Source organism: Lytechinus pictus, chromosome 7 (assembly GCF_037042905.1).
Source record: "Lytechinus pictus isolate F3 Inbred chromosome 7, Lp3.0, whole genome shotgun sequence".
Taxonomy (NCBI): domain Eukaryota; kingdom Metazoa; phylum Echinodermata; class Echinoidea; order Temnopleuroida; family Toxopneustidae; genus Lytechinus; species Lytechinus pictus.
In genome coordinates, this window is record NC_087251.1 from 26,544,747 (window position 1) to 26,614,594 (window position 69,848).

General features: G+C 35.7%; 2 protein-coding genes across 2 annotated transcripts in view; one reads left to right on the top strand and one right to left on the bottom strand.

The window, feature by feature from the left end:
* Nucleotides 1-3,045: 3,045 nt before the first annotated feature.
* LOC129265340 (calcineurin subunit B type 2) lies at nt 3,046-33,548 on the top strand. The gene is made up of 6 exons (XM_064102360.1): nt 3,046-3,200; nt 9,109-9,148; nt 19,146-19,322; nt 23,718-23,777; nt 26,361-26,545; nt 27,427-33,548. The coding sequence occupies exons 1-6, from the start codon at nt 3,198-3,200 to the stop codon at nt 27,472-27,474; spliced, it is 513 nt and encodes a 170-aa protein (XP_063958430.1). The 5' UTR covers nt 3,046-3,197; the 3' UTR covers nt 27,475-33,548.
* A 20,619-nt stretch (nt 33,549-54,167) lies between these two features.
* The window catches only part of LOC129264651 (calmodulin-lysine N-methyltransferase-like), a 20,170-nt gene continuing 4,489 nt past the window's right edge, over nt 54,168-69,848 (bottom strand). The window contains exons 3-10 of the mRNA XM_054902563.2: nt 69,615-69,675; nt 67,395-67,449; nt 66,355-66,418; nt 65,856-65,916; nt 65,298-65,372; nt 63,398-63,461; nt 62,136-62,264; nt 54,168-59,842 (exon numbers count right to left, since the gene is read on the bottom strand). Coding sequence (XP_054758538.2) covers nt 59,612-59,842; nt 62,136-62,264; nt 63,398-63,461; nt 65,298-65,372; nt 65,856-65,916; nt 66,355-66,418; nt 67,395-67,449; nt 69,615-69,675 — 740 coding nt within the window. The 3' untranslated portion in view covers nt 54,168-59,611. The remainder of the gene's footprint in view (nt 59,843-62,135; nt 62,265-63,397; nt 63,462-65,297; nt 65,373-65,855; nt 65,917-66,354; nt 66,419-67,394; nt 67,450-69,614; nt 69,676-69,848) is intronic.

Here is a 69,848-nt window from a genome sequence, read left to right on the forward strand (position 1 = left end):
TATATCACTTATTTTCATCTCGCATCAATTGTTTAGTAACATATCAACAAGTCAATATGCACAAATTATTTTGCTCGAGATTCGAGTTTCTATTGCATTCTGTTCATGCTTACAAAAAGTGTTAAATAATGAAAACAAATCAGCTAGCGCTACGCGCTGGCATTATTTGACAGGCAAATTTAGTGAGATATAAAAAATTGTATTCTCTTCATGTATTACAGAAAACAGTAATTCAAGTGTTACCGTTTCAAGTCAGTATATCACTTATTTTCATCTCGCATCAATTGTTTAGTAACATATCAACAAGTCAATATGCACACATTATTTTGCTCGAGATTCGAGTTTCTATTGCATTCTGTTCATGCTTACAAAAAGTGTTAAATAATGAAAAAAAAATCAGCTAGCGCTACGCGCTGGCATTATTTGACAGGCAAATTTAGTGAGATATAAAAAATTGTATTCTCTTCATGTATTACAGAAAACAGTAATTCAAGTGTTACCGTTTCAAGTCAGTATATCACTTATTTTCATCTCGCATCAATTGTTTAGTAACAATTGTTTAGTGACCTGTCCATCCTGTTAATCGTTTCGAAAAGTGCTTAGAATCCGAGGTTTTGGGTCAAAATATAATATCACTTTTTTAACTCGCGCTTCGCGCTCGCATCAGTTGCTTAGATAGATACCCATGCTTCATGGTCACATGCAAGTGTATTAGAATTTTAAGGTTTGGGTCGGACTGACATAAAAAACGTTCAGCTCGTGCTTTGCTCTTGCATAAAATGTTTAGTTAGATAGCCATTCTGTTCATGATTATCAAAAGTGCTCAGAATGTCCAAATTTTAGGTCAGATTATCAAAAATTTCCACCTCGCGGTTCGCGTTCGCATCAATCGTTTAGATAGATACCCATCCTGTTCATGGTCATAAAATTGGTTTGATAGAATGTCCAGTTTTGTGTTGGAATATCAAAAATTTTCAGCTTGCGCCACACTACCCATCCTGCTTGATGACCCAAAGTGCTTAGAATGTCACAATTTTAGGTCAGGTTATCAAAAATTTTCAGCTCGGTCTTCGCGCTCGCACAAAAGGTTAATTTTTTTAGATACTATCCTGTTCATCATTCATGTTCATGGTATGGGGGTGCCAGTTTTCGAAAAGTACACAATGGCACCACAGTCAGGTGGGCCCACGGTGCAAATGCGCCTGCCTTGTTAGATATCTCATCAAGTTTGTAAGAAAAACTAAGATGTACTTAAAAGTACAGACTTTCGTGCAGACTACCCCATAAACAAAAATATTTAAAAAAACAGCTTTTAGCAGCCGACTGGGAAAATACGGGCGAAAATATATTTTCCGTCCCCCTATTTTTTTATGCTTCCGCCGCCAATACTATGAAACCATTATATTTGACATTAAAATACTATTATACATAGAAAACTATTAAAAAAAAATTATGTTTTGACAAATTTGACATTATATGACCAGCTTGAATGAATACACAATGCTAAACCAATGGTCATTCCACAATACATGTTCAGGGAGGAACAAAACTTTGTTTCATGTGGCTGGGAGAAAAGTGCCCGAGCAAAGAAAAAACTTCGAAGATGAAAGGGGTACTGAACGCGTTTTTAATGGAGCATTTTTATTGGGTTAACATAAAAGGAGCATACCGGTATATAATGTTTCAAAACGTTGCTGAGCAGGGGCACTTTGTCCGCATTCCCGCGCGGAGCACCTGGCGCCCCCGGATACTGACGACGATGATAGTCAATGATGATGATGAAGATAACACTCTCGGGGATATTTTGTTCAATGTATTGCCGTTGGTGGGCGTAAGGGCCTTCCGACTGTTGATTGATAAAATGCATTCGTTTTCGTGTGCAATTTCCTTTGCCCAGCGGTTGGTGGATTCATGTGTTGACCAGCCCAATGCTTTTTCTTTCTTCTTTCTGAGAGTGTATGATGTGTGGAGGGAAACAAATATCCATTTATATGTATCCAATGAAGACAGAAACGTAATCTGGTCATTTGCCTGTGTCGGGGTATATTATGTGCAATCATTTGAATTTATGTAATGCCCTGGAAGTCACATGTTGTTTTTCTTTCTCTCTCACACCCCCTCTCTCTCCCACCAGCCCTCACCCTCTCACTCTGTCTCCTCTCTCTTTTACTCTCCCCCTTTTTCATTCCTTCTCTTCTATTTTTTTTTATTTCACCTTTGTATGTACCATCTCTCCCTTCTTTTATTTCTACCTCTCTTTTTTTAACTGCTTTAGTTCCCGTTTTTCTTCTACATACTGTACTTCTTTATAATAATTTCATGCTTGTTTTAATACTTTGATTCGGGGTAATTATAGTAATGTATTGTATACGCTATTATGTTAATGTAATCTATGTTATTTATGTATGCCCTGCTTGTTCTGTTACTCAGATATGTCCTGGGCGTTCCTTTCTTCTATGTTTGTATATATTTTATTCCTTTGTTTGAACGATTTGAATGTTAATAAAGTGATGAATTACTACAGTAGGTAGTGAAGATAAGCGGGACGGCGGCATGGTATTTTTATGGGGAAGGGGGCAACCTATTTTTCTCAACTGAATTACAGGGATATAAACTAGTAACAGGCAGAAAATACTTACACTAGTACATTTTTTTCTTCTGCTCTTCTTTCTCCTCTCCTCTCTTAACTTTCTCTCTTTTTTTGATGCCCTTATATAAGCAGCCTTCGATCCCTGAATGATGATGATGATGATGACGATATGGTGACGACGTACGATGATGAGTGATGTTGTTGATGATAGTGATGACGATAATGATGATCGAGGATGATGTTGTTGATGATGATGGTGGTGATGGTGCTAATGTTGTAGTTGTTGTTAATGCCGGGTGTTTAATGATTATGATGACAAAGATGATGGATCATATCAATGATTTGAATGCCAGGATTTGAAGGTTGCAGGGCCTCTTTGTAAATCAGTTCTATAACTGAAAGGGCTACCCTGCGTAAATAAAACTAAAATAAATAAATAAATAAAGGTCGAGGTCATAGAGATATAGATTATTTTGAGCCAAACTTGCGATATCCGTAACCTGCGCCAGGGTATTTCCGTTTCTTAATGGTACCGGTACCCGGATGTAACTGGCCATTGCATTAGAGCAAATTTAGATCGCAGTTTGCTGTAGATACGGTAACAAAAATGGTGAGTGTTTGTTGCACATTCTGTATTTTTTGTGAAATATATTTAAATTTTATGTGTAATTCTTGTTTCAGAGTGGATTTTGAAAATTTTATTTAAAACATCGTCGTATTCATTAAGTAATTGCATAAGTAATTGACTGGCCCTCCCATAATTTTGCTGCAGGACAACTCCCAGTGCAGTCCCATACGTTCACGATCGTGTGAAGCCCGTCTCGGGCTACACTACGATTGGTTGCAACTGGATATTTGAAAGAAATAGTGATAGGATGTTTTATACAATATCTAAAAAGTATATTCATTCTTATTAATGGATATCCTGAATTTCTGAATGAGTAATCATATAGAGAATGCTTAGTCAGTGTACAAGTCGCAGACCAAAATTTTCTTTCTCTGTCTTGTCTTGAGTTGACTTGTCTTGCGTCGCATTTTTTGTAAAAATAAAATTTTCTCTGGCTCTGCTCTCGTCAGTCTCACTATGACAGAAGCTAGGCTTAACTTAAGTGTAAGTTAGCATATCAACTACTTGATGGGACTTGGAGCTGTAGGTAGTCATGACAAATATGCACCTGAAATATAAAAATTAACAAAAAAAAATCACTTCTTTTTCCATTCATAATTAATTAGAAATCACAAGCTGTGCTTTCTGAGTTGTTTTGTTCAAGTTCATAAAATGTATTGATGCTTTTTTTTGTTGGAAATAAATGTACTTCATTCAATAGCCAGAGTCTAGTGAAATAGAGCAACTGCTCCGGTGTGCTGCCATGGGCCAGTCTGCAGCAGGTTCAGAAAACTCAGCATTGTACATCATGTACCACTGAACTCGGCAACACACTCTGTACATACTCACCACACATTCACTAGCTCACTATTACACAACATAATCATCCGATGACTTGGACAGTGAAATTTTCTCATCTAAATGACCATATCTCAAGTAAAAAACGTCACACTCGCCATTTCTTAACATCGCAGTTAAGAAATAAGGGGTCTAAAAACTGGATCTTTCATGGTCTGCCCAATGTTCGCGGATTTTAGAAACATGTCCTCATGTAAAAATGGCACTTTTATCAGCTGATGCAATTTTTCCCTGGAAGTCATATTATGGTTAAAAAAATAATAAAAAACATGACAAGTTACGACAGTAATGCCGCAAACCTGCAGTCCCTAGGTGTGGCCGTTGAAAGTGCGCGCGCAATTTTTACATGCTTTTGTAATGGAACTTAGCAGCATTCGCACACCATTTAGAGGCAAATCTCAGCTGCCTCACAGAGCTCGCGGGATCGCATAGGAAATGTACGTCGGGCTGAACACTGGCGCACTGCGATTGTCATCCGTCAAACTTTCTTGATGACAAAGGGAAGTATGATCAGTCCTTTTCAAATGATATGTATGGATTTTTTAGTTTGTGCAAAATAGTTACAGGGTGGAAAACACTTAAAGGGCCGCATACTGGCGCAGTTACTCTATATGTTCCTAATTAATTTCAAAGAAGTATGATGTGAATTAAGGGAATATCTGGTCAATTTAAGGTATTTCTAGTCACTTTTCCCCAAACAGTTTAAACGTTTACCAAAATTTGTAAACATTTTGAGTGTTAATGGTCATTTTAACGTCGGTTAACCGTTATGACTCGGGTTTAGTAATAATGGTTACTCAAGTAGCTTTGCCAACAGAAATAGATGGGCTTAGAGATGAATCTCAGTGATGTCACGGTCACACTGATCATGCTGATTGATAGGGTCTGACAAGAAGGATCATCTTTGTTAACTAGGATTGTTTCATGTAACTTCTGAAGGTTTCCATGGCTAAGAAGAAGGATGTAGTGGGTTTCACAATAGGCCTACCTTCTGTGGGCAATTTTTGGTCCTAAAAAGGACCACCTAAATTCAAAATTTTGACAGGTGTGTTCTTGATTCTTCTGAGGACGACAAGAACAAACTTGTTGAAAAGTAGAGTTTGGGCGGTCCTTTTCAGGACAAACAATTACCCACGAAAGATACAAGGATTGTTTCATTTGTAATGATTTCTCCACACAAGAAATCCATGAAAGTTCATTCACCTGCCAAGTGCTAAGACTATTGGAATGGTATCAGGTTCCATGATATTAACAAGTCCTTTGGGATGTTTGGAAGACTGCAAGTCATAAAATATACACCGGAGTAGAGGGTAGTCTAATTGATGACATAGAATGTACTTGTAGCACTCAATTCCTGTAATTGCAATCCAAGCCCTGCAGAGCCAGGGTGAATTGAGAAAAAAATTGTCCTCATAAACAGGGATAATCTCAATTTTTAATCATTTGATTTATTTATTTTCTACTTAAGTGTGCTTTTGTTTTTATGCTTTGTAACATATATTTTAGAAAAAAGTATGATTTCTTATTGGACAACTTTTATGTACATTGTAGATGTAGTCTTTTCAAGACTAGAGATTTAGGATAATCAAAAATACAATTTTCTTTTGGACATGGGCTATAGCAAGGCTCCACATTAACTTTTTTTGGTGGTGGCCCGTTCGGGCCACCAAAACCATCAAATAATTATTTTTGGTGGCCCGATATTAAAGTTTGGTGGCCCGAAAAATATAAAGAAAAACATTAAAAATGAATAAAACAAACTTCTGAAATATTAATTCTGCAGCCACTACCACTAAGTTCCTTTCACTTTATATGTAGTAGGTTTCACGGTACACCATGTATCTTTCTTGGGCATATGTTGGTCCTGAAAAGGACCACCCAATCTCGACGTTTCGACAAGTGTGTTCTTGTCGTCCTCCTGAGGAGGAAGAAGCCATTACATATATTTTCAACAGCTGTGGCAACAGTCTATTCTGACTGGAATATAATTAAAAGCCAAGCATATAATTTTCACTTACCTTTTGGGAATGGCACATTTCTATTTTTATATCCTTTAGTTTGTATTATTTTATTTTCAGTAGAAACATATTTTTTAATCAGGCATATTCAATGGGAAGGGGTATAAATGGTTTAACCACCGTCAAAAAAAAATGAAAGAAAAAAAAAGAAAACGGAAAAAACTATATTGGAAAAAAAGTGTGAGAAAAGTCCTTCCCTATATTTGCCAAAATGTTGGAAAAAAAATCACATTTCATATCAATGAAATGCCTTCCCAAAGTATTTACTTTCTCAACAGTGGTTTAAGAAGTCATTTATAAACAAGAAAGAAAGAAACTGTTTGTTTAAGGCTAGAAAATACACAGCTTCGAAAGAAACCAAGTATCAACATACATACAAATGCACACGTGGGACTGTGATGTACTTGCCTATGTGTTTTTATGTGTATTAATTCATGTGGAAATCGGTCTTTTTGAGTCAAAAGAGAGGTCATAATTCCTCTTCTTAATACTTGCAAATAATCAGGGTACACCAGATTTTCGTAATATGGACTGTAGAATTTCATTTCATTGGTGTAAAAGGTGACTTTGACTTAGATTTTCAAAGTTCTGTGGAAGATTTCTCAGCAGCAACATTTTTTATCGCAGCTCCCTGAGTCTGAATAGGCTGAGCTAGATCTAGAGCACAGCTGTACTGTATGCAGTGCAGTGGCTTCATGCAAAGCTCACGCCAGCCGGCCGGCGCGGCTGGCTGGATAATAGCTACTGTATGCTATAGCTGTAGGCCTAATATGCAAACTGTGTGTGTGTGTGTATTTGTGTGTAGATCAACAAAAAAGGCGCATGACGAACTGGCTTGCAATTTGAGCTGTAGAAAGTTGATAAATGCGTGCAAAATTGGGAGAAAAATTGCGCTACTTTGAAAATTATTGGTTGCCCGATTCGGGCCACCAAAACTTAACATTTTATCAATAATGGTTGCCCGAGGTGAATTTTTGGTGGCCCCGGGCCACCGGGCCACCGCTAATGTCGAGCCTTGCCTATAGTCATATAATGAACTTTCTTTTGTGTTAATATATTTGTAATTAGATCCAATTTGTTGTGTGTCCTGTTAGTGCTTTAAAGGCCAAGTCGACCCTAGAAAAATGTAGATTTGAATCAATAGAGAAAAATCAAACAAGCATAATGCTGAAAAATTCATCGGAATCGGATGTAAAAAAAAGAAAGTTATGACATTTTTAAAGTTTTGCTTATTTTTTACAAACAGTTATATGCACAAATCAGTGCCATGCAAATGAGAGAGTAGATGATGTCCATTACTCGCTATTTTGTTTTTTATTGTTTGAATTATGTAATATTTCAATTTTTTCCAATTTGACATTAAGGATCATTAAATGTTATAACAATGGTAATGCCAAGTGTTCAGGAAGAAATAAAACTTTGTTTCACAGGACAATGAGGAGAAATTAGAATATTTCATATAATGAAATACATAAGAAATAGTGAGTGATGTCATCCGTCCCCTCATTTGCATACCGACCAGGATGTGCATATAACTGTTTCGTGAAATTAAGGGAAACTTAAAAACATCATAATTTTCTTATTTTACATTTTGATAACATTTTCAGTGTTATGCTTGTTGGAGTTTCTCTTTTTGTCTCGCCCACCAGAGGTGAAGGCGAGACTTAGGGATACAAATGTCGTCCGACTTCCGTCCGTCACAAACCTAATGACACATAACTCCACAACCGTAAGTCGCTTTTCAACCAAACTTGAATGGTAGATGGACTTGGGGGACCTGCATGTTATGCTGCAGTCGGAGGTCACATGATAAGGTCAAAGGTCATTTTTAGGTCAACGTTAAAGTTTACATGCAAGACTCTCTTATGACACCTAACTCCGCAACCGTTAGTCACTTTTCAACCAAACTTGGACGGTAGATGGACTTGGGGGACCTGCATGTGATGCTGCAGTCTGAGGTCACATGGTTGGGTCAAAGGTCATTTTCAGGTCAACATTAAAATTTACATGCAAGGCTCTTATGACAAGTGTTATTCCATCCCAGTCATTTCACAATAAAGTTTCGATACAATTCTGTTGCGTGCCCTCGCATATCACAATATTTCTGGTTATTTTCATAAGTGGGCGAGACACAAAATTGCTTTTGACTTGTTATTCAAATCACCTTTTTGTTAGGGTGGACTTGTCCTTTAAATAAGGTGTATGTGCAACTGCAATTATTTTCTTAATAGTCCTTTTTAAATAGGTCCTTTATTAAAGTAAACATCACAAGTTTCATCAAATCAGCTGATCACGTTGCTTGAGGTAGAAAGTGATTGAACAGTTATGCATTATTTACATGATGTATTTTGTTTTTATTGATTCTAACCTTGAAATTTCCATATGTGATCCCCTAGTTCAAAACCCACATTACACTCTACATGTAAGTTGCAATTGTGTGCTTCAACAAAAATATGAAAGAGTATTCAATTCACAATTTTTTTTCAAAGCTTGTGAAGGTTGGTTGAATGTAAAATAATTAGTGTGTTTGATATATACATTTTCATTTTGTCTGTCAATGAATTCAACTTTTATTATGAAGAATGAGATTTACTCAGATGTAATCAAACTGTATTAAAAAACTTGTTCAAAGTATATTTAATACTATTATTTGTTTAATTGTGATTTTTGAGCTGGTCAGTCACATTTGAAATACACTTTGAAACTTTGAAAATAAAAAATAAGGTTATTTCATTGCCTGGCTGGCAGAAGGTTGTATGAACTTTTCTTGCACAGAGGGCATATCTTGTGGCTTGAGGGAACATGAAACTTCAAATTCAAATGCAAGTTTTCTTTGTCCTTTGATGCTCTTCCTGATTTTTTAAACATTAAATCAAGTTGTTACCTAGTTAATAGTGCTGTTTTAAAGTATCAAAAATAGTAATAAAAAAATGGTATTTCATTGTGATTTTCAAGCTGGTTTGTCGCATATGAAATGCCCACAAAAAAGTTACCTCCGAAATACAACAAAGTATTCATTTTATTTTCTTTTTCAGGGTAACGATGTCACACTACCTATGGAGATGTGCTCCAACTGTAAGTAATTCAAAGTCTATTTTTCATTTTAAGGAAATTAATTGAATTTATTGAAAATTCAGAAATTTAAAGTTCATGCATTGCTTCATTGGACCCCTAATGACACAACACCTCTGGTGATTTTGATATTTAGTAAAGCACATGGCTTCCTGCAAGTAATCTATTGGTTTTAGATAATATTTCATAGTTACAACAACAATATTAACTGGAATTAGCACCTTTCCAGAGGATACAAAGCGCAACTATTATTTTCATTACTATAGCTTTAGTTCAAACTCCTGTTTCCAGTACTTTAATTGGGCCAGGTAGTACAATGTAGGTACACATTCACCTAAACCTAGGTTGAGTGCAGCACAATGTAGCCTATGATGCATTCTTACAGCTAGAGACCTTTTTATGGTGGTTGCTACTTCACCAATCACAATCTTATTCCTCCAAAAATACGTAATCGCATGATTTGCATCACACTTATCTCTCAAGCTTCATGTAGCAAAACATCTGGCACCTGACCTGACTTGGCACCAGGGGCAGATCCAGGATTATACAAAGGGGGGGGGGGGGGGGCTCATTTTCCCGATGACAAATTTGACAAGCATTACAAAAAAAAAAAGGTCTTCACTTTCAAAGGAGGGGGGGCACATTTATTTTTTAACTTCATTTTTACATTACAAATTTTAATTATGCCACTCAAAAGGTGGGGGAGGCACAACAGACTGGTTGTGCCCCCCCCCCCCGATCCGCCAGTGCTTGGCACCTAATCTTACACAAAATTATACACAAACCAAAGCAAGTTTTCGGGCTCAAATCCTATCAAAGAATACATCAGTGTTCTAATGATTTTGACTCTATATTGGACGAATTGAAAATATAGATGCTCAAATTTAATTGAAACATATATTCCTGTAAAGTCATATTGAATTATTTTTATGCTATCAGAAATACACATTCATACATGATAGAATAGTAATTAATTGAGCCTGGCCTCCAATGATGACATTCTAGATCTGCCCCTACTTCAATTATTATCAGTATTGCTAACTCTGTCTTTAATTAAAAATGTGATTGTTGTTCTGAAGCAATGATTCGCTTTTGAAATATCTGTATTAATCTGAATCTGAATAAAATAAATGCTGGTATATGAATATGGTGGTAGATGAGAATTCATTGCCAAATTCCTGACACTTTGATTTATTATGTGTCTTTCAAAACGGCATGAATTTAGAGGTCTTTCTGGATGTGTTGAGCGAATAAAGGGGAAGTTCACCGTGGCGTTGAAGAGAATCCTTTGAGTGAATTTGTTGCATTACATGTACATGTATGTGTCAGCAGCTTCCCCATGTGATGTGTTATTTCTTTATTTATATAATGCATTTTTTTATCTTCACAAACTATTTGAAAATTGAAATTAGTTAAATATACATTTCATTACATAGGTAGTTGCTTATAAATGTGTCATTACAGAATATAAACTTCAAATATACATGCATAACTATGTTATTCTTTGATAGATTTTCGTCAAAACTTAATCTCAGGAAAAAAAAGGATTAATGTGTTTTGTTTTTAAATCATTGAAAGCCCTTGAATTGATAGGCAAGTTTTCAAATCATCTTCAAGAAAAGTGAATAGATGAACTACAGTTTTGCTTTTTGGAATATATATTTTTGAACATGTATTAATTTTATTCTATGCTTGTTCAGTAATATGGAGGTTTAGCAAACTCTCAGATCAACTGCCACATGAGATGTAGATATAGATCTCTCTTAATATTCATGTTGAGTGTAGTGAATTTTCAGAATATATGTAAAGATTACTATGTATATATAAAAACACAAATTTGAAAAAAAAAATAAATCAATTGGAAATTGCTAGTGATATCTTTACAGTGATTGTTATGAAAAAAGAGAGAATATTTTGCTTTGAGGAAATACATGGAAAGACCATTCTTCAAAGAATGTACATGAACATGTACTTGTATTGTTGCTTCTGTATGTAGGAGCATAGATTATCATAATCAGTGTCCCATAATGTTGTCTTTATCTGGGGATTTCATGTATGACAGGCATATGAGCGGAGGTGATCCAATTAACGTTGAAACAAGTGTAATAACTGGCTGAGTGGCTTGTTTGCCTCCCTTATTGCACTATAAACATTGACTTACCAGCTTGCTACCTGTGTGCAGTCCTGATCATCAGAAATCTAGTCTACATCAGGCATGTTTTTCAAAAGCAATCCTTTTTTTCGGATTTGGCGAGCTATCTTGGTTTCATCTCAAGACTACGTACATCACATTTATGTACAATCTTTGATCAACTTATTAAAAATTTATTTATTGTTGGGAAAAATGATGTACATGTAATTTGGAAAATTCTTAAACAAGTTTGCAGTTACGGATGAAGATATATATATATATATATATATATACTAATTGTCTTGGGACAAATCTGGAGGGTACATACATAGTGCATCATTTAAGTGGATAAATGGAAATACCCCAAAAATACTTATCTTCATCAATAAATTTCATCAAACTTTTATTTATGGAAGAAAAGGGAAAGAACCAACATTCTAAAAGTTCAGACATGTGATATAATGTACATGTATGCTTCTTTACATGTATGTATGTAAAGTTGCTGTATGAATCTTTGTGTGAAGTGCTCTTTTGATTCCTAAGTTGCTTTACTATACTCTCTGTTTACGCTGTATTATTGTTCATGTGAATGACACTGATGCAGGGCCCAGTTTTGCATCAGCAACAGCATCCCATCTTTGGCAGGACATAAACGATTAGCATAGCTCTTTTAGCACCATTATTCACACTTGGTGGCGGTGTTCACTGAAGCTTGTCTAATTATAACTCAAGATCTGGAAGCCCCTTACCACCTGAATATTTGATAAGTTCAGTATACTCCAAAGAAAGCCATCACTCATGTCGCAACATATTCCTTCACACCCACCTAATAAAAAAAAACTTGACAGTACGAAAGAAAAAGTTTTTGTACTTTTCTTGAAAGGAAATAAATGCAAATCATTTGGTATTTTCAAAATAATGAGAACTTTCACAGGGGTTATCACAGGGACAATGAAAGCAAATTACAAGATCTAATAACGTTAGGCCAGATGAACATAGGCCCTACATGTATATTGGCAAGATGGTGAAACATGCGTTTAATAGACTGTGCAGAAATCGATTTTGTTGAGTGTATTTTACCATTGAGCAGCTTTCAATTTTGAGAAATACTATTATTCTTTGCTCTAGAGTGAAAAAGTTTCCAACAGACCCAGTCCAAGCTAGATAACCAAAGCTTTCTGGACTGTATCCAGTATGTCTTCATCACTGTCTCGTCACCACTCCTCTCTTTCCTCCTTCTTCATTGGGTGCTTTTACACATCTCTGATAAAAAAAAGATACCAGGGGAGCATTTCATGAAACAAATAACCGATGATTTTCACTTATGATTGTTATAAGCTACTGCAAAGTCTTGCATCTGATTGGCTGAGAGCAAATTATTGATTGAAAATCACTGCCTAAACTTTTCATAAAACACTCCCCAGTGATATTTGACTAAAAGTTTAATAGCCTACATGTGATATGCATGTCATGGCTGGGCTGACAAAACCTCAAAATCTTGAAATTCAAAAATTTGGTTACAACTCTAAAATCCAGCTTTTTCTGAGCTGTCATCAAAATATTCAAATTTTGAGATACAAGGTTTTATCAGATCAGCCATGATGAAAATTTATAAATTTTGAGGACAGCTTAGAAACTTAGGCTGTATTTAAAAAATATAGCAATGGGACAGTCTCATAGTGCCTGAAAACAGTCTTCTGATACCTGTGAAGAACTCTTTAGAGGCAAATGAACGTTGCTACCCATGTTACAACTCTAAAATCTAGCTTATTCTAAGCTGTCATCAAAATATTTATATTTGAGATTTTTATCAGTCTAGCCATGATGTGACTCTCAATATGTAAAACATGTACCAATGATGAATGATGACTACTCTGAAAATGGCATTTTAAAGTAATAACTACTAGTACTAGTATCCAAGCAAAGAATCTAAGTATGCATTAATCTCTCCTGATAAATGTAACTCCTTGGCTTCCTGGCTTAAAAAAAACCCTTTGTATTTCCAGATTGGTTTTAATCAACCTGTATTTTGCCAGTGTGAAAGCAAAGTGCTTTAATATGAAATCTCTGAATTATGAGAACTTTTATCTCGGGTTGAATCAAATTAATTGATATTTGCAATGTGAAAGTAAATTGGAAAAATATATGTAGGGGATCTCATCAAAGACAAGGGCTTACAAATGAAACATATTTCCTTGATGGAATTTGAAAAACTGCCAGAACTATACATGTATGTCCAGTTCTAGCAGGTGTAATTTCACAACATAAATGAATTTCTTAATATAAGTATATGTAGTTCTCTGATGGGCGATGTGTGAGAGCACCTAATATTTTCTAATTTTTTTCTTTTCCTGTCTCTTTTCCTGCCCCCTTTCCCCCTCTTGCTATGGTGATCAAAGTGCTGCAAACTAGTACTAATTTTTAGTCTTTTATTACTGAAAATAAAAAGAATACTGATGGTTTATGGCAAAATACTGATTTATAAAGTGTCATTTAAATGTGTTGAGCTACATGTATGGTATTTCTTTGAAAATACTGATTTCCTCACCAAAATAATGATTTTCAGCTTCAAAAATACTGAAATGTACTAGTTCAGGTTTGCAGCTCTGATGATGTCGGACTCTGAAGTCTGAACACATATTCTTGCAGTGTGCTTATAGCCTTATACATGTATGTGACTGTCAAAGTTGATATTACAGGCATTCCCTTAAGATAGGCTTTATACAGATGGTAGACCAATAATCAACAGTTCACTGACATTAAAGCTAGCCTAGTTAAGGATAAGAATTGAAAAAAGAAAGAAATTACTTGTATCTAGAGCAGCGGTTTGAACACTTAAGGTCTTCTTTGGTGTCCAGTATAGATTAGATTGTTTTTTTTTTGTAACAATCATTTATAAATATTAATTGAAGGGCTTTGCTCTGCCCCTGACTGTTGATTATAATAATTTATCAGTGTTCAGGGAGATACCTCTTACATTCACATTTCTGTGAACTATATATAAAATCACTTATTCACTTAATTTCTCAGTAATATCACATGTATTTCTATAACATGATAGATATATACAAGTTTCCTCAACTGACATAAAATAAAGAAAAAACAACAAAGAAAGAAAAAAGAAAAAAAAATGCCATGAAGTACTAGTACTTTCAAATTTTATACAAAGCTCTCCCTGATGCTGATTTATTAAGAACAGCAAGAAAAAAATTAATAAGAAAAATATAACCACAGAATGCTTTGATATAATGCATCTGGAATGGCCACCAAGACTATGTGTGACCTTGTATGCATGCAGTACGTAGTTACTTGTGATGATTTTGAAATGCTTCAGAAAGACGTTTGATCTAGTCTGCTTATGAATTCCAAGTTCAGTCATCATAATTTGTCAATTAAACAAGATAATTGGTTGTGGGAGAAGGATAATAACTTTTGTATTCTTATAAAAGAAGGGCATTGCATGCATGGATGAAGCATCAAGGCTAAAGCATAATTGTTTTCATTCTGCAGTTAGCAGCAGAAAGGTACCTTGATATAATTATGTACAATGTTCACAATGATTGCTAAATTTGCCCCTATGCACCTGATAATACTTGGAGACATTGCATGTTATGAATAGGAAATCTAGTTCTGGTTTCTGGTTGGGATTTTGTGAATTCTGAAAGAAATTTTCTCAAAAGTCAATACCGTTTCACATAGTATGCCTTTTGTGCTTACAATCAAAATCCAAACAAAATCACATTTTGATGAAAAAAAAACTAATTTGAAACAGTGAAGTGATATATTTATGTACTTCAATATGAAATTCTTTGGTTAAATGATATTGTGCTGAATTGGAAATCTTGTATGGTCATGTTCATATTTTTAATCACTTTTTAAGAAAAAAAAATCTGCTTTTTATTCATGATACACCCTTTACATATTTCCTGAATATGTCAGTCTACCATCTGAGAGTATTTGTGCTGATACATGTATGTGTAACACATCTGTCAGCTGCAGGGGGGGGGGGGGGGGGCTACATATGCAGTTCCTGTGAAGAAATATGCATGTGAAGGAAATTTCTGAAAAATGCTCACACATATTTTGTGATACACCCTACCCTTATGATTTCTTCAAAATGTCAGTCTGTCTCTCACAAACTGTCCAACGCAAAACCTGCATATTAACAAGTGGAGAGAAATGTTGATCATATACTCCATTCGTATTCAGATATAAGAATAAATTCTTGATTTTATTATACACCCTATACTTATGATTTCTTAAAGGTCAAGTCCACCCCAGAAAATTTTTGATTAGAATAAACAGAGAAAAATTAAACTAGCATAATGCTGAAAATTTCATCAAAATCGGATGGAAAATGAGAAAGTTATGGCATTATAAAGTTTCGCTTATTTTTCACAAAACAGTGATATGCACAACTCAGTGATATGCAAATGAGAGAGTTGATGATGTCACTCACTCACTATTTCTTTTGTTTTTTATTGTTTGAATTATACAATATTTCATTTTTTTACGGATATGGCAATTATGACCATCTTGTTTGAACCACAAAATGTTAAAACAATCAAATCCCAAATGTTAAGGGAGGAATGAAACTTTGCTCACATGACATTGAGGAGAAAATTCAAATATTTCATATTTCATATAATCGAATACAAAAGAAATAGTGAGTGGGTGATGTCATTGGTCCCCTCATTTGCATACTGACCAGGATGTGCATATAACTTTTTGGTGAAAGTTAGCAAAACTTGAAGATGTCATAACTTTCGTATTTCAGATCCGATTTTGATGAAATTTTCAGTGTTATTCTTGTTTGATTTTTCTTTTTCTATTCAAATCATCTTTTTGTTGGAGTGGACTTGTCCTTTAAAAATGTCAGTCTGACTCTCACAAACTCAGCTGTCGGCTCAATGCATCTTTCAGATGTAGAGGGGGGAAATGTTGTGCATATAATGCTTGCCCCCGTTTGCTTGGGATTCACTCTCCACAGAGGTTGCGGTGATTTTCTTTGGAACGCTTAATAGAAGAAGCACCCAGCTTGTATTCCAACCACCTGTTAATGTACACTTTTAGCTAACTCTGCCAGTTATTTTAGCTACCGTAAAATATTTGTCTTTACCTACACCTAGGTCTACAGATATTTTATAGATTAGCATAGATTAGAATGACAAATTCTTGACATATTGACCAAAGGGATTAGACTATGAAGGGGCAATGTGTCTTCATGAATCAAAATGAAAAAGAAAAATGTTAGATTATTGCAGTTTTCTTTATGTGGGAAACCTACATTTGAATTTTGAAGGAAAAAAATGCAATCAGACCTTTTAAAAATGTATACAAGGAAGAATAGCTTTATGTACATGTATTTTCTATGGGACTATAAGGAAAATATGCCTAAAATACTTAGATTTGTCCTTATATTTAACAATTTTTCTAATAATTTTCTATTTAATTTAGTTTTATGAATTAATTCAATGTATTATGGTGGTTAATGAAGGAAACCATAATGTAAATACATTTGTATGCAAAATTTATGTAACTTTAAAGAGAAATGCCAGTAGTTGCAGTAAACACTGATTTCATGAGAAAGTCTGTAAAACCAGGCTTAATTGTCAGTATATCATCGAGGATCTAGATCTGGTACAGTTACATAAACTGAACTTTGTGAAATCTTGAAATTCTACGCTGAAAAATGTTCACACTGAAGATCACGAACACAGATAAGCGCACATGGGACAGTGTGTTATTATTGCTTTGAATGTCGGCCCGACGCTTGACCTGAATCCTGTGCTTATTTGCTAATTTCTCAGCAATTACACAATTTCTTCCAGAATCCTTTGGCACATATTTTTTATTTATACAAACAGACACTTTGGTGGTCATTTCATTGGATTCTGTACGAACTCATTTTGATATCGTTACCACAACTGGCATTTACCTTTAACAATATATCAAAATGCCTTAAGTATTTTTTGTTCATAGCTCTCTATTCAGAAATTATAGCTCAATAATTTGGTGTAATGTAAAATGAAATACATAATCATTATCAAATTCACAAAATATTTTTAAACATATGTTTCTACAAATATGCATGTTGAGACTAAGAATGATTATTAGAGCCCCTCCCCCATCAATTAAATGTGTAAGAAATGGTGGTATTAATGGAAAAATGATTAAACGCTGAAAGATTGGAAAGAAATGGAAGGGGTGCTAAGCAAGAGAGCTTAGAGAAGGAGGGAGGGGGGAAGGGGAGGACAATGACACAAATAAGGGGATGAAGAAACAAACCTATACCTGTCACCCTACATGTATGTCTATAACGAATCAAGAGAGAGAAAAAAAAAGAGAAACATGACTTTTCCAGGCTGTCTGGCTGTAGATGCTGTCATGTAGCATTGTAGATATCTTGTGTGCATGGACTGATTGTGTGTCATTTAACCGCTTGACTTTGACTGTGATGATGAATCAATACTCGCCTCATGAGGTAATTGTCATTTCAGGCTTCCAATCTCCCCTCCCCCCCCCCCCAGTCTATTGAACTAGTTTGCAGGCAGAAACCTCTCATTTATCAAAACCTGCTACGGTAATTTGAATAGTACAGTGAAAAAGATCATTGACATGTTAATACTGAAGCTTTTCCGAATCAGAAAGCTCAATGGACATCTCAATGGACATCTCAAGTAGACATGTTTGCTGTAGGCGTCTCTAAAGACCCAGGAAGAGAATGAAAGAATGAATTAGGGTCTGTGTTGGTAGACTACATCAGTCATTCTTCAAGTCAGTGTGTGTATCGAAAGCCCACTTGAGAAAAATCATGAATTTTTGTCCTGCCTGCATTCACACAGTGTAAATGTAAATTATAAATCTATTGTTTAAAGGGAATGATCAATTTGTTGTCCCTGGGGATTAATTGACTTGCTATAATGAGACCTTCTGAAGCTAATAACCTTCATGTGCAGTGGATATGTGTGCATTGATAATTTATTCAGTCTACAAGTGGATTTGTAATTTTATACGGGTGATCCAAATTATAGGGTGGCACAGTTTTCTGCTTTGACGATCCCCATCACAGAGCATTAAAATTATTTAACATCAAGTCCATTGTAATGTAAAGTTGAGGTGAAAAAAAAAAGAGACAAAAATCAAAGAGGCATAACAGTGAACATTTCCTATGAATTAGATTTAAAATAAAAAAGGTTTTGATATCACTTATTTTCACAAAACAGTCAGATGTATACTTGGGTACTAGTAGCATGAAAATGAAAGAGCGATGATGTTAAACGCTATATTCTTCATGTTATGACTTGGAATTATGATTTTGAACTACAATAATGTAAAATTTGGTTTCGTCCCTCATGGATCAAGTAAGGTGATCAAAGTACAAGAGCGTTTTAAAAGACATTTGCATTTATCTCTCATGCAGAAATGTGTATCTTTTTCATGCATGTTTACGATTGTACAAATTCGTGCAATTCTAAAATGTTTTCCAAACCCAATTATCAAAATACCTACATTTTAAATTATAAAATACTGATGAAATCATGTAATAACATCAGAAAAGGGAAAGTGGGGACACTGCATCATCAGCCCACTTAATGAATATTCATGACAATGTTCTTATAACTTTTCACATAAATATTGCTAAACTTTAAAAATCGATAACTTTTTTATTAATCAGATTTTGATGAAGTTTTCAGCATTTAACTGTTTGAATTTTAATCTATTTTTGAGTTATAATTATTTTCAGCCCAGAGCACCCCTTTAATTTTACCCCAGAAAAGATATAATAAATGTAACATGTACTTGTATTCATGTAATCTATGATGAAGTATTACATTCATTGTGCCCTGTTCATATTTTCTTTGACAGTTGATGCGGATGAGATCCGTAGGCTTGGGAAGCGGTTTAAGAAGCTTGATCTTGATAACTCTGGTTCTCTGAGTGTGGATGAGTTTATGTCATTACCGGAGCTGCAGCAGAATCCACTGGTTCAAAGGGTTATTGATATATTTGACGAGGACGGAAACGGAGAGGTAGATTTCAAAGGTAAGTTGAAAATGAATGTGTATGGGGATGAAAAGTAAAAGTGTATAGGTTCTTGTCTTGGGCTTTGCTTCTATTTGTTTAATTTATTAATTTATCATTATTATTATCATTATTTGGGTTTTTTTCTTGGGGGGGGGTTGGAATTAATGTCCTCATTTCAAACAGAGAGGTAGGGTAAATTTTCAATGTTTCAAAGTTGGGCAGTTTTACTTATGCTATATTCATTTTTTAAATGATGTTTTAGGGGGATCTTTGTCTTTTCAATGGCCATTTAACACAAAAATGCAGTCATTTTTTAATTGAGATTCTGCCGGTAAAAGGTCAAAATGTCGCATGTCTTGGATTGTGCATGATAAAGTAGGGGCATCTTTTTCCGATGGACGCACATATTTCTTTCTTTGTATTTGATCTTTTACTTTATTTCTTACTCCATTTATCTTTTTTTTTCTATTTTATTTCATTTATTTTAACTCTATATTTTCCATCTATATCTACCTCGATCAAAATATATTTCTTTGTCTTTTCCTAATATCTTTCTCGATCTTTCTCTCTACTCTAACCTACACCCTCTCTACCCTTTCTTTCCCTCTCTCTCTCATTTATACTCTCTCTCTAATACATATCTGTCCCATAAGCTACTCTACATGTACATCAAAACCCTACAGTAAAGAGCATCATTCCCCCACTCATCCCTCTCCATAATGCCCATGCAAAGGACCTTTTTTGCACGAGAAGAATGCAGAAATGAATTTTTCATGTTGTCCATCCACCCTCATCATTTCTCACCTCTGATGCATGCTGGAGGAGGCACATCAGACGGTCCTCAGTGTGAGGGGGAATAAAGAGGTAGTTTCCTCCTCCACGTAATCTATACTTCATCGTTGATGCTAGGTATCCCCACCTGCGTGATTTTCAACTCCCAGTTATTCATCCCGTCATTGTGGCAGTCATAAGTGCAGTTTGAAATGGTTCAATATTTTAAGCTTGCATGGTCTGGCTACATGGAAAGCTTGTATAATTACCTAGAATAGCAAAGGGAACTGTAGAATTAAAATCCAATTTATTATCACTGTTTCCTTATTGTTATCATCATTATCAGTCATCAGAGTCATCAGCATCGTCATCATCACGACCATCGTTTATCATCATCAGAGTCATCAGCATCGTCATCATCACGACCATCGTTTATCGTCATCATCATAAAAAATAAATCATCATCGTCATCATTATCAGAATCATCATCACCTCCCCCCTAATTATACACTACGTCATAAACAAAATTGTTATCGACATAATTATTATTACCATCATCATCATCGTCGTCGTCGTCGTCATCATCATTATCATCATTTTTGTCATAGTCATTTTCATTCATTCATTCGTACAAATTACTCTGTAAAGTGAAGTGTGAGCAATCACACTATTAAAAAGCTATGTAGGAACTGCATAGTTCCTGATATTTCTGACAAGTATGTAAACATTCAATGTTACCGTGCACTGCATTATGATGTGTTGCCATGACTACTAGCTTAATGGCCGCTGTAATACTGATGTTGTCGACGGGCACGTTTTATGGGTTTACTTGATTGTAAAAACTTTGGGTGTCATATTTTCATACCTTGATATAAATGAGATTTAATAGATACCAAGAGGGGAATTTTCCCATGTCAGTTCATCCCAATTTTTTAATTTTACCAGAAAATTTGTTCATATCATAATCCGAGAATGGAAAAGAAATAAAAATGGTGCAAAGAGCCCGCGGTTATTGTGGTATTGCATGTTGCTATATGTTGTTTGAGCAAAAATGGGTGAGGCCCCTAAACTTTTCAATGGCCATCGTGCGTTTTACCAATTTTACCAATTTTCATGAAACTGGAGCCAGAAAGGAATCCATAGCATGGAATAAAATGAATGAATTTTTTTTGGATACATACAAACAGAACAATGATTTTGTGAATATTTGGCCATCACATTAATTGAGAATGAAACCATTAAAATTAGGTATAAAACAGAAAAATCAGAAATATTTCTTCTGATTAGCTAATCAGGACAAAGGTGAACTTCCACCCTATTCTGTAATCCAATGCCAGAGTGCAACCCACAGGCTTATATCCTCTGAATATCGCAATGTGCAAAACTCACAAATCAAGAAAGTCTAGTCATTTATGCTTGAAAAAGTTTGATTTCCTTTGATATATATAACAATATTCTCTCAATTCATGAGAAAGGTCAATGCTTTATTCATTCATTATTTCCTATACTATAGGTTAAATAAGTATTCCTTTACCTTGAAATAATATTTGTGTTTTTGTACCGAGAAGGGAAAAGACAATTTTTTCTTTAAAACTGTTGCCTCATAAACCTGAACACGTTCAAAGAATTCAATAATGGGAATTGAAGAATGCAGGTGTCAATCAATATGTTAATAGATAAACCCCATCCTCTTTATGTTTTTTTCAACATTAAATCATCAAAATATATCTTCTAATGGGCTATGATGAAATACATATCATACACCAGATACACTATACACTACATGTAGTCTTTGAAGAACAAAACGAGAGCAAGTGCATGTTGCTTTAATACGATATTGTACATGCCTGCAGTAGCTGTACAGTACACTTTTCTTTGAAATGCAGTTCCTTTTGATCATAGCCCAGTTCATCTCTCTTTCTCCCTGACCTTTTCATTCTTACATCAAATGAAATCAGTGAGCCAGATTAGAAAGGGGTTTTACGTGGTGTGTTCAGACAAATTATCAACCCAGATACACAAACATGAATTATGATTCCATTCACTTTTGTGATTTGGAATACAATCTGAAAAAAAGAGCAAATTGATTCTATTTTCTTGGTATTGTTACTGTGAATATTGTTGACCTTACAGTGGAATATGGGTTAACTTTGATACATGTGTCTTTTTCCACGGAAGCCTCCCACTGTGTGATGTCTCTGAAATCATCTTTAGAATGTTGGTTGTGTTAAAGTTATTCTGGCAACCACTTGTTGAATCTGTAGCAAAACCCATCTTCTTTCCTGGTTCATCGTGTGTTCTGATGATCGTAGAAAATATTTGCAGGAGCTCAATCTTGTTTGCCGCTTGAACACAACTATAGTCTACAATCCAATTCTTTAACAAATTGGCTTGGATTTCCTAGAAGAAACCAACCACTGTGCTATATGAAGTCTCGCATCTCACAAGCTATGTTATCATGATTGCTGACTTCATGACTTGTGTGTTGGATTTAAATAATTTAGGAGGGTTTTTTCTGGAAATTTGTCCACCATTTCTATTGAATAAATCTAGAGTGTGTATGTTTTATTCACATTATTTGTTTGTTAATGAGGACTTTCATTTTCCTTCATGGGGACTTTAATTTTCCTTCAAAATGTAACATTTCCAGTATTTGTTGATGCATGAAAACATTGAAGATGAAATTGATCAAAGTTTATATCAAAGAATTACATTTGATATGATTGATATTTAGATTATGAATGGTATTTGATTAAAGGGAGTGGTGTTTCCTAATGCTGTTTGTAAGGTACATGTATGCACAGTTTTATGATCAACTTGTGATCTGTTCTTGTGCTATATGAAATTCCACCTTCACCATCTATGGATAAAGTGCAAATTAATTTTCTGCAGCCCTAATTAAAAATGTTGAAAAAAATGTTCTATCGAGATCCTTGATAACAAGAATAGAATCTTTTCATATTACACTTTTGAGACGGGGGGGGGGGGGGGGGGGGGGGGGGTAACATAAATGGATACACAATACTATTTAGAATTAATTGTGACTTTCACTTTCGGTAGATGACTTTACAGTAATGCTTAAATGAACAATTTTTGTCTTCCATGTTGCGGGTGTGGGAACATCTCATGCTTAATCAGTATAAATAGAAAAATAATTTCAAATGGACATTAATTTGTCCATATAAAAATGCTCATATAATAGATTGTTGTTTTAATGATAGGCACATGAAGAAATATGAAGAAATTGTGAAGTGCCTCTTTATGGTGGAAAGGACATGTATATATGCCTAATCACTATGATCACTGAGGGAAAGAAAAACAAAAGATGTGAAGAGAAAAAAAGATTTTGTACACTGTAGGAAAAAAATAAGTATAGAAGTTCAAGTGCATCACAAGATATTGTCTTGAAGATCTTGCATGACAGATTGGTAGTTTGGCTAAAGACAGTAAGTCCAGAAAGAATACATTCTCCTAGATTCAGGAGTTGTGACTTCACATTTCATGCAAGCATTGGCATACAAATTTGGTTATGATCTTATTCTAAATTGTGATGCAAAATCCTATATTTTTTTTACGTACAGGTTCATAAAAGTAATTTTTTTTTCTCTCTCTCTCTTTTTTTTTTTTTTTTACATCACTCAGAATTCATCCAGGGTGTATCACAATTCAGTGTGAAAGGAGACAAAGAATCAAAACTTAGATGTAAGTATTCATTCATTTAGCATAAATTTGAAATACTCCAAGACAATGGCCATTTTGCACTCAAGGCAATGCATATGATTTTATGATATATTTCAATACTTCTTGCCAGAGATGAAATGTTACTTCCAAAGGGACAGATGAGCTAATGCCGTGGCATGGCGTCTGTCGTCCGTACACAATTTCGAAATGCTTCTTCTTTGTAATTTCAAGTCCCATTTCAATTCTGTTTGCTTTATATGATAGTACAAGGTGGGGGATTCAAAACTTCTAAACAGAATTTTGAAACTCATTAAGTATGCTTTATATTAAGCATATTTTTACAAAAAATGCTTATTTGTTAACTGATTTTGATTTTGTTTTGTTCCATCTTAGAGCTACATGAGAAATTTTTATGCTAATTTATACAAAATTTATTCATAGATCACAAAAAATGCTTCTTTGTCATTTCTTCATCAATTTCAATTATGTTTCCTTAATTTATGTCACCTATATAATTCACTATCTGGGCTTAAATTAAAAATTGTGTTAAATTTTGTTGCAAGATGCCGGATGAGCTCCACATCATTGATGTGCTAGTTTGTTTATGCAAATAATGAATAATGTCTCCAAATAGTATTATAGAATCTTCTTAGCTTCTTGATTTATTCTCAACAGATGTCATTGTTATTGTTAATGTCTTTAATAGATAACTGTTTTTTATTCTAAGTTCTTTATTACATGTATGCAATTATTTGAAGAAAAAAATTTCATCATATACTGTAACAGTTGCAATTAAATGGTAACTCCTTGCTAAAAATAATATGGTTTGAACAGATGAAGAAAATCAAACAAAACACTGACAATTTGGCCAAAATCAGACAAGGAATATTAAACAAAGTTATGACATTTTGAAGATTTGCACTTTTTTGGTGAAATTGCATGACTTCATGAATAAAGACCAAAGTGATGATGTCATATCCTCACTTATACTTGTTCTTTTGTGTTTTATTATATAAAATTATGTTTATTCAAATTTTTTCCTCCAAGAATGTAAATCATTGGATTGGCAACTAATGCAATCAATTAGATATTCATTACTACAACTTATCTGTTATAAGGGAGGCATATCATACACACATGTGTGAAAATATGGAATGATTATGATTTAATGATATTTAGGGAATATTGGATGGCCTTGAGTGGGATTCGAAGAAATATTGTACGAGCTGAAGAACAATGTTGGATGAGTCGGAGATGAATCCAATATTGTTCTTCAGCGAGTAACAATATTTTTACGCATCCCACGAAAATTGGTCATCCAATATTATTATTATTTAGATACCCCACAAATCTAAACATAAAGTAATGAAGCAATAAGCAATTTTAGTAACCATCATTTATGGCAATCCTGTAAATCATAAGCATGGCGCCTGAGTATTGTCATAAAAAAAAAGAAATCTCTGTAATAAAGTAAAGATGCGCTAGCGGATAGTGCAAGCGCATTTGAATTCAATAAATTGACGCTCCTTTACCACACCTCCTGGCAACTAATACGCAATGCAATTTCATTGTGACGTAACAATAGCTTAATGCGCACAATCATTTATTAACCAATGATAAGCTTGTGGGCGGGGCAAAATATTCATTTTGTCCAATATTTTCAATATTGGATGGTTTTCATAGGCATGCACGTTAAAAATCATTTTTAATATTTTGTCTCTTTGAAACAACCTCGCAAGACGTCAAAAAATATCTGCGCCTCTAAAACCCTACATCTAAATAATTATAAATAATAATGATAACAGCTGGATTCATATAGCATTTTTTTGCCTGATAAAAACAAAGTGCTGCTATTATTACCCCGGTTTTAGCTGCACTGCCTATATAGGCGCTCAAGCATTCAAGGAATTTCTTCATACCCATTCACCTCACCTGGGTTGAGCGCAGCACAATGTGGGTATATTTCTTGCTGAAGGAAAACATGCCATGGCTGAGAATTGAACCCATGAAAGACGAGAGTCATAACCACTAGACCACGATGACCCCATTTTATAACATTAAAGAAAGGAAAGTGGGAACATGACATCATCAGTCCACCTAACGAATATTCATGACAATATGCATATAACTATTTACACAAATATTGCTTAAATTTAAATTCAATAACTCTGTTATTTGTTATCAGATTTTGATGAAATGTTAAACATTTTGATTGGTGAATTCTACTCTTTATTTTGACATTAATTATTTTCAGCCTGGAGTAGCCCGTTAAATCTTTGGACTGTGAAATTATTCCCCCCCTGCTAAAATCCTCCTAAAGCTTTTTTTTCTTTGGAGTGATCATTCTGTTTAGAATCATTCTGCAGCATGTGCAACTAAAATTTTCATGAAATTCAAGTGCTATCAATGACAGAATAACTGCTTTCAGACGGAGGGTTTTATGTCATGGATCTGATTTTATAACTTCTGTGTCAGTGCCTGGCTTTGTGAAATTACGTAGTGTCATTTTGCAACCTTTATGCGCAACATAAAGGTAGCCCCCAAAATAAAAAGAACAGGCTAAAAAATCACCCATAATTTGACCTTTTTATGTTTGATATTCAGTCTTCTTCAGGATCTATGACGTGGACCACGATGGTTACATCTCAAACGGTGAACTGTTCCAGGTCTTAAAGATGATGGTAGGGTCCAACCTCAAGGACACTCAGCTGCAGCAGATCGTAGACAAGACCATCACCAATGCTGACTTGGATGGTGATGGCAAAATATCCTATGAGGAATTCTGCACTGTAAGTTTTTCTTTTTTAAATGAAAGTTTGTACTTGATAATGTGCATATGTAGGGTATTGTGCCTATAGAGAGCACAGCTGAGGTCCTTAATTTTGATATTTTTGATCTCAAAGCCACTTTTTTATAGGCACATTCGTATATTACATTACGGATGGGAGAAGGGGGGGGGGGGTGGTAGGGCAAAAACATTTCCAAGTCCAATGAAATAGGCATTGAGGCCAGTCAGTATGCTTTCTAAGGTCTTGGGTACCTTGAAGTAATTTAAGCTCCAATTGTCAGTTGCAGCCAAAATTACCGAGCATTCACAGTGATTTTTGGTTGCCCCTTTCCCATTTCGAGATTAATCGTATTTAGTTTTGCACAGCTTACTGAAAGTGAGGAATTCAATGAAATGGCATCCTTATTGATGAGCATTTTGGTAGTTCACTCACTTTTCTTGGAAAGTGAAGAATACAAGTCAGACTTACAAATAATCCCATGGTTCCATAACACAGCAATTGATGTTTTTGAGCTTACAAGTCAGCTGTCATTAAGGGGGGGGGGGGGGGTCTTATAGTTTAGTTTGCTTCGGGTCTTGACTACACAATTTTGTTTCCTAGGTAATATCTGTGTCCTTTCAAGACTGTTTGTCCAACTTACCTCATCAAAAAAACAAATTTTTAAAGCTATACACATACCCATCCCTTGTATAAAAACAAAAAAAATTGTTTAACTATTTTGAAATAAATAAAAGCTTATCAGTAAACTGAAACCATTCCTTACTGTTTTTGCAAGTACAGGTGAATTTGATGCCTAACGGGTCTGAAATACTTTTCTTGCATATATATTTTGAAAACGCCTACAATATTTTATTTTCCTCTCTCTCTCTATCTCCCTACAGGTTGTTGCAAATACAGACATCCATCAGAAAGTTGTCGTTGATGTATAGCCCCACCAGCCACTTGTAAATCTCCCAGCTCCACGCTGCAGTGTACTCTGTAATCTCTCTTTGCTCTCTCTCTCTTCTTTCACTTCTCTACTTTTCACTTCTCTTCTTTTTTCTATAATTTCCCTCACTTTCCAACTTGATCTATCTACCTATCTTCTTCATCTGTCTACTTATGTTTCATTTATTTTCAATGCAATGTTTTTGTTTATTTAGCATTTAAAATATTGAATATTAAAAAAAGGAATAAAAAAAGAAGATATATCTGCTGCCATCATGATGATTTTTTCAGCCAATTATTAATTCTTCCCTCCCAAATTTCCTTGTCCTTTTTATTTCATGAAGCTTGAAACATTAAACACGCTCATAGGCTTTATACCCATGTATTATGATATTTTTAACTGAGAGGAATTAAGATAAAAACATAATTTACAAGATATCTAGCCATGCTGAAGAAATGAGAAGGACCAGTCAACTACAAATCTTCTCTAAGAATATGCAGACTACATCAGCCTTGGTAAAGAGCATTACATACTGATGAGGTCTATTCTACCACACTCTTGGACTGAGAATATCTAATCAACTACAGTCCTTGCCTATTAAAGGTCTAGTCTACTGCAATGAGATCTTAGAATGAGAAGGTGGAGTCTGCTGTTCTTGGGATATGAGATCTAGTCTCCTGCTTTCCACATCAGGAAATATTTTGTTCCTTCAGTCCTGGACTAAAAGGGACAGAGTCTGCATTTAGTCTTGAACTAAAATAACTAGGATATCCCCTGAAAGAGTAATTACAGTCTGTTGTCCAGTGTTGCATTTATGGGGAAGGTAACACATAATAATCTTGTTGATAGTGAGTGGGCATATATTTTAGGTCCTTTGCATTACCAAGAGGCATTTCACTAATTCTTCATAGTGTGCTTATATTACTATTAAAACGATTCCAAGAGGATTGAGACAGCAGTCTAGATTGGTTCATGCAATTTAAATTCCAAGAATCATTCATGCAATTTAAAGTTCACAACTCTTTTGTGAAGGTCCAAGACTTCTTTGATTTTTTTCTTCCCTTATTAAAGTCAAAACTTAATGCATGACTATATATCTGTGATGGTAATGCATGCTCTGATCTGAAATGATTTTTTTTTCTTCATCTGCTGACATTAAGGGGAAGAAAATCCAACACATTTATTCACCCAAAGTAGCCGTTTATCACCCCCAAAATGAATGAAATGAAAACTTTTTACTAACTTCTACACATTTGATAATGTACAACTGCTGCATCAGTCAGCCCAATGGAGGGATGATCCCACCCTCCCCTATGAACCATTTTCATATTTTCTTAGCTCATCACAATTTAGTTAACCTTTGAACTTTGACCTTTACTTAGCTTTCATGATGGCAAGCATGCAACAAAGAGTTTGAAAGGATTCCTTTCACAAATTGTACATAATAATTTTTTTAGTTAATTTTCTTTTGTAGGTAAATGGTAAGAGTTGTCGAGGTGTGGATATGTGTTTCTTTATTAGCGTAGGGGTGAGGAGTGTGGTTTGTTTTCTTTGGATATCATACGGGTAGATCGAAAAAATTTATCTGTATCACATCGCAAAATTGCTTCGTTGTTGGTGATTGTTGTCAATCTTAGTTCCTGTGAACCGTGGATTAATTTCTTTGCATTGTAATCTTTAAGTGTTCTCATTATAACCTGGAAAAGAAAGAAAAAATTATTGAGTTTTCAAGAAAAAAAAATGAAATTAATGTGAAATTTGAAATAGGCAATAGACATCGACTGTTGATTCACTGAGCGTTTGTTGTTATTTTCATTATTTCTGGATGCAATATTTCAAGATGTAATAGTCGTTTTGTACAGGCAAGATAGTGGACTCTGTTTCTTACTTTTTTTAAACTCTGGATTGTTTTGCATTGAGTGTGAGAGCAATTGTAATTGTTTCAATCACTTCTTTTTTCTGTATTGCTGTTGAAGTGCAGTCGCTATTCTGCACTGTACACTTTATTTCTCCACCCTCCCTCAACACCTTACCACACACAATGAAACCCTCAAACATGTGGAACTATTCAAGTGTCGGACTCTTTGTCAGCAAATTCCGAATTGTGTTTAATTTACATCATTTTGTATAGACACAGTAATCTCTATAACTGTTCTGTCGAATGAAAAACAATTGTATCAATTAATTTGAGACAATTTTTTCAGCATATTGATGTAATGGCACTATTGCACATAAGTGTGAAGTTACTTATTGATATTCAAGAAAACTTATTTTTACCTTTGATATGCAAATCATCCCAGTTGAGCCATTATCATCTTATCATACCTTGTCTGTAAAAATGTCCTGGTATAAACCCAGTGTGAAATAGATCGACAGGATTTTCTTTCAAGTTTGATATTTCTTTCTAATAAATTAGTTTCTTTCCCATGATGAATTGTGAATTTTATTGTTGAAATGATGGTGCCTTTGGAATGGTAGTTCTGTCATTCCATTCGGACAGTGTACCACTCCTCTGTAAAGTGAATGTACCAGCCCCCTTTTCTTGATTGGGGAATACCCTTCAAGATAGGGAATTCCCCTTCCTCGTAGGGGAATACCCTTTCTGATTAAGATTCTCCTTAACCATGCCAGTGCTGAAGATAGGAGTGCTATGTAGGAAGTTCAATAGTGGCATTGCATTCTTGGGAAGGCAGAGTAGGCCACAGACATGCTTCAAACATCTCATGAAATATATAGAGTATATTTAAAGGTATTGCATCTTTCTGAAGTCTGCCGACAAGACTGTGTTCATGTCTTAGCACAAACATAAAATTTCATCAAGGCACTTGCCTGATTGGTGCATGTGTTCAGAAATTTGAATGTCTTGAACTATAATGGGTGTTGCAAGTTCAGTGTTAACTTTCTGGTGTTGGTATTGGACTGATCTTTACATCAGCAGAACGCCAAATTTGAAATGAACCTTGCTCTGAGACGAATCTCACTAGGGGTTGAGCTATTAATGATTTGGATAATTTATTGTGAACTCATGTTAGTTTTGAAGTTCTAGAGAAGGAAATCTGATATGTGCATCTAACACCACCATCAACACCGAACTTGAAATTACCAAATGTGTTTTCAAAGGCACACTACCTTTCAAGAGAGGAGCTCTAATTAAGAAATCTATTTCCTTATATCAAATTTGTAAAAGAATATGATCAAGATATAAGTTTAGATTCAAAGATTACTTGTATCTACATATTTCTTTGTTCTGAGTGATTTTGATTGTGGTCAAGAGTATTTCCCTATGAATATTGCTTCCATTTTGTTGGAGGGGAAATTTCATATAAAGATCATCAAGTTGTGTAGGTTATTGGCATTTGAAAGGCATATATTTTGTCAGTATCTTATTACTTTTCAATTAACGCAAAAAAAAATCTTTATTAAGTATTACAAACATCTTCTTGCCAGTAAATTGAAATTGTGTACATTAGTACATGCTTGGCTTAATCAATATATTTTCTATCAGAATCTTTTGTTTAAAATGTGAAGGAATTCGTTTGCAGAACTAGTTTGTAATACGTTTAAAATAAAAATTTGTATGTGGTAGATATCAATATTACGTTGTCTTTGGAGTATTTCAACAGCTTCAAACAATTATACAACAACTTTCAAATATAGAAGAAAAAAAAAATTTAACAATTTTCTTGTCTAAGAATTATACAAAGCATTTAAAGGTTTTCCTGATATATTCAATATCAAATACATTTTCTGATATAAAATGTATCTAAATCAACAGAATTGCTGCTACATGTATTTGCATGCATTGCATATAAGGTGAATTATGATGTACCCAAACATTATACAATTATAACACATGTAAATATCTAATTCTCTCTCACTTTCTCATTCTGTCTCTATGAAGAGTATATTCATACTATGCGTGTAATATTATCAACATCATTTGTATGGTATCTTAGAATTTATTGAAATGGGAAGCTTGTATTGTGTGTGTATCATACTTAGCACTCTATGTAGTTTTATAGATATCAATTTAACAAATCATGAGAAATTATGATTTTATTTCTTTTGTAAGATGTAGATTTGATATTTGAACAGTGATCATTGTGAAGCTGTGTAATGTTTGTGATGGTTATTTCAAAGGCATATAATCAACTGGCACAATTCTAGCAATATTTGGGCTTTGTGTCCAAAGGTTTTTCTCGTACTGTAGTTTGAGAATTTGCAGACTTTGGGGAATTTTGTTCAGTGTTGATTATATTATCTGTTATGAATAATTAAAACATAGGTTAAATGACAAGTTTCTAGTAGGAATGGAGAACTGATTATGAGATATCCCTTTAAAACTGGATACATATGATTGCAAAATTAAAATTTCAAATACACTTGCACACAAGAAGAAAATAATTTAATTCCTTTTAATTGCATTATGAAATCACACAAAGACACAATTATAACCAGCAGATGAAAGAAATGGATATGGATTTACAATGAGAGATGGTCAAACAGAATGACATCATCTTATTGAAAATCATTTGATAGTGATTAAATATTTGATTACCATATATTTGGAATCTTCAATGTGAATCACAATATGGAAGTTGACATTTTGGACAGTATTTCTGACATTAACAGCTTTCTTCTTTCATAAAGGTGAGTTTGATTGCAACCGAGCAATATCAAATGACACTACGGTAGAACTCAGAAACGATTGATTCTTAATAACTGAAATATGCCAGTTGAATTATGCAGATACCATTAGGAACATTCTCAATTTATAAGATGATAAAGGATAGGTAAAATTGTGATGTTTCTTTTTAAAATGAAATCATTTAAAGTATATAAACCAATGTAGATATGTATGATGCATGTAGTGGGGTTTTTGTTGTATATCCTCTCATTGAGAGTCAAAGTGTAGAATGTTCAGATGAAATTTTATTTACTTGTGAAATTTCTGATGGGCAGGCTCCCATATACGTGCGTGTGTGGATTTAAATTGTTTCCATATTATTTTCCCCTTGGTTTTTTTTTGTTTTTTGCTGTGGCTTTTTACTTTTTTTCTATTCTGAATTGAAGTTTGACATATATTACTTTGACATTTGTAGATACATTTTCAATTTGAGTCTATACTTGTAATCATTTGAATAATTAAATGTTTAACTGATACCCATTTGAAAGAGTTTAAACTAAATTCCTGACTTTGAAAAATCATTGTTTCTATGCATCATTAATGTTATAAGGCTAATGTATTCTCAAGTAAGTCATGTAACATTCCGTGATATGTTGGAACATACTTCAAAATTTCTCAGTTAGTATCGCTTTGAATCTACCATGTTATCCAACATCACCTCCCTCTTTCCAAAAAATGAAAAAAGTTTCTTACATGTCGTTATCTATTAAAATAAAAGTTTGGTTGATTAAATATTTAGTTGTGGTATATTTAAAAAAAAAATCAACATTTTGAAGTTTACTTGTTGAGAGAAGTGAATGTTCATAGTTTTTACTGCAATGCATTAAAAAAAGACTCAACCTCTAGCAAATTACATTTTTCTTGTAAATCCTTGTTAAACACCATCTTTAATAAGACTTCATGAATATGAAGTTGCAATTCAAGTGCACACAATCTCACTCTACGAACTTTGGATTTCATTATGACACCTTAAATTTGCTTGCGGTGTTTTTTTTAATAGTAAACTTTGAATATTATGCTGCAACTTGCATTGACATGCACATAAACCTCGCTATATGGAGGTCGAAGAATTCACTGAATTCCATGCCAAATCAATGTTTATTTTCTTATCAGTGGCCACAAGGAAAACTTTGTTAATCGTTGCATACATGTATTCACTAAATTGTCAAGCCACTGTGAAGATGAGATATTATAGCATTTATCTAATATTTCAAATACACTTTCTGATTTGCAGCCTTGTGTTTTAGTCCCATTGTGACATGGGGACAAGTTGATTTTGCAGTAAAAACCACATTATTATGAATTTTCAAATCTGTTCACTATATTGGCGCTTTTAGTCCTCAACTGATATATATGCTACATTAAAGGGCAAGTCTACCCCCCCCCCCCCCCGCAAAAAAGTGGATTGGAATAAAAAGAGATCATCTAAAAAGCATGATGCTGCAAATTTAATTGAAATCCGATATAGAATTAGAAAGTCATTGCATTTCAAAGTGTTGCTAATTTTACAAACATGGTTATGTGATGTCATCCACTCACTATATTTCTTTGTATTTTGATTATATGAAAAATATAATAAATTTTTGCAGCTTTGATGACAAAGGGGAAGCACCTTTATGAATCAAAATAGGTTGCCAAAATTGTAATCCTACATTTTGATGGAAAAATCAAACTTGTTTCACATTATAATGAGGACAAAAATTAAGATATTTCATATGATAAAGAATGAAAGAAATAGTGAGTGGGTGATATAATTGGTTTTCTCATTTGCATATACAGCCCAGGATGTGCATATAACTGTTGTGTGAAATTAAGGGAAAGTAACTTTATAATGTCATAATTTTGTATTTTACATCCGATTGTTATGAAATTTATGCTAGTTTATTTTTCTCCTTCTATTCCAGTTGAATTTTTGCGTGGATGGAATTGCCCTTTAATAAATGAGTTATAGCAGTGAACATACCAGCTTGGGAGCATGAAGCGGACTAGGGTTTAGATTGGTGTTCCATGATTATATACAAATTAATACATGACTTTTCTTTTGACATAAATTCTACTCTCACATGCAAAAATATATTTGAAAGGTCTATGAGATAAAGATATTAGTTATTACGATTGAGGCTGAATTAAGTCAGTTGATTTTTAATGTGTAGTTTTACATACATAGCACAGATTTTAATGGTGTTTAAGATTAAAAAGTATAAATCATGAATGGAAGTTGTAGTCTATGCGATAAAATGTTTAAAATATGTATACACTGTAGCATTTAGTTCTAAAGTATGTTTGCACAATTTACATCTTCTTGTATATTTTGATCTCGTTTTCAAATGATTTATATGTTCCTTTTTTTATTTTCATGTTTGTTTTTGTGTACATTTTGTGTATTCATTACTATTCATGTTTGAAACAGACAATTCCATGTGGGAAATACATGTATGCTTTTCTCATTAAAAATAATAATAACAGTGGTATTAAGAGCTGGTATGAGATAAAAAGATAAACAATGAATTGAGGTAAAACTGCTTCACAGAAGACAGAGAGCACCGGCGTGTATATATTATTTATGTATGTACTCTCCTCAGCTGCAAATGAAATCCCTGTTTACCCAATCAAATAGAATAGCAAATGTAACCCAACTTTCATTGATATGCCATCAATAATCTTGTTTGTTTGGTAGGCCTATATCATGAATTTACTTACTACAGCTGCTGCTACCCAAAATGATTTTTGTAGCAATAAAAATGAAAACGCTTCAAGATGTGTATACCTCTTCCTTCAAAATGTCAGTTAGATATGATAAGTCAATGAGGGAGAATAGATGATTTCAATAAACATTCACATAAATATTTTAAGTCGGAGGGAGAAGAGGCATACCTTTCCTTGTAAGTACAGACCATTTGGCTCCTATGGGGTCTGGACTTATTAGACTTGGCTTGTGGCTATAACAACAATGAAAATACATCACTGCAAGTGAAATTCGAAACATCAGAATAGTCTGTGCTTGCAGACTTCATTCAGATGAAAGTGTAAAAGAAAATGACCGCATGGATCTCCATTATTCATGTTGTATATGTGACACAAAAAGTTCCCCCAAAGCTTAAGTTAATGATAAACAAATGATTTTGACAGTTAAAGACATATGTAGAAATTTCGGAATTTTTACCCTTGTGAACAAATAATCAAATTTCTTAAAACCTCCAGTTTTACAAGAATTTTGGGTAGCAGCAGTTCAATTATATTGGAGTGATTTAGAATTTATGTAAAAGACCATCTGATGCTTGGATGTATAATTTTTGTTATATTAATTTGAAATGTACCAGCTTGAAGTCTGATATGTCACTACTGCTGTAGATATATCAGTTAATCCAGCAGAGCATAACAATGTTTCCTCTTTCTTTTTAATATTATTTATATCATACAAAAAGGTTATGTTTCTCTTGTTCAAATAAATACTTCCTAATTTGGAAAGGTCCAGTGTGAAGTATTTTGTTTTGTTGGAAATCTGTTTAGAGATCTTTAAACGAAATGATCACTGTGTTGTCCAAAACACTGACAGGGGGCCCTTCTTGTAAACAGTTACAATAGATTCATATCAAACTCCCACTACGATTGATCTAATCTATTGTAACTCAGCGCTAGTTGACATTGTGTGTGTGTTCACCATCCACTACACTGCCTAGTCTGCCTTTTAAAAGTGGCCTATTAAAAAACGTCGCAAAGAAATATACGGCAAGTTTCTCTACCACCTGGACCTTGGTCGACAGCATATCAGCCTGCCAAGCCGCGCCAGCCAGAACAGCATAATCACATGCATGCAGTGCGTGCCGAAGAGATTAATTTTATATGTTGAACTTTTTCCATGATAAGGCATTGCGAATTTCGGCCTGTCCGCTGCAACCGATAGCTGGCGCCCCGTATTGTGAATCCACCGAACTTGCAATCAGTCACATTACTCTGATTTGAGGCCCTGGAAAAATATTGAGCTCAATTAGGAAAGGTGGTGCGAGCATATTGAAAGAGAAAGAGAGATACAATGTGAACTGTCGTGGGAAAATGATGAAGGGGTGAAGATGGAGGGAGGGTGTCATATTGAACAATTGGAACAACTTGCTCCACAATTTCTGAAAAAGATACAATGCTAACCTGGGCCCCATCTTATCAAGGATTGAAATTGGTATTACAAAGAACTGAGATTGATCATTTCAATCTGGGGCCATATTCTGAAAATTGTCTTAAGAGAAATATAAGAGTTACATCTTTTCTTGTCACTTTCACTAAGCGTTTATGACGTCAAAGTTACAATGATGCGTAAATTAAAAAACGGCGCATATATCTCTGTGTGCAAGATAACATATCGAGATAAGAGGTATTCTGAAAATTCTCTTATCTTTGCATTCTGTTAACTTCCTTGCAAAATACAAGAAAATGTACAAGAGGTAGGGGGCTATTGTAACTTAATGTTGAATGCGATATTTCAAGGTCAACAAAAATAATTTCTTGCTGCATCTCGCAAGAACGTCATGTTTTACAAACGGAGACATTCCAAAGACGTTATAAATAATGACGGATTGGTAGACTTTTCAGCAATTGAAAATTGGCATTCCTGATGTTGAATCTTTTCAACAATGCGCTTAAGGGCAATTCCATAGGTTGGTGGACATGAGCTCAATGTGTCTTTGTACATATAACCCATCTGAACCGTAACGTAACCACTTTATCTGCACCCCTAGTAAAAACCATGTGTTCTTTATTTTTTTTAATTATATACAAATTTGTCTCCCTAATATACTTCTTTGAAATTGATATAATCAACTTTCATAAAAGCCTTGTATGAGGACACTTTTCACTTATGTCCACTTTTCATTTTATGCATGTCCAAATCATGTAACATGAGTAACCGACACATTTCAAAGATTTGCTAGGAGCATAATGAAATTTCCCAAGTTTTGTTTTTATACAAAAGATAGTCAGACTGCATACTATGTTGTGATAAAGAGATGTTTAGTTCCTATCAATAATAATGGAGTTACAGCTCCAAGTATGAATCAAGGTGTCTCCAAATGTAACGTGGGTAACCGTGGAATAGCCCTTAATAATTTTTTAGAAGGGACGCTTCTATTGGTTTACCGAAACAAAAAGTTTAATGATTGGTTGATGATAAAATATTAGGCGTGTCAGAGATGAAATAGTGGACGTCCTTACAGAGATAAGACAATTTTCAGAATACCAATTTAATAGAATTCTAGCAAGCTGTTATCTTCCTGAGTTACAAGAAAAGTCAAGACAGTTTTCAGAATACCACCCCTGAACTACAGAAAGCCAGCAGTGCCATCATTATTTGTGTGCTTGTTTCCCTTGGTTAACCAGAAAGATAATGAATGATAACAAGAAAGATCACCAGAATGGACGAGACAAGTAATTTAGTAGACGGTGCATAATTCAAAAAGGCATACACAGATTCTCAATAATGGTATCACTCATCAGGGGTAGATCCCGCTTTTGCCAATAGAGCAGTTCGTAGTCACCTCATGGGCAAGTTTGCACAATTTGGTCAGCAATTCACGAAGGAGACGTGTATCTAGCTCATCATTTAATGCGAGCGCAAAGCACAAGCTAAAAATTTTGATATTCTGACCTAAAAACAGAAAATTTTAAGCAAGTTTTATTAAAAATGAGTAGCATGCAGCACCAGACAAAATGTTTTGATATATGAGAAAGGAAACATCTGATCTAAAAACTGGTCATTCTAAGCATTTTATGTATTCTTGATCAGGATGGATATCTAACTAAACATTTCGAGACATGGAAAAGGGACATTTTTAAGGATACTTTGTAAGAAGTCATTGACAGGATCTGTATGTCACTAATCAAATCATGCAAGAGTGCAACCTAAGCAGATTTTTTTTCATATTCAGGCCTGAAAATGGGACATTAATTTTAAGCACTTATTTGTATCCATGAACAGAATGTGTATTTTGTTCAACAATTTTGACGTTTTGGGCAGGTAGAGTTCTCTCATCTGCTCCTGCTCTACAACTCCACTTGCTGATTCAAGCCAGCCTTCTCTCATCTCACACTCAAGCTAGCCTTCTACTCAACCCTCCAATCTTGCCTACCAATTAAGTCTTTCTACTCTTTCTGATTTACAGTCCTTTTAGGACTACACTCTTTTCCGAAAGATATACTCCACTTTCTAGCCTTCACTTCTTTCTCTATCCTCTTTCTCTTCGTCCTTTTCCAGGACTTTACACATGGTGTACCATAAACCATTTCCTCGATTGTTCATACCACCTTCAAACATAATCTGAAACTTTTCACCTTTTTATCAATAATTCAACCATTCATTTATCGATATCAGTACAACAAATAGTGTTAAGATTCCTGTTTCTTTTACATTAAAACAAACATTTGTAGCTTTACATTGATGAATACAATGGAAATCAACTTACCAGTAATGATGATTGCTGAAGTGCTCAGTCATTATCAGGAGTTTCTTCTGCTTTTAACTCAGTCTCAGATGAAATTCTGCATCACAACTCACATCCATCAAGTGCAATGGCACTTTCTCACTATAAACTTTTGTACAAACTAAAATTTTCAAGGATTTGGGGAATGTTTCATAAGATTTGTCAGTGATTTTCACTTTATACAGTTTTGTGCCGGGGCTCAGCCAATAACAATGCATGGAACTGCAATAGCTTATATTTATCTGTCAGTGAATGGACCAACATAGAGATGGACAATTAATGCGAGCATTCCTTTGATGCAATGATAGTCACTGTCACCTGATTATGTGCATCTTAATGAGACCATTCAGGTGATTTACAATAGTGACTACCAAGGTGTATCTGAAAAGTAGTATAGAAATTTTTTCTTTCATTGTAAAAAGGGGATAGACCGAGCATGGACCTATAAAGAGATGGACATTCATCGCTTAGATAATGTATTCACTAACAGGTGACTATAATTGTCATCTGAATAACATTCTCTTCATACTAGTCTTCTTTGGTCCTATGATCGTCACTGTGAGAAGGGACTGAAGCAGTTCGTGACTGGACATTTATATTTCACAAATTATATGCGCAATAGATAACAAATCACTTAAATCATGGAAAATCTATGTGCAGTTCTTGTTTACCTTTGGTAATCTTAGTTCCATGTGTTTTATTTGGGGAAATGTCTGCATATTTTACTATAGAGGCAATATTGTGATTGTTTACCATTTAAAATTTAATTTTCCCAAGTTTCTCCATAATATTCCAGAAATGTGTGGTACATAACATGTATAGATCTTGTATCTCTCAATGTTATTGACTGAGGTCCTTATGTGTGAGCGGTAGTTAGCAGATCGAATAATATCATATTTTATATCATAAAAATCCTCTGCTTCTCAAGTTTTCTGCTCCAAATATGAAGCATGTTGACTGAAAGGCACATGCTGAAACAGGGTATCAGCCAACAAAAATCAAGACCGGGAAACTGTTCCGTCTTTGGGTGATCAGATATGCCTTGGTAGTTATGGTAATTGCTATTGTTACAACACCTGTATGTTCTCATTAAGATGCGCATAACCAGGCGACGGTGACGATTATTGGACCAAAGACATGCTTGCGTTAATTGTCCATCTCTTCATAGGTCCATGGACAGAGAGAGAGAGGGCTGGGAGGGGAGGGGGGGGGGGGGGGGTAAGAGAAAGATAGAGATAAGGAGAGAATGGGGTGCATATATTATAAAAAATAATAGTAAATGGACCTTACACAAGGACACTTTTTTTGTATAGGGCTATATTTTGCAACTTCTATTCAATTCTATAAAAAAACCCACACTTTTAATTGAAACCCTTTCATGTGGTAAATGGTATATGCACCAAAATGTTCATTGGCGATGGTTTAGCGCGTAAGAAAGGTTCATCAGTCGTTCTTAAAGTCGCTCTTAACTTACGAACAGCTTTATGAAACAGCCCCCAGGCCTAGAATTATCAAAATTTCAATCCCTGGGCCCTTTTTCAACTTAGGACTGTTTTTTTTACAGGTTGGGGATGAATCACTCTCTGTGCATATACAACTATTTTTCCGGACCTTACAAGAAAAACAATTTATAACATCAACCTCGATGAAGTGAATTTCAACAGGATAGGTTAAAATGAATACCTGAAGGTGCTTTCATAAAAGTAGAGTATTGATCAGTGGTCAATGTTGGTTGATTGAGTGACTGTCTTGATCTTTGACCAATTTGGTCTATAACAACATTATGGCGTATACATGTATACCTTGGGTATTTTACTGAGGTAATTATGAGAACACTCAACAGTTACTCTGCCATCACTGACTGTTGTGACTGACACTCTACTGTTGTTCTAGAGTGAGAGGACCTACACACTCCATATATTCACATTGGACTATATCATAAGTCTATATCACTAAATACACAAGTCTATATCACTCAATACACAATATAAAGAACATGATGGATCCATCTGGAATATGAATATTCATATAGCTTTTTTTTTTATTAACATCAGATTAGTCACCTCAAAACTGCTTTGAATTGCAATTATGTAACATCAAACTATATATATATATATATATATATATATATATTTTTTTTTTTTTATGTAAGTAATATAAAAATGAAATAGGCAATAATTTTTTCAACTATTAATCTAGGTAAACATCAAAAGATTTGAATCAAAAGTTTGAATACCAAGAATACACATTACAAAGTATATAAAAATTCAAATACATCAATTTGTAGAAATTCAATGGAGTGGGTGATAAGGAATGAATGAAATTATTACCCTGTATTTGAAGCCTATATGAAGCTTTGATCAATCCAATAGACAATATTCTTTCAATTGCTTCAAATTTGCTTTTTAAGGTTAATGCATCATTAAATAATCTATTTAGAAAAAAAATAAGTGAAATAAGTGTGACCACCTCCCCCCAAAAATACTGCATTAGATTCTTTTTTATAATTTCATTAAAAACATGGCAAATTTAAAGATTTGAAAAGATTTTATGATTTTTTTTGTTATTTTACAAACCTTATGAGCAAAACAAGAGATATGGATGATATCATAATTGGCTTTATTGGTTTAGCATTTCAAACTCATGAACAATATGAAAGGAAGAGTTACTGTAATAAAGAGTAAATCTCTTTCTTAACAACACATAATACTCGATGTTCAGTTTTTTATTTATGACCTTTTTTTGGTGGGGATTAAGGAATACAGTACATTATCTATATGCATGCAAACCTTATGATATAGTGACCATCCATTACAAACACAAACAGTGACCTTTATAGACAGGTGAGACAAGTTCTTAAATACAATTAGTGGGCATTGGTTTTTGTGGTCACTATAGGCAGGCAGCCCCTTACATAGGTTTGATTGAATATAAAAACCTGTTTAATATAGAGGTATCCCAGTACTTACAGCACTGGTCATTCATGGGTTTAAATCTTTAATATACACAATATAATTTTTTTTCTCGTCATTAATATGAATCTCTTTTTGTGCTTTAACAGATGACTACCCATTTAAAAAAAATTATTAAGGAAATAATTGCAGTTGCACATACACCTTATTTCATAAATAACATAAATAGTTTTATTCATCTGAATAACATAAATAGTTTTATTCATCTCATATCTCACTCTGAAATTTTTTCTTAGAAATTATACATTTCTGTTTCCTAAACACAGATATATAAAAATTATGTGATAAAAATATATCAAAACAAACAAAAGACCTCTCTATAATTATAAATCAGCTACACAATGAGATCTGACACATATTCATATACTACAATAGAAATGGTCAGGAACATACCCTGTATTTTGTATCATAATTGCCACTAAAATAATCACAATAATACTGAAATTCAAAGATATAATTCAACAAAAAGAACAAATTATTCTTAATTGTTACAAATTAATTCAACAAACAGCCTATCAAACTGGAGGATTGTGGGTAAAGTCATGATCACAATAAATGTTATTCATAATCTATAATGCTTTCTACAGATGCACATGGCTAGATTTTGGTCATTTAAATTATTTTCTTCAGAATTGCAAGAGCATGCTCATGACATAATTCTCCATTTCCTCCAGATGCACTACTCCAAACAAATATGCCTTTCTGGAAAAAAAACTCCAAACCCCCCCAAAAAAAATATTTGACAACGGTCTGTAGTATACCGAGATGTGACTCATGTCACCTTGCACAAGGAAAAAATAATTATTTCTATACTGGTAGAGGGGGCTACTTTTGTTACATATCAAAACCACATTTTATGTGGAACCGAGATCAATTAATGGTGCTCTTTGACAGATTGTTGGGGTGATTTTTTTTATTGGTGAATCATTCAACCCTTGTGATGTGATGCTGCAGAAATCTTGTTTTGCAGAGTGTAGTGTGTAATGAAAGGGCAGTAGTACTTTCATTTAATTCAGCAAAATAAATAATGAAAGTTGAATTATGAACTTACTGAGAACTGAAAGGAAACATGAAATTGTGTCTTGCTTGCTAATCAAGACTCTGAAAACACAATCAATGATGGCCATCATCTAATCACCAAGACTTTTGGGCTGCTTGGTAGTTACATTTTGAACACAACCAATAAGTGAAAGATCCTAGGCATTAAGGCAGCAAATAACTACACACTGAGTGAAGCTGAAGGAGGGGAGCAGCCATGCCAAGCGTATCCTGGGAACCACTTTCACAAACCCCATCAATTTTATTCCCATTCAATTTTTCTGAACTAACCATCCTTTTCATCCCCCAAAGTTCAGAAAATATCATTGAAGACAGAGAAGGATAAGAAAATTAATACGACATACACAAAACTTGATAAATTGTGTTCATTTTGTCATAAGAGTTGTGGGAGAAAAGTTATTCAACATGTTCAAATATTCCACAAGGATGTAAAGGATGTCTACCAAGTATTTGTCCAACAAGCAGCAACCCAAGAAAGAAGTGGGGCACTAACAAAATGAAGATTAAAGACCAAAGATTGAAGACTGAAGTTAGGAAACCAAAGACATTTAGAAGGCTAATATTCATAGCCAAGGCATGCCTCCCTCTCACAGGAAGAAGGGAGTCGGGGCCCATCTCCGTGATTTTTGGCAGAAGATGGTTTAACCTGCAAAGAAAAACAGGGACCAGAGGTCAAAGACAGGAGGTAGACCCCAAACCAAATAAAAGGCTAGGATGGCTTCCAACTGACCACTCCTATGACTCACATTTGTCAGTTAATCAGTTCGTTCTTAAAGGTCTATGACAGGTAAAAAGTAATCTCATCTTATCAATCATAAATTTATTGAAAGTGAAGGGAGTGCTAGTGGTGGAGGGGTGGTATAAGGAGTCTAGATGGGCACGTTTCAATTTTTAAAGTTACTTTGTACGCTATGTGGAGAATATTTGACAAGAATAGATTTAAGAATAGATTCTGTGTTGAACACTGATTTAATAGCAGAGCAAACAGATATTTCAGCTCAAGAAGACACAGGGGAAGTCAACCACACAAATTTTTGTTTGGGGTGCTATGCACAGTTGATAAAAAATAAAAATAAAACGGAAACATTGTGGCAACCCACAGCGAATTGGGTAGGACATGAAAGAAACAAGAAATGTAGTGTTGTGAAAAAGCAACAAGGTTGCTCAAGGGAGAAAAACCTCAAAAGAAAAGTCAAGGATGGCTTCTTACTGACCATTCACTTGGCTCAACCCTTGAAAGTTAATTACAGTTTGTTCTCAAAGGATTGGATGAAATACAGACAAAAAATGCATTTGCTTTGAGTGAGGAGATGTCTCATTTGTCTTGTTTTGTCACTCTGCTATGTTATGTGTTATGCGCTATACAAAAACTGACCATTATTATTATTAATAGCCTGAAAAAGGACGCCCCTTAAAACAAAAGACTACTACATGTACCTGTATACATCTGAAATAGAACCTTATATGACAATTACACCAGGGACTCCAGAAACTATGGTACCTGTAAATCATATTCAATTTTATCTGATGTCAATGCAGAGAAGTACGTATGCATGATATGCCAAAATCACACAATGTGAGACAAACGTGGAAGACCCTGTGGTAGCAAGCGATGGCTATTGAAATCACTTTGCATGGCTATGATTCAGTTTATATGAGTGTATTCAGCCTACTCTATGAATAATGCATTTCAGCGAAGTACAATATCAATGACTTATAATGATTTGGATTATGTTCCATTTATCGTACAAATTATTTTATTAAGTCCTTTTCTTTACACCAAAGCATATGTGGTTCCAACATTTCAGTAAGAGTGGGAGCAACCAGCCAATATTTGTTGACACATTGAGACAATACACATGAGAGATGGCTGGCTTGATTCCAACAATATATCTTTGGAGAAATTGCTGATGATAGGGTATGGGCAGCATTGAGACATCTGGTTATAAATCACGAACAATTTATTTCTTTAGTTTAGGATAGAAAATTTGGAATATTAAAATCAGGAGTTTCAAATATGTTATTGGCTTCAGGATGGTATGGAACGATAAAATCCTGACCAACTAAGAAGTTTTTTTACATTTCACAACTGGTTCTAATACCTCACCATGTGATATAAGGAAAACAAGCACAACTTTGAACCACTCGTACTACCCTCAACAAAAATGCCTCAGAGACGATCTTTCACTGCAGCATTCAAACTCTCTGTCTGCCAGTATGCAGAAGAGTTTGGAAACAGGGTAGCAGGGCAACATCACGGTGTGGACGAGTCTGTCATCAGACGATGGAGATCAAACAGCGACACTCTGAAGGCGATGCTGAGAACAAAGAAGGCAATGAGAGGGAAGGCAGCTAGATGGCCGGCACCGAAAAAGAAGGTTATCGCCTGGGTTAGAGAAAAGCGTAGTGAGGGCCACGCTCTATCAACTGTGGAGCTTTGCATCAAAGGGAGGCGCATAGCTGAGGCTGATGGGATTGATGACTTGACTGGGTCTAAGATGTGGGCTCATCGATTCATGGCCCACCACAACCTCTCAATGCGGCGACGAACCCACATCTCCCAAAGACACCCCGACGATTTCGACAGCAAAATAATGAACTTCCAGTGATTTGTTATTAATAGACGGCGGCTCCATGACTACCCACTTTTCATTTATCGTACAAATTATTTTATTTAGTCCTTTTCTTTACACCAAAGCATGTGGTTCCGAGATTTCAGTAAGAGTGGGAGCAACCAGCCAATATTTGTTGACACATTGAGACAATACACATGAGAGATGGCCGGCACCGGAGGAGAAGGTTATCGCCTGGGTAAGAGAGAAGCGTAGTGAGGGCCACTCTCTATCAACTGTGGAGCTTTGCATCAAAGGGAGGCGCATAGCTGAGGCTGACGGGATTGATGACTTGACTGGGTCTAAGATGTGGGCTCATCGATTCATGGCCCACCACAACCTCTCAATGCGGCAACAAACCCACATCTCCCAAAGACACCCCGACAATTTCAACAGCAAAATAATGAACTTCCAGTGATTTGTTATTAATAGACGGCGGCTCCATGACTACCCACTTTTCATTTATCGTACAAATTATTTTATTTAGTCCTTTTCTTTACAACAAAGCATGTGGTTCCGAGATTTCAGTAAGAGTGGGAGCAACCAGCCAATATTTGTTGACACATTGAGACAATACACATGAGAGATGGCTGGCTTGATTCCAACAATATATCTTTGGAGAAATTGCTGATGATAGGGTATGGGCAGCATTGAGACATCTGGTTATAAATCACGAACAATTTATTTCTTTAGTTTAGGGTAGAAAATTTGGAATGTTAATATCAAGAGTTTCAAATATGATATTGGCTCCAGGATGGTATGGAACGATAAAATCCTGACCAACTTAGAAGTTTTTTTACATTTCACAACTGGTTCTAATACCTCACCATGTGATATAAGGAAAACAAGCACAGCTTTGAACCACTCATACTACCCTCGACAAAAATGCCTCAGAGACGATCTTTCACTGCAGCATTCAAACTCTCTGTCTGCCAGTATGCAGAAGAGTTTGGGAACAGGGCAGCAGGGCAACATCACGGTGTGGACGAGTCTGTCATCAGACGATGGAGATCAAACAGCGACACTCTGAAGGCAATGCTGAGAACAAAGAAGGCAATGAGAGGGAAGGCAGCTAGATGGCCGGCACCGGAGGAGAAGGTTATCGCCTGGGTAAGAGAGAAGCGTAGTGAGGGCCACGCTCTATCAACTGTGGAGCTTTGCATCAAAGGGAGGCGCATAGCTGAGGCTGACGGGATTGAGACTTGACTGGGTCTAAGATGTGGGCTCATCGATTCATGGCCCACCACAACCTCTCAATGCGGCGACGAACCCACATCTCCCAAAGACACCCCGACGATTTCGACAGCAAAATAATGAACTTCCAGTGATTTGTTATTAATAGACGGCGGCTCCATGACTACCCACTTTTCATTTATCGTACAAATTATTTTATTTAGTCCTTTTCTTTACAACAAAGCATGTGGTTCCGAGATTTCAGTAAGAGTGGGAGCAACCAGCCAATATTTGTTGACACATTGAGACAATACACATGAGAGATGGCTGGCTTGATTCCAACAATATATCTTTGGAGAAATTGCTGATGATAGGGTATGGGCAGCATTGAGACATCTGGTTATAAATCACGAACAATTTATTTCTTTAGTTTAGGGTAGAAAATTTGGAATGTTAATATCAAGAGTTTCAAATATGATATTGGCTCCAGGATGGTATGGAACGATAAAATCCTGACCAACTTAGAAGTTTTTTTACATTTCACAACTGGTTCTAATACCTCACCATGTGATATAAGGAAAACAAGCACAGCTTTGAACCACTCATACTACCCTCGACAAAAATGCCTCAGAGACGATCTTTCACTGCAGCATTCAAACTCTCTGTCTGCCAGTATGCAGAAGAGTTTGGGAACAGGGCAGCAGGGCAACATCACGGTGTGGACGAGTCTGTCATCAGACGATGGAGATCAAACAGCGACACTCTGAAGGCAATGCTGAGAACAAAGAAGGCAATGAGAGGGAAGGCAGCTAGATGGCCGGCACCGGAGGAGAAGGTTATCGCCTGGGTAAGAGAGAAGCGTAGTGAGGGCCACGCTCTATCAACTGTGGAGCTTTGCATCAAAGGGAGGCGCATAGCTGAGGCTGACGGGATTGAGACTTGACTGGGTCTAAGATGTGGGCTCATCGATTCATGGCCCACCACAACCTCTCAATGCGGCGACGAACCCACATCTCCCAAAGACACCCCGACGATTTCGACAGCAAAATAATGAACTTCCAGTGATTTGTTATTAATAGACGGCGGCTCCATGACTACCCACTTTTCATTTATCGTACAAATTATTTTATTTAGTCCTTTTCTTTACAACAAAGCATGTGGTTCCGAGATTTCAGTAAGAGTGGGAGCAACCAGCCAATATTTGTTGACACATTGAGACAATACACATGAGAGATGGCTGGCTTGATTCCAACAATATCTTTGGAGAAATTGCTGATGATAGGGTATGGGCAGCATTGAGACATCTGGTTATAAATCACGAACAATTTATTTCTTTAGTTTAGGGTAGAAAATTTGGAATGTTAATATCAAGAGTTTCAAATATGATATTGGCTCCAGGATGGTATGGAACGATAAAATCCTGACCAACTTAGAAGTTTTTTTACATTTCACAACTGGTTCTAATACCTCACCATGTGATATAAGGAAAACAAGCACAGCTTTGAACCACTCATACTACCCTCGACAAAAATGCCTCAGAGACGATCTTTCACTGCAGCATTCAAACTCTCTGTCTGCCAGTATGCAGAAGAGTTTGGGAACAGGGCAGCAGGGCAACATCACGGTGTGGACGAGTCTGTCATCAGACGATGGAGATCAAACAGCGACACTCTGAAGGCAATGCTGAGAACAAAGAAGGCAATGAGAGGGAAGGCAGCTAGATGGCCGGCACCGGAGGAGAAGGTTATCGCCTGGGTAAGAGAGAAGCGTAGTGAGGGCCACGCTCTATCAACTGTGGAGCTTTGCATCAAAGGGAGGCGCATAGCTGAGGCTGACGGGATTGAGACTTGACTGGGTCTAAGATGTGGGCTCATCGATTCATGGCCCACCACAACCTCTCAATGCGGCGACGAACCCACATCTCCCAAAGACACCCCGACGATTTCGACAGCAAAATAATGAACTTCCAGTGATTTGTTATTAATAGACGACGGCTCCATGACTACCCACTTTTCATTTATCGTACAAATTATTTTATTTAGTCCTTTTCTTTACAACAAAGCATGTGGTTCCGAGATTTCAGTAAGAGTGGGAGCAACCAGCCAATATTTGTTGACACATTGAGACAATACACATGAGAGATGGCTGGCTTGATTCCAACAATATCTTTGGAGAAATTGCTGATGATAGGGTATGGGCAGCATTGAGACATCTGGTTATAAATCACGAACAATTTATTTCTTTAGTTTAGGGTAGAAAATTTGGAATGTTAATATCAAGAGTTTCAAATATGATATTGGCTCCAGGATGGTATGGAACGATAAAATCCTGACCAACTTAGAAGTTTTTTTACATTTCACAACTGGTTCTAATACCTCACCATGTGATATAAGGAAAACAAGCACAGCTTTGAACCACTCATACTACCCTCGACAAAAATGCCTCAGAGACGATCTTTCACTGCAGCATTCAAACTCTCTGTCTGCCAGTATGCAGAAGAGTTTGGGAACAGGGCAGCAGGGCAACATCACGGTGTGGACGAGTCTGTCATCAGACGATGGAGATCAAACAGCGACACTCTGAAGGCAATGCTGAGAACAAAGAAGGCAATGAGAGGGAAGGCAGCTAGATGGCCGGCACCGGAGGAGAAGGTTATCGCCTGGGTAAGAGAGAAGCGTAGTGAGGGCCACGCTCTATCAACTGTGGAGCTTTGCATCAAAGGGAGGCGCATAGCTGAGGCTGACGGGATTGAGACTTGACTGGGTCTAAGATGTGGGCTCATCGATTCATGGCCCACCACAACCTCTCAATGCGGCGACGAACCCACATCTCCCAAAGACACCCCGACGATTTCGACAGCAAAATAATGAACTTCCAGTGATTTGTTATTAATAGACGGCGGCTCCATGACTACCCACTTTTCATTTATCGTACAAATTATTTTATTTAGTCCTTTTCTTTACAACAAAGCATGTGGTTCCGAGATTTCAGTAAGAGTGGGAGCAACCAGCCAATATTTGTTGACACATTGAGACAATACACATGAGAGATGGCTGGCTTGATTCCAACAATATCTTTGGAGAAATTGCTGATGATAGGGTATGGGCAGCATTGAGACATCTGGTTATAAATCACGAACAATTTATTTCTTTAGTTTAGGGTAGAAAATTTGGAATGTTAATATCAAGAGTTTCAAATATGATATTGGCTCCAGGATGGTATGGAACGATAAAATCCTGACCAACTTAGAAGTTTTTTTACATTTCACAACTGGTTCTAATACCTCACCATGTGATATAAGGAAAACAAGCACAGCTTTGAACCACTCATACTACCCTCGACAAAAATGCCTCAGAGACGATCTTTCACTGCAGCATTCAAACTCTCTGTCTGCCAGTATGCAGAAGAGTTTGGGAACAGGGCAGCAGGGCAACATCACGGTGTGGACGAGTCTGTCATCAGACGATGGAGATCAAACAGCGACACTCTGAAGGCAATGCTGAGAACAAAGAAGGCAATGAGAGGGAAGGCAGCTAGATGGCCGGCACCGGAGGAGAAGGTTATCGCCTGGGTAAGAGAGAAGCGTAGTGAGGGCCACGCTCTATCAACTGTGGAGCTTTGCATCAAAGGGAGGCGCATAGCTGAGGCTGATGGGATTGATGACTTGACTGGGTCTAAGATGTGGGCTCATCGATTCATGGCCCACCACAACCTCTCAATGCGGCGACGAACCCACATCTCCCAAAGACACCCCGACGATTTCGACAGCAAAATAATGAACTTCCAGTGATTTGTTATTAATAGACGGCGGCTCCATGACTACCCACTTTCCATTTATTGTACGAATTATTTTATTTAGTCCTTTTCTTTACAACAAAGCATGTGGTTCCGAGATTTCAGTAAGAGTGGGAGCAACCAGCCAATATTTGTTGACACATTGAGACAATACACATGAGAGATGGCTGGCTTGATTCCAACAATATCTTTGGAGAAATTGCTGATGATAGGGTATGGGCAGCATTGAGACATCTGGTTATAAATCACGAACAATTTATTTCTTTAGTTTAGGGTAGAAAATTTGGAATGTTAATATCAAGAGTTTCAAATATGATATTGGCTCCAGGATGGTATGGAACGATAAAATCCTGACCAACTTAGAAGTTTTTTTACATTTCACAACTGGTTCTAATACCTCACCATGTGATATAAGGAAAACAAGCACAGCTTTGAACCACTCATACTACCCTCGACAAAAATGCCTCAGAGACGATCTTTCACTGCAGCATTCAAACTCTCTGTCTGCCAGTATGCAGAAGAGTTTGGGAACAGGGCAGCAGGGCAACATCACGGTGTGGACGAGTCTGTCATCAGACGATGGAGATCAAACAGCGACACTCTGAAGGCGATGCTGAGAACAAAGAAGGCAATGAGAGGGAAGGCAGCTAGATGGCCGGCACTGGAGGAGAAGGTTATCGCCTGGGTTAGAGAGAAGCGTAGTGAGGGCCATGCTCTATCAACTGTGGAGCTTTGCATCAAAGGGAGGCGCATAGCTGAGGCTGATGGGATTGATGACTTGACTGGGTCTAAGATGTGGGCTCATCGATTCATGGCCCACCACAACCTCTCAATGCGGCGACGAACCCACATCTCCCAAAGACACCCCGACGATTTCGACAGCAAAATAATGAACTTCCAGTGATTTGTTATTAATAGACGGCGGCTCCATGACTACCCACTTTCCATTTATTGTACGAATTATTTTATTTAGTCCTTTTCTTTACACCAAAGCATGTGGTTCCGAGATTTCAGTAAGAGTGGGAGCAACCAGCCAATATTTGTTGACACATTGAGACAATACACATGAGAGATGGCTGGCTTGATTCCAACAATATCTTTGGAGAAATTGCTGATGATAGGGTATGGGCAGCATTGAGACATCTGGTTATAAATCACGAACAATTAATTTCTTTAGTTTAGGGTAGAAAATTTGGAATGTTAATATCAAGAGTTTCAAATATGATATTGGCTCCAGGATGGTATGGAACGATAAAATCCTGACCAACTTAGAAGTTTTTTTACATTTCACAACTGGTTCTAATACCTCACCATGTGATATAAGGAAAACAAGCACAGCTTTGAACCACTCATACTACCCTCGACAAAAATGCCTCAGAGACGATCTTTCACTGCAGCATTCAAACTCTCTGTCTGCCAGTATGCAGAAGAGTTTGGGAACAGGGAAGCAGGGCAACATCACGGTGTGGACGAGTCTGTCATCAGACGATGGAGATCAAACAGCGACACTCTGAAGGCGATGCTGAGAACAAAGAAGGCAATGAGAGGGAAGGCAGCTAGATGGCCGGCACTGGAGGAGAAGGTTATCGCCTGGGTTAGAGAGAAGCGTAGTGAGGGCCATGCTCTATCAACTGTGGAGCTTTGCATCAAAGGGAGGCGCATAGCTGAGGCTGATGGGATTGATGACTTGACTGGGTCTAAGATGTGGGCTCATCGATTCATGGCCCACCACAACCTCTCAATGCGGCGACGAACCCACATCTCCCAAAGACACCCCGACGATTTCGACAGCAAAATAATGAACTTCCAGTGATTTGTTATTAATAGACGGCGGCTCCATGACTACCCACTTTCCATTTATTGTACGAATTATTTTATTTAGTCCTTTTCTTTACACCAAAGCATGTGGTTCCGAGATTTCAGTAAGAGTGGGAGCAACCAGCCAATATTTGTTGACACATTGAGACAATACACATGAGAGATGGCTGGCTTGATTCCAACAATATCTTTGGAGAAATTGCTGATGATAGGGTATGGGCAGCATTGAGACATCTGGTTATAAATCACGAACAATTAATTTCTTTAGTTTAGGGTAGAAAATTTGGAATGTTAATATCAAGAGTTTCAAATATGATATTGGCTCCAGGATGGTATGGAACGATAAAATCCTGACCAACTTAGAAGTTTTTTTACATTTCACAACTGGTTCTAATACCTCACCATGTGATATAAGGAAAACAAGCACAGCTTTGAACCACTCATACTACCCTCGACAAAAATGCCTCAGAGACGATCTTTCACTGCAGCATTCAAACTCTCTGTCTGCCAGTATGCAGAAGAGTTTGGGAACAGGGAAGCAGGGCAACATCACGGTGTGGACGAGTCTGTCATCAGACGATGGAGATCAAACAGCGACACTCTGAAGGCGATGCTGAGAACAAAGAAGGCAATGAGAGGGAAGGCAGCTAGATGGCCGGCACTGGAGGAGAAGGTTATCGCCTGGGTTAGAGAGAAGCGTAGTGAGGGCCACGCTCTATCAACTGTGGAGCTTTGCATCAAAGGGAGGCGCATAGCTGAGACTGATGGGATTGATGACTTGACTGGGTCTAAGATGTGGGCTCATCGATTCATGGCCCACCACAACCTCTCAATGCGGCGACGAACCCACATCTCCCAAAGTCACCCCAACGATTTCGACAGCAAAATAATGAACTTCCAGCGATTTGTTATTAATAGACGGCTGCCCCATGACTACCCACTCAGCTGCATCGGGAAAGCCAATCAGACGCCCCTCACATTTGATCTTCCAAGGTGGTCCACTATTGCCAGCAAGGGAGAGAAGTAGGTCAACATCATCAGCACTGGGCACGAGAAAGACCGATTTATGGTGATGCTGGCATGTACAGCTGACGGCGGCAAACCCCCTCCGTATATTGTCTTTAAGTGGAAGACTCTTCCGAAAGAGAAGTTTCCAGCGGGAATCGTGAAGGCCCAGGTGAAAGGTTTGTTTGATCAGGACATCATCGAGGACTGGGTGAGGACGGTCTGGGCGAGAGGCGGTGGCATCACAAAGAGAAACAGCATGCTCATTCTCGATGCCTTTCGGTGTCACAAGACAGAAGAGACAAAGGCCCTTCTTGCCGCAAAGAACACCGATCTTGTTATCATACTGGGTGGTATGACATCTATGCTCCAGCCCCTCGACATCAGCATCAACAAGCCATTCAAGGATGCTCTTCATCAGCGATGGTCTGCTTGGATGAAAGAGGGGGAGAAATTCTTCATCCAGTCCGGTCAACAGAGAAAGGCGGATCTACAGACGGTGTGCAGATGGGTCTTGGAGGCATGGAACAGCATCTACACAGATATCATTCGACGCTCATTCCTGAAATGCTGCATTTCAAATAGCCTCGATGGGACAGAGGATGATGCCATCTGGGAAGAGGAAGAGCGAGTCGATGAGGATGATGACTCCGACTCAGATGAGCTGCGCGCCGTGTTTGAAGACTCGTCTGACGGGGAAGACTTCTTTGGCTTCTAAGCTAGAGATACACATAATCAAAACGGCCCTTTGCAGGGCCACAAATATTCCAGAAAGAAATAGTGATTTGTCTCCATCACCATCCTCTTCTCTTTTCATCCCCTCCTAAATCTTTTTTTTTCAATTTCTTCCATTTGCCTTTTCTTCATTTCTCTCTTTGTTAATCCTCCTCTTAAAATCTATCTTTAATTTCCCTCTTTTTACTTCTTCATTTTTTCTCTTCTATTTTTCCATACCTTTTTATAACTCTATTTTCTCATGCAAGTAAGAAAAAAAAATTATTTATCTCCACCTCCTATCTCTTTTCATCTCATTCTCGTTCTTATCTTTCTTCTCTTTATCATTTCTCCATGTTACCTTTTTTTATTTTTTTATTTTTTTTTTTAAATTTTAATTCTACTCTGTTTTAATCTCCAATTTCTTCCATTTGCCTTTTTTTCATTACTCTCTTTGTCATTCATCATCTTAAAATCAATCTTCAATTTCCCTCTTTATTTCTTCAGACTCTTTTAAAATTCTATTTTCTTTTCTATATTCACTTTATTCCCACCCAAAGCTCCCAATAAAAAATACTAGCATTTTCCCCCCTATTTGCTGCCACACACGTACCGGGGTGTTTCAAAGCAGACGACAAGAAAAATACCTGAACAAAATATTGCAAATTTCTTGTATCTTGAACCTTCCCTTATCTAAGATTCATGTCAAGACATTGAATGCTAGACAGAATTCTGAAAGCGATAGTGGGACTGTGAAAAAGAAAATGAAAATCTTAAAAGAATGAATGGATAAAGGCAGGAGGAGATTTTAAAAAAAGATATACACATATTATTTTAGTGATTGATAATAAATCATACAAAGAAAGCAAGAAAATAAAAAAGGATCACAGACAATCAGTTAAATCTTTGAAAATTTGGGGTAACTCCCAAGTAGCTAATCAAGCTCTTGTCGTCAGGATATGTGGTGTGGCATCCTGATGAAAATAGCCATTGGGCTAATTCTTTTCAGCTAATGGCATCAGATCAGGTTTGCTGTTTATCAATATTATTACGATACATGTAGGTTTACATTCTGTTTGGAGTGTGATCAGGGACCAAACAACAAGTCTCTGTTCAAGAAATTGGATGTGACTAAAAGATAAAACAAGTTTGAACTTTCAGAATCATGATACTTTTACATATACGACATACAGCTCATGAAGAGTACACAAAACAATGTAATGAAATATGATATTGAATTTGAAGGAGCAAAGACAGGCAAAATGGCCACATATCAAGGCATTGATTTTCTTACAAAGACCAAACTTTCAATTTGTTCAAAGGATGACAAAGTGTCACTTTAAAATATCCTCTTTCAGTATAATTAGCGTTTCATTTGCAATTCATGTACTTAGCAGAACTGTGGTAGCTGGAATATGAACACATTACTTTCTAAGAAGTCTCCCTCTGGAAGATGTACACAGCTGAGTTTTGTGAAAAAATTGATAACCTGTTTGACTATTTGAATTCTAGATCATCTAGGGCTAGCCAAGACCATTATCCATAAAATGCTTTGTTTCACAAACCCAAAGTACGAACACTGTTTGCTGTTGTGTGTACTGGATATAGTCACTTTGAAATATCCTCCTCTTTAAAGTGAGATTTAGTAGAAGAATTTGAACACATTTCCATCTCATCACTGCGGCGAATCAGTGAATTTAATAGAGAAGACGTTTGATTAATTTTGACTTCTAAAAGGAATTTAAAATATGATGAAGCATCCTAAGGTCTTAGATGAACGATATTTGCTGCAAGGCTACAAAAGAGTAACAAGCAACTCATCACCAAAACTCAGAAGAGATGCTCCCTCAGAAAATGATAACAATTAACACAAAATGACATAGCTGTGGCACTCTCTCTATTCGCCAGAGGAAAGTAGCCATCAACAAATTTGCAGACAGTAGCAAGCAAAAAGTACGGTTGAGAAGAAAGAATAAGGGAAAAAAAACAAGCTGGAGGACCTGCTGACTAAGCTAGCTGCATTGCCAGGTCTCATCCCTTCAGCGAATCAGTGAACAGCAGCAGTGAACTTAATAGAGAAGACGTTTAATTCATTTTGGCTTCTAAAAGGAATTGAAAACATGACGAAGCATCCTAAGGTCTTTATATTTGCTGCAAGGCTACAAAAGAGCAACTAGCAACTCACCAAAACTCAGTTGGAAGAGATTCTCCCTCAGAAAATGATTATAATGAACACAAAATAACATAGCTGTGGCACTCTCATTATTTGCCAGAGGAAAGAAGCCATCAACAAATTTGCCGACAGTAGCAAGCAAAAAGTACGGTTGACAAGAAAGAATGAGAAGGAAAAAAAAACAAGCTGGAGGACCTGCTGACTAAGCTAGCTGCATTGCCAGGTGATGAAACATTGTCTGTGGGAGATGCAGTCTCAGGAAATGTCCCATGGCACTCTGATGGTCTTTCAACACCATCTCTGCCATTTGGGGAGAAAAAGAAGATGGCGCATCTTTGGACACTAAGCAAAAGATATGAGGAGGCGGAATACCAATCGTGGGCAGAAATGAAAGGGGTGCTGTAGCACTATCAGGAGAGGATTGCTTCATTACAGGAAGAAAAGTCATCAGAACATAACATTATATTCTTATCAGAATCAAAAGGTTCAAATATTTCACAGGCTTCAGGATGGCATGGAATGGTTAAATCATTTCTTGAGGCGATTTCAGCAAGCATAGTCTATAGTGATTACCAAGAAGCTGACACAGGCGATAAACAAAATTGAATATCACAAGATGACAAGTATAACAGGCCTATTATGGGATATGTGCCACCAATGCTTTGGGGTGAATTTTTTTAAGGAAAAGAAGGATACTGAATCAGATGTCATGAATTACACGTTCAGAAATGGGACATTTGTCTCTAATAAACTTAAAAGACACAACATGATGCTTTGAAGAGTACTATTTGAAGGAAAATGATACTAAAAGAGGTCATGTGATGCAGAATTGGACGTGGAGGAGATAAAGGCGGAAGAGTAAGGCAGAGGAGAAAGAGGTAAAAACAGAGGAAATGGAGACCGGCTGATTACTCATGATACATGTAATAAAGAAAGTAATATGATTATTTTAAAGAAGATGGCTCAGATGGTGGAAAGGGGGATACAGGAACAAGAGGAAACTCTTGGGAGAATGAATGGATAAAGGCAGGTGATAGAAGCAGCATATGAAGAGCCAGAGGAGATGTAAATATGTGATAATAAATTATGCAAAGAAAGAAAATCAAAGTGGATGATAGTGAAGCAGGTAAATTTTGGAAAATTTGGGATACCTCCCCCCCCCCCGTCGCAAATCAGGCTCAAGTTACGCAGTGTGGCATCCCAATGGAACATCCATTGGGATACTCTTTTTCAGCTAATGGTATCAGAGCAGGTCTACTGGAGAGGATCATAAAAGATTGCTTATCAAATATTATAACAATTGGGTTGTATCCCATTTGTCTTGTTTGCATAGGACCCAATAACAGGTTGCTGTTCAGAATTGAATGACAAAAGAGATTACATCATTTGATTATCAAAATCATGATACTTTATATGTACATATGATGTACATCTCATGAAGAGTACACAAAATAATCTCATGAAATTGGCCCAATATCAAGTCTTTTATTTTAATACAAAGACCAAACTCTCAATTTGTTCTAAAGATGACAAAGAGTCACTTCAAGATATCATCATTCAGTAAGATGAGAGTTCTCTTGCAGTTCATGTACTCAGCAGGACTGTGGTAGCAGGAATTTGAGCACATAGTTCTCTAAGAAGTCTCTCTCTGGAAACTGAAAATACAGCAGATTTTTGTGCAGAAATGCAAAACTGTTTGACTCTTTGAATTTGAGACCATCAAGGGCCCATTGAGACTGAAGGAGAGTAGCAAGAGAAGGTTATAGCCAAATGAAAAGGTTTAAATACATGAAATAATAAAAAAATATTACTGTACTGTACATCAAAAGGGAACTTAAAAAAAACAACAACACATTTTAGTGTGACTTTGTTAGAGGTCAAATCACTGTCGAAGAGCAGCAAGAGAAGGTTCTTTCCATTTGATGCTGTAGAAAGAAATGATTGCCTGGTTAAAAAGCTGGAAAGTTGAAAAATTAACATTCTTAGATGGCTGGATTATCACAATACATCAGTCATTCATCTCAGGGAGCTTTAAAAGGAGAAGGCTGGTTTCAGTTATCTATTTTTAAACAGATTAAACCAAGATTGGATAGAGAATCTTTTTTTTCTTCACAGGATCGTGCCAAAGGAGGAGACAGAGACAAACCTTCAGTGTATCATGTTCTAGCTATTTTTAAATGTGTCATGGTTGATATGCTCATGATACCTGTTGGTGCTCAAAATTGCTTGCAGAATTTTTTATTAGACTAAAGAGACTAATCACATTAACATTTCGCTTCACTGAATTTACTACAAAACATTGCCGGGTTTCAGGACAAGCAACCATTTGACTGAGGCAACATTTGCTAAGAAAAATAGAGATCAATCAACATTATCGTATGTAGTTGGATTTTTTATAGTAAAAATATACCCAAAACATCAATGCGAGTATTGTTATTAAAGAATAGGTTTTAAAAAGAATGTTATGTAACAATTAAGAGATTTATTAATTTATTCCAAGACATGATGCATTGATGCATGCAAGTTTAGAGAGCTCTCTATCCCAACAGATCTCTTTCTCTTACGGGCACTACACATACAAGAGAGAGTAGTACCTGTCATGAGCAGGTTTATCTAGGGCATGAGTGTAATGACCAATATCAAGCAGTATGGAACGTTTTCAAAATAAAAATCACTATGATTGTAATAATATAGGGCAGTGAAGTTGTACCTGTGGCTGGGCCTATATTATTAACGCCCACTAATGTGTAAATACCCTTGATCGACATCAAGTTCTGGAAGTGAAAGAATATATGCTGCTTGCCTCGGATTCTGCCTCAAAACCAACTCAACAACAACAAACACCACATTTCAAAATAAAGATAGGTAGATTCTACTAAGTCAAGGGTGTAAGCCATCACAGTGATTTTAAATAATCTTATTAGTTTTGCAGCAGCAACTCTGTAGTATAGAGATGGTATTGGAAAGACAATACATCTAATGAGTGGGAGGTACTTAAGCCTAAGTTTTCACTTGTAGACATTAGCCGAGCAAAGGGTAAGGAACAAGAATACACCTGTACTGAAATTGAATGGTTGGCCACTATTAAAGCATTTCCAATGTATTTGTTTTCCATGGCCAAAAGATGGTTCAAACCACATGTAGTTTTGATAGCCCTCAAAATAAAGAGCCTAAAACTTGAGAAGCATCCAATGAAATGACAATAGTAGCCACCAATATATTCCCCTCAAGGAGTAGTGCAGTATGGAGTGTGGTCATGGAAATTCAGCAATGCACTCATACCCCTACCATTCAAATGATTTCTTGTGAAGGATGATTTCATGTCTTTACTGATGGATGACTTTAGGGTGGCCATCATCATTTCTCACAAATTGATTACAACACTAGTAAAAATCTTGCATAACATTTTATAGCTCATTAATATAATGACTATGCGTTACATTCTTCTCTGTTCAGACCTTGACTCGAGCATTGTATTGCCGGACTTCCAAGGTATCCATTGCATGCAGTCCAGTTGTCTATCACCATCCTAAGGAATGACCTCAGTGTGACCTGCAGCATTGAGCGACCTTCGACCTCCAGTAGATTATTATATTGCAAATGACATGTAACTTTTTTGCTGGTTGTTGATCTCTGGATGGTTGGTTCCTTAAAACTATTAACCTACCCGTTACCTTGTACACCTCCATTGAACTGCTTGATTTCAGAGTTACCTTTAGTACAGTCCCATTGCTTGACTTCTGTGTGACCATTTATTTCAGTACTGTGGTTAACTTCCAAGTGAACTCTGTCACTGATATGATGGCTGATCTTAGGGTGCCCTCTCTTGGTAAGTGTTATCTTCAGGGGGTAGTGGATATCCTCATCAAAGACCTCCTTTCCTTTGGCTTTGGCCTATATTATAAACCAATTTAAAAAAAAACCTCAACATCATGAATCTAAAAATGAAATTCCTTAAGACAAACACAATGTAATGTGGTCTATATTCATATAGCTAAAATGACACTTCTGCTGAGGGTAAAAAGGGTTAACACTTAATACAATGTTGCTTTTGATCATTAAAAAAATTGTTTGAATAAAATTTGTCATAACTGACTTTAAACAAGTTTTCAAACCACTGGCATAAAACACCAAGTGATTTGAAATAAGATGTCAGTGCTGGTGTTTTGGTTGAAAGTCAAATTTAGATTACATTCCTAGCTCCAAAGCCTAATCTTATTTTACAAAAAAGATCCAACTAGCGAGATTAATCCCAGGACCAGCGTCAATCAAGTTTGGTGCAATGCACATGTAAAAATTAACCCAACATCAAAATCAAAAGGTCAACACTGAAAAGTGAAACCACCACTGCCTCACCTGTTTTGATGTGCGCTAGATTAATGATTGCACCTACAGGATATAGGACAAGGCGGGGTAAGTTGAGCCGCCACCCCAGGCCGATAATGAATGAGTCAGACATTGTGGTGGTGCCATATATTGATGACCCATTGCATAACCCCTAACCCCACATTGTTTTCAACGTAATTTTTCAAAGGGAAAATACAAATTTCAGTAAAAAAGGTGTGAAATAGATTAAGCGCTTTTTACCTACATGCATCTTTGAATATAATAAGGGTATAACAATTTGGTTAGTCCAGGTATGGATCCTCATTCTTGTCAGTCTTTTACAAGATGGATGCATACAAAATGTGTGGATGTGAAAATATAACATTAAGTTCGGACTGGGGTAGGTTAAGCCAGCCAACATGGGGCAAGTTGAGCCATGGTAATTCATATGGTAATGTATATAAGAACAAGTGGAACGCCTCTGGCAGTCTCGCCTGCATTACGCGATTTAATATAGCAGCAGTGCTAACTTTGAAAACTACTATAAAATAATCATTCACAAAAACACCATTCATATAATGACATAATACCACGTTCATTGACCATAAATGACATTTGAACGGTGACTTAAGACTTGTCAACTACACCTATGTCCACATTTCATTCACTCTTTCTATAAACTTTCAAAGTTATGATGGCAATTCAGCAATTACCCCAACATGGCCTAAGTTTATTGACCTTAACTGACCTTTGACCTTGGTTTTGTGACCTGAAACTCACAGGGGATGTTCAGTGATACTTGATTACTCTTATATCCCAAGTTTTATGAACTAGATCCATAAACTTTCAGAGTTATGATGGTAATTCAACAAATACCCCCAACTTGGCCAAAGTTCATTGACCCTAAATGACCTTTGACCTTGGTCATGTGACCTGAAACTCAGGCAGGATGTTCACTAATACTTGATTAACTTTATGTCCAAGTTTCATGAACTAGATCCATAAATTTTCAAAGTTAAGATAGTAATTCAACAAATACCCCCAACTTGACCAAAGTTCATTGACCCTAAATGACCTTGGTCACGTGACCTGAAACTCGAGCAGGATTTTCACTTATACTTGATAAACCTTATGCCCAAGTTTCATGAACTAGGTCCATATACTTTCTAAGTTATGATGTCATTTCAAAAACTTAACCTTCGGTTAAGATTTTGAAAATAATTCTCCCAACATGGTCAAAGTTCATTGAACCTAAATGACCTTTGACCTTGGTCATGTGACCTGAAAGTCAGGCAGGATGTTCAGTAATACTTGATTAACCTTATGTCCAAGTTTCATGAACTAGGTCCATAGACTTTCTAAGTTATGATGTCATTTCAAAAACTTAACCTTAGGTTAAGATTTGATGTTGACGCCGCCGCCGTCGGAAAAGCGGCGTCTATAGTCTCGCTCTGCTATGCAGGCGAGACAAAAACCCTTAAAAAGCCATTGATATCCAGGCAGAAAAGACCAAATTCACAAGACAGTTGTTTTACTTTTGGAGGATGTTAGCATTTATCAAGAATTAGCAAGTAAAAATTGTCATGCTGGTGTTTGTCCTATACCTTTTGTGGCACAACTTACCCCAGAAGGTGGCTCAACTTACCACAAGGGAAGTGCAAGTTGAGCCATTTGACATCTTTTTTTCCAAAGGTCACATTGACTTTCAGTGTGGGGGTAGAATGTTATATATAGGTAATAACATGTTTCCCAAGAATTGAATTTTAAGGCAAAGTACTTATTTCTACAAGATTATTAATCATATCAGTTCTAACATGCACAAAAATGGCTCATCTTACCCCGTCTTCCCCTATCCACTGACCTGTTGAAATACACTCCAAACTGTAGGATCATAATTATCTTCTATGGCGAGATCAAATCTAGACTTTGCCTGCTGACAAAACTTCTCCAGTGTACGGTTCCTACATGGAGCAAATATTATGACTTTGCCCTGTCAAAAAAAGTTCAATGGTAAAAGTTCATTTCCACATTTCCATAAGATCAAAAAATTAACAAATTGAAAAAAAGAAAAGATAAAATCAAACAGCATTGAAAAGTTAGGCCAATGCAATTGGGAAAACTGAAATATAAAGATGTACATGTATAACAAAGTTCATTTCTCAATTAAAAAAAAATGTATAATTTAATCTGTTAAATGTTATTCTTACATGCATCCATGGCCTGAGTTTTAATTTGGTTCAACCCCCGTCACACTAGAGGCGGAATGAGCCGGAATGCCGTCGGAATGAAAATTCTTGGTACAATCCTGGATATTCGAAGCGCATTCTAAAAATTCTGACTGCATTCTGAGTGCATTCCAGACATTCGGGTCAATTCTTGTGACCGGCCCGAATGTTTTGCTCATGTTCAAAACTTTCGAAGTGCATTCGAAGTGGAGAAATATCGAACGACATTCAAAGTGCATTCTGACTGCTCTCTGACTGCATTCTAAATATTCTTGCAGCATTCTAACAGTATTCTTCCTGTGTTCCGACTGTATTCGAGCTGCATTCGACAGTCTATACACCCGGAATGTGCAAGAATCATTAGAGGCGGGATCAAAGGACGTTCGAAGTATTCGAACGACATTTTTTCGCAAAAGTAGTGAAAATTTCAAATTCCCTCCCGAATGTGGCACGAATTTTGAAAGTTCTTCATTCCGGCTGGTTCTGCTCGATTCCTGCTGATTCCGAATAAGTGTGACGGGGGTATTCAATAAATGGGTCCTTCAGATATCACATGAGCGAGACATTTTCATTTATACACTGGCCTTGTCACCCTCAAAATGAAATGCAATTAATTCCTAAGCTCTGTGTCATGAAACTTTGCAGAATCCATGATGAAAGGGTTCTTTTTTTGCAATTATATCTGATATTTTTGCCCTAGAATCTGTATTTTGGAGACAAAATATACAAAAAGCCTTAAGAAAATCAAATCGCATGAAAATACGCACTTCATAACAGTGAACAAAAGCTAGCCTATTTGACTATGCACTTTATCACTAGTATAGAGGCATAAATTACACATGGTTTTGAATTGTAAACAATGAACAATGATTGTCTTTAGGAAAAAAATAATACTTACATCAGAAGACAGGAGACAATGAATCGTGTCTACCAAATCTGACCTATACTGGTCAAAGAATAAACTGAAATAAAAGAAAAATATTCTGATGGTTTTAATTGTTATATGTTCAAAGACCTGCATTTTGTTGACACATTCACGGTGCATTAAACTAATACTGAGGTTACTGAATGAAATGGGTCTCTTAGACCATGAACCCTACATGCTTAATCAAGAGAGATTTGTTAATATAGTTGAGTTTTAAAGAAACAAAGTAATCCTTACACAATGTAGAATTAACAAACAAATAATCTAAAAATTTTAAGAATGTTTTCATAAGAGTTGTAAAATGCTGCTTCATGTAAAAAAATTCAATCACAATATATATCAAATTTAACAATCAATGGAGAAAAGATTAACAAAACAAATACATTCAACTCCCACTCAACATAGGATAGCAGTATTAACATACACACCTGCCAACCATACATAAAGCTCATTTGCAAGCAAAATGAAGGTAAATTTTTTTTCCACATAAAGAAGCACAGAAAAAAAATTTAACACAAATTTTAAAAGGAAAGGTTATATTTTATTTTAATACTTCAAATTATGGAGTATATCTATATACTTCAATTAAATCTGATAGAACCCGACAGGCTTTTCCAGTGGAGGGACATGTATATTAAGGCTGAACCATCTGTTTGCTTCTCTCATTCTACCCTTACTGAAATAAGTAATTTTCATATCTTATTTTGTTATTTTAAATGAAAAATGTTTTTATCTATTAATGTTTCTTTTATCAAATCAAGGGGTGTAACATAAAAAAGGCACACTTTTCAATAACAATCAATTTTGTACATGGATACCCATTTTATTAGTTATGTTTTAATTGTACAATCGATTGTATCTACTGTTACATGTACATCCGCGAATCTGATAAAAATTTGCCTGCTGATATTGTGTATGCAAGTAGTGGGAGGTCTAACTATCTGTTTGCTTCTCTCAATCTAGCCTTCTTGAAATATGCTTTGGAAGGGAGTCAGAACGCTTGTCTGTCAACCATCTTGTTAAGGTATAACAGATTAGATGAGCTTTGGTATGATAGCATCATCAACTACTAAGTAAACACAATATTCCACTACATGATAGAGTGTTCAATAACAATGCTTCTAGACTTGCTACATGACATTTAAAATGATATTCAGACTGGACTCTCAAATGTATTATGACAACTTTAAATTTCAAACAGAGAGAATGAAAGAGAGATAAAAAAGGAGGGAGTGATAGAAAAATAAAGAGAAAACAAGCAGAAAGAAAAATAGAGAGAAAATAGCACAGGCAAAAAATGGAAATGAATGAAGAGAGCAAGGAAGATATAGAAAGAAAGGGTAAGGAGTTGAGAGAATGGCAATCAAAGAGAAATAGGCAGCAAATGAGCATGTAAAAGGGGAGAGAATAAAAGAGATAAGAGAGATGTACAAGGAAGGAAAACAAATGAGAAAAATAATACATGTACATGTGTCATTCATGCAAAATGAAAAAAGGTGTATGTTTTTGTGAGATATCATAATATATCAAATAAATTAAGTAGGAGGAAAGAAAAACAATGTTGGAAAGTTGAGAGTAATTAAGAGATAGTAATAGAAGGAAACGATCAAGAAAGGAAGAGAGTTAGAGGGAAGAGATCAAAAGGAGAGATCAAGAGAAAGATAGAGGGGAGAGATCGGGAGAAGAGAGATAAAGAGTGATAGAAAAAGAGGGGAGAGATCGAGAGTGTGAGAGAGAAGGAGGGAGTGGGAAAGAAGTGATGGGATGGCAGAGTGCAGGAGCTGTACCACTGCACGGCTGGATGCAAATCACACAGACAAGAGTGTAATGTAGCATCAAGGTATGCATAGCTTGCATACCAAAGATTCCTTACCAGTCTGCACAGAGGATGACATCTACACTATCTCTGAGGTCTATGTAGCTACACTCCTCGTTCCATCTCACATTTCTACACATATCATATGATAAGAGAACAAAGTGTCAGGCACAGGTATTTAATGTCATAATTACTGCAATCAAGAAATTCTTCAAATTATTGTTTTTAAGGCTAATTCCCTATAGTAGTAATATCAATTTTGTTGTTATGACCCGAATGACATCATAGTTCAATTTTCATTCTCAACATCAACCACTATGATTACATATATAGCTCAGTGAATTTAAGAGCTTAACCACCCCCCCCCCCGCTCTTTAAAATACCTATTACTAATGAAAACAAAGTAAAGGCAAAAAGTAGAGGGCACAGGATACAACAATATCTGAAGTGATAATGAAGAAATGTGAAGAGGTTTGAAAAATGGATTATAAAATTAAAGTAGGCTATAGATGCAAGACAATTTTCCCTTAAGATATTTCAGTAAATAAAGAAATAGCTACATCTAATAATAAAGAGAGGGTTTTTAACTTTAAAACAACGTGAATCAAATTTTACCTGACATCAACTTGAGTATTTACAAATCTGTCCTTATTTTTCTCTACGATGACTTCTATATCTGGTTATATATTGAATTAAGGATCCATTCTTTTATTTCAAATACCATCTTATTCAAAAGTTAAATAATACATATAGCATACTATGCTGCATCATTTATAATCACTATTAATTAAAAGAAAAGGACTGACCTCATATTTGGTTTAATTTTTTGTGAGTCTTTTTAACAAAGTACACAATTCTTGAAAAAAAAAATGCACACATGTACCTCTGACAGATACTACATAATCAAACTAGGTTGGTTCTCAAATAAAAAAAATAAAAAAAAGAGAAAATGTATATTAATTATTTCAACCAAATTTTCTCCCATTCTTTTCATATCGTGTAAAATGTGTTAAACTAAAAAGAAACAGTCCAATGTGTGTTTGCAAACATGAAATTTGCACATATTTTAATCACAATATCTCTACTTATCTTACAATCATAATGACAAGGATACTTTTACAGGATAAATCATTTCCATCGGTAAGAATGACCCTTGTAGCATCTGAAGAACATGCAACCTGCAAACAAATAGCACATACATGTACATATGCATAGTCTTTTGCCATAAAGATTTTATGGTCACATAGTTGAAACTCATACTTTCATATTTAGTAAAAAAATAATAATTTCTGAGAGTGATGATTGCTCAATTGCATCAATATGAAAAGAACATTAAACTTAAAAAAAAAACTTTTAATACATACTATTACAAAATATACAAGTAATCATTAAGATATTGACATACTCTTTAAAGCAATAAAAAAAAACTGTTGAGCTTAAAAATATCAAAAACCAAATGTGCTATTGAGGATTTCAATATATCACAATTCAGTTTGTCAAAAGAAATAACCAAGATGCACTTTCTTATATTTTAAGGAAGAAAAATATTATGAATACATGTAAATATTCTTAAATTTTTGATCAAGAAATAAAGATAAAAGTAAGAATTGTACATTTTTGTGGCAAGAAAGAACAGTTTTCTTGTTATCAATACCTACTCCAAACAACTTTGTTTTGCAACATTTACTTAGAGTGTACTATAAGTGTTTATTATATGGGCGATTCCATGCAATAAAAAGTATATTCTTGACAGTTTTCAAAGGAACAAATTACAGTATTCAAACTGTTCAATCTGAGTAAATCAGACACATTTAGCGTTCAGATACATACACAATTAATTTTTAGAAAATTTTCATGACTGTTAGGTAACAAAAATTTAGTTTTCTCTACAACTGTTCAATATTATCGTGTAAAATATATTGTGTATCTAAATGAATGATGAATATATGTGATGATAATCTCAGCAAGAAGCCAAGAACTGTTTGAATACTGTTTGTTTTAAGTGTGATGCTTTGAACCTGTCTGAATGCAATATAATACATCTTTAAGCTGGAATTACCCATATTTGTTACAAAAAAAGTGGCAATGATAAGAATAAAACTCATCATGCAATCAATGAAGTATGAAAATGGATGAATTTATGAATGAACTCACAGCAAGACCAGCCAAGCATGTCATGCCTCCTCCGAGCTCACAAACTGTTTTCTCTCTGAAAAATTAAAGCAATTTGAACATTGCACACAACAAAATAAAATGATGAATGAAATGGAATGTTGTCACGCAGTATCATACCATTTTCTTTGAGATGCTTCTGAAAGAATTAGTTGTAGGCATACATGTATGTGGCAAGATTTAAGGCATTTGATTTTAAATACTTTGTAGTGTAAGCAAGAATCAAATGCGAAGGGTAATAACATATTTTATTGTGTGAATAAAATGGGACTGAGTGAATTTTAGAATATTAAGGTGAATGTTTCTTTGTTTCTAATGCCTATTTTGTTTTGTTGCAATTAATCTCTTTTCCGACATAGATGAATAATTCTGTGTATTACACAACAGACATCTGCTGTTTACATTACAGCATTCTGGCTAGCCCAAGTTTACACTTATTCAATCAAAACAATGCAATATTTTGTGGTATCGTGATACATATTCTGATGTGCATTGGTAATATTTCCATATTGGGAAACTGGGAAATGTAAGGTGTTGATAACAGTCCTTTGAATTTCATTAGCATGACTACATTGAATTTGAAGCGAGGAATTTCAAATAAAGAATCTTGTGCTTGTGTTGTGCTATCAACACGTCACAACCACTGGACATAATTTCATATGAAAGTAAAGCCTTTGGAGAATTTGAGACATGTCAAACTTTCAGAATGTTGTGAAAGTAAATTCTGCTCTTCATATAATAAATAAATAAAGCAACTTCATAATATATATGATAAATCCATTGAGGACATGTGATCTTTGTCTGTGACAAAGAAAGTAAACTTTGACAAACAAATTCTTCAAACCTACTCCTATTAAAGTGGCAAAGAGCACAGCACAGTTGAGATCCTGAACAATAATAATCAAGTTATAAGTAATTCTTTAATCTATCTTAAACAGAACATTAAGGCACTCATGATGTGGATTCTTAGTTAGAATGATAGTGATAGTACATGGTAAGGAAAAAAGTCCTTCAAGGTCAAGACAAAACAAATGAGGTTTGTGAGATGGCCATTCTGAATCATTGGGAAATGTGGGAAGAGCGTTTGCTTTGAAAATCAATGTATCACTCAAATCCTCTAACAAACTACTGGTAAATGAACATTTTAAATTATACAACTCCAAGAATGTTCTGTAATCTGATTGGTCCAAATCGGATCACATGATATTCAGCGAATTGCACTATTGCATCCAAAATGCACTATCCTGCACTCTGACGTCAGAGTGCAGGATAGTACGAGTTCTGGAATTATAAAGAATTATCTAGAATTTAGATCAAATATATCCTTCAGGGCAACTCAGTAACATGGATGAGGGGGGAGGGGTTGTATAAAACAAACAATACACGCATTCTTGTGCATAGAGGACCTAAATAATGAACTCTGTGCTCGACTCGCCAAATGGATATAACGCACTCGGTCCTGCGGACCTCAGTGCAGTATATATCCATCAATTGGCTCTTCACGCACATCGTTCATCATTTGGCCCTGCATGCACGCGCTTACGTGCATTATTTGTATAATATTTCATTCCCATTTAAGATAAGTTTGAATGCACAAATCTAATTTCTTGTAACATTGATTGATCAAAATTTTAAATGCATGCATATCCATTTCTATGAGCATATTTATTGTAAAATATATAGAAATTCCTTTCATAAAGCTGTAAAAAAACAGTTTCATTTCAAATTAACTATAGACAACATTTTATATTCCATGATTATTGGAGAAGACTCACACAGACCTCTTGATACTAAGGATTCCAACAATAATACTAATATGTAAATTAACATTATGCAAATTGTATTAGACCATACATTGACATAAAAAATTACTTAATATAATAATAATAATGATAATAATAATAATAACAATAATAACAATGACAATAAAATAACAACAATAACAGCAATAGTAATAAGACTTTCATTTTCTAAATTCATATCATAATGGAATATTAACAAATATCATTGGTGTTTAATAGCAAGGCCAAACACCTTCAAAAAAATAAAGAGATTAATGTTACTATTAAATATCAATGCAATAAAAATGAATTAATACCGACCAAAGGGGTATCTCTGTTACACTAGACATTAAAAAAAAATCCTTTCTGAAAAGAAAATAATCACAATCTCTAATTATTTTTTTGTTGTTGTTCAGCTTACCTGAATATGCTTGTGTGAGTCAGGCAGTGATGGGCCAAGACTTCCTCAGAAGGCCAAACACCTATGGGGGAGGGGGGAGTTTCATAAGGAGAGGAGAAAGGAAGAGAATAGTAAGAAGAGAATGAGTGACAGGGTAATGTGGGCGAGAAAGAGAGGTAGACAAGTAGGCCATCAAAGTGAGAGGCAGAGATTCAGGAATAAAGAAGGGGTAGAATATACGTGTGAATATACATC

Excerpts from the sequence above, each read along its gene's own strand:
- LOC129265340 (XM_064102360.1), top strand. Across the intron at positions 9,149-19,145 it reads TATGGAGATGTGCTCCAACT|TTGATGCGGATGAGATCCGT; the intron begins GTAAGTAATTCA and ends TTTCTTTGACAG. Across the intron at positions 23,778-26,360 it reads CAAAGAATCAAAACTTAGAT|TCTTCTTCAGGATCTATGAC; the intron begins GTAAGTATTCAT and ends TTTGATATTCAG.